Here is a 72,089-nt window from a genome sequence, read left to right on the forward strand (position 1 = left end):
GCTTTTTCTGATTGAAATTTTTAGGAACTTTTCCAAAGATCATTAAGCTTGACTTGTATGGGCTAAATTCCCGTTTTTTTTTTTGCCGTTGTAATTTTAATCTCTTGGTAGCCCAATATATGTGTGTTCAAGGAGGACAATATCATCTGCATACTGTAGAATTTGTAGGTGGACATTTTTGCTCTTCTGGGAAACATTCTTGATTTCCCAAGAGATTCCCCTATATCTGCGGTGTAGAGACTGAAAAGATGAGGGTTGAGGATCCACCCCTGCTTCAAGTTCCTGTTGGTGTAAATGTTCTTTGAGACAGTCAGCCCTTTTACCACCTATACTTAGACCCAGGAGTAAGGGTACAGTTAAATTATAGCTAAAATAGAATTGGACATAATGCCCCAAGCTTCCAGCTTTTGCCACAGTATTTGCAGATCAACCTTGTCAAAGGCTGCTGTATAGTCAGTAAAGAAGGCAAATAATGGGGTATCTTTGGAGTTAATAGAACGGTGAGTCAATAAAGATATTGTCAAAATATTATCTATGGTACTGCTGCACTTTGGTAGTGGCTAAAAGGATCCGTTCTGCTGCCTTTATTTTTATAGAGTAGTCATAATATTGCCCCACTCCAAGAAAAACAGAGTTTCTTTAAAGCGAAGTCCTGAAAAGGGGTCAGACAGGGTTCCCAGAAATCTTTATCAGAATTGAACATGATAGTTGGTACACTATTTGTGCCTTGGGCTCTGCTAGGTATTAATATGTTAAGAACTTCAATAGTTCTTTTTGGGTGAAAGATGCTGTCACCCCCTTCCTTTGGGTGGCAGTGAAGTATTGCCGTATAACTGGCAGGACTATTTTATTCAGATTAATTTGAAATCTGCTGAGCCATACTCAAGGTAGACTAGATTGTGGACTCTTGAAAGGGCTAACTACAAGTTTGTAAAAGAGTGGTTGTGGTCACTTTCCTGGCACTGTAGGACCATAAAACCCTGACAATTGCTAAAGAGTGACTGGGACACATATGTATAGTCAAGGATAGTGTGTCCGCTATTAAAGTGGTGTTTAAACTTTCTGGCTGGGGGACATTTACTGCATAGTGTCAGAGGCACCAATAAAAAGCTGGTAAGCAGTCATCAATTTGTTTCACTAATGGTCTTGCTTGCAACTGTTTGTTCTTCTAATGTTATTTAGACCTGTAGGTACTGAATCCTTTGTTGAATTGTGTTCAGTGTACTGCAGTATAAGATTGAAGTCTCCAGTTATAATCACGTTCGAATTTGCAAACATGCAGACAACAGGTTCTAGTTTATCAATATGCTGAAGTTTAGTGATCAATATTGTGTAGTTTGAAATAAAGGTTTATCAGTAGTGCAGAAAAGTAGAGAATTATGCAGTGAGCCTGGTTAGCCTTCATTATGTAATACTCTGGGGGAGGGTGGGCGCAAACTCTCACAATATCCCCAAATAGATCCTTTTTATTCACACAAAAAAATCTCTAGCTCAGTTCCAGCAGAGTGACACAAAGAGAATAGCCAGGCTTCAGTAGAGGAACATGTGTTAAGCATTTCGGAGCCCCAACACTGAGATAAGTAATGGACCCTTCTCAAGAGATATACGACACCAATTTATAAACAACTTGAATATATTATTATCTTACTTTAGACACCAACGTGAATGGATTAGCATACATATAGCCATAGTTATAGATTTTAGAAGCATTATAAAATCAATGCAAATAATACAGCAAATATTTTACATTGCGGTCAATGGAAAAATCCACTAGTGACAATCGTCACTTACAGGTTGAGTTGCATCATACTCTTGCAGGGTGAAGGTGATGTGAGTCCCAGGACCAAGCCATGGCAGTCATTTCTGTGGTGCCTGGGTGCAGATTAAAGCAGTGGAGAAAAATACTAGGGAACTGACGATCTTAAGATAGGACCACTCAGAAAGCTTTGGAGAGTTTTGGAAACAAAGCTAGGAAAAACAACATTAAGATCACAAATGTTCCAGAAGGGGCAGAGGCGGCAGATACAAAGGTTTTATAAAGGTGAAGGGTGCCCCTTGTAAGGTGGAAATACTCAGAGTCCATAGAGATCTGTTTAGACTTAACCTTAAAAGAAGTAGACCTCGGAAGATCTTGTTGAACTTCCAAACCTTCCTAGTAAAAGATCTAATACTAACTACAGCTTTTAAGGGTAAATCCCTCTCATATTAAGGTGTTACAAATGAGATAAGATTAGGGGTGGGTGAAGGATTCAGCTCCACTGGCGGAGTCTGCAGAGTTTTGCCCACTCCACTCTCCATGCTCGGTGCGGAGTTCTGAAAAACTCAGCGTAGTGACGCAGAGAAAAGGTTTTTGTCTTGCTCAGCTCACCAACATTAAGTTGGCAAGTGCTTGTGAGAAAAGATAACAAGCTAGACGTCCCCCTGGTAGGTTTTTTATCGCGGGCGGTTGCAGCAGGTCACGACCACTGGCATTGAGAAATCTGCCATTCGCAATGAGGACGCTGCAGCTCAAGTAGAAGGTCTACTCGAGCGGAAGAATGCAGGGAAAATTCTAACATTCAAATTCTTACTACAGAGGTGGAGCAATAGGGGAGGTAGGGAGTATCCCTATTGGAGGTCATGGAAGGAGTAACTTGTGTGGGCCATTATTGTCCAAATATTGATGACGTAGGGCCTCTGAGGAAACTATTCAAAAGATTACTGGATGCACTAGTTCTTTGGGGCAGGTCTACTCGAGCGGAAGAATGCAGCAGCACCCTCTGGCATGACGCGTAGTGCAGTTCGCGCTGATTTTACATTGTGAGACAAACTCCTGGTGCCAAAACTCAGCAGAACAGCACTACTTAACAGAGTCTGCTGCTGGCGAAACTCTGCAGAGCGCGGTGGAGTTTTTCTGGCACTTTGCAGAATTCCGTGGAGTAAAACTCCACAAACTCTACTCTGGCTTAGATAAGATCTGACCTCTGCTGTATGACAGAAGAAAAAAATGGCAACGTAGCAGTAAAATTAATGTATTTCAATAAATTGGGGCAAAAGCACAGTTTTAATTCCCTGAGGTACTAAAAGGGTATACGAAACAACAAAATGAATTTAACCAAAAATGAGAAGTAAAGATAGGTTGGGCGAGACGTAGTTGTACAGAAAATTCCCTCTTTTTAAACATAATTTTTGGGTTTCTCTCCTCCCAGTTTGTATTTTGTATCCCTTTGTATAGGGGCATAATTTTAAACAAGAAGAGTAGAAAAGTGGGAACAGGGTATAATAATTAGAAAGGGTTTTTCTATTTGGTTTTAGAACAGAAGTGATGGTGGTGGTGAGGAGTTGCTCAATTTCTCATTTCAACCAGATCGGCAAAGGGGAAGGATTGACTTGTGTGGGGAGCATTGGGTTAAAATAAAAAATATTGGTCTTCTTGTTTATGCACTCATCTTCTATTCAGTCCTTAATTTACACCTTTACGGAGTACCTTTTTTGCATGCAAGATAAAGGTTTAAGATTGATCATCTAGAACGTGAATGGGATGAGGGTGAGGAAGAGAATGGGAACTATATTAGAATATTTAAAGGGGGAGTGTCACCAAATAGAATGTAAAGAGGTATTTAAGCATCAAGTGTGGGTTGAGTAGGTAGTGTGTACAATTCAAGTAGCTCACTACAAAAGAGTTGCTATACTAATTAGGGAAAATTCTAACATTCAAATTCTTACTACAGAGGTGGAGCAATAGGGGAGGTGGGCAGTATCCCTATTGGAGGTCATGGAAGGAGTAACTTGTGTGGGCCATTATTGTCCAAATATTGATGACGTAGGGCCTCTGAGGAAACTATTCAAAAGATTACTGGATGCACTAGTTCTTTGGGGAAGAAACTTTAATATATTGATAGATAGTGCCCTACATTGCTTGACCAGCCATCCACATTGTAATACACCCAGAATGGCAACATGTGTTAAGGATATCATGGAAGATTCGAGATTTGTAGACACTGGGAGGGAGAATGCTGGGTCTGAAAAGATTGTTTTCTTTCTAAAGTAAGAAATATGACCATAGCTTATTTATTGATTATTGGTTAGTTGATCACAATCTGGTACACCAGGTCACAGAAATGAAGTATATACCATAATTTCTTTCGGATCACGCTTTTGTTAGTTTGGAGCTAATAGTGGGAAAGGATAATGGACCTTATAGATGGACTGTAGAAATAAGATTTGTTGCTTAACCTACCATAATCATGAAGCTATAATTTAATTCTAAACTTGTTGTAAAAATGACCTTAGATAGTGTTTCTATGTGTGAAGTATGGGATGCATATAAGGTGTGTATTCATGTAGTTGTCACTGAGTTGGCCTAGAGACATTCTATGGCAGGGCAAGTTGAAGAGCTAGTTTTGTAGATAAAATGGAAAGCTTGGAGAAACTGATAACAAACACTACATTACCCATCGAAGAGCATAGGTTACTTGAGGAATTAGGGTGGTGTAAACAAGAGGCTAGGATTCAGGCAGAATGTAAGCAGAAAGAGAGATGGGAAGCCAGCAATCTGCAGAGGTTTGTATATAGTGAGAAATCTGGAAAAATCCTTGTGTGGAAAGCTTGGTGGCAGTTGATGAGAAATAACATAGGTCGGATTCAGGATCTCTCTGGAGGAATGTGTACAAATAGCACAGAGTTATGTTGAATTTTCTGTCTTTTTTTTCAAAGGTTGTATGGTAAACAGGGAGGGGTGGGTGTAGAGGAACGTGAAGCTTGGTTAAATTTGCTGACACTTTGTTAGTTAGACTTTCGCGAGCAGGAGGACATTACACAACAGATCTCCGAAGAGGAGAAGAGCAGCCATTTGGAAAATTAAGATGGACAACGTTACAGGGCCAGATGGGTTGCCGGGGGAGTTATATAAAAACCTAGCAGAAGAAATAATACCCATTTGGCTAGAGCTATTTAACGGTATCCAGTGTTAAGGTTTGGAACCGCTTTGCTTGTGGTGAGCGGCAACCCTTGTGGTTATCCCTAAACCTAATAAACCTCTTCATAGGTGTTAGTCTTACAAGCCAATTCCATTGCTAAAGTGTGATTATAAAAGATTTGCTGCAATATTGGATAATAGGCTTGCTCTGACTGTCGGGAAATTGGTGGGGAAACATTAGAAGGGGTTTATCCCAGGTAGACAATTGATCAAATTGGTCCATCAGGAACTCAGCGCAATTGATGTTGCAAGTTCCTCTAGCTCTGATAACCTGGGCTCTAGTTAAGGTATTTCACCAAGTGAATTGGAGGTTTTTATGCTCCTACTTAAAAAAAAGTATTGGCTTCCTTCAAAGATTAGTCAAGTGGTTAAGGCCTTGTATAGGTTAGCCTTGGCCAGAATCTTAGTAAATAAAATTCTCACACACAGAGTGGAGATTAGGAGGGGTACACAACAGGGTTGTACCCTTACCACCTATTCTTTTTGATCTTTTTATTGTACCTTTGGCCCTAGAAATCAGGGCGGAGAACATTTGAGTGTTGTGGATATTGGAAAAAGATGACAATCTATGTGGATGACTTGATTATCTTCACTACTGAGCCAGAGACAGCAATGCACCATTTTTCATATATAACAGGGTATTTTTGTTGGATGGCCAGGGTCGACATCTAGCAGAACTTAGAACAAGTGTCTGGAAGACATTTGCATGGAGTAGCCATGGATTTTTAAAGTAATTTAAAGAAATGGCTGAATGTCCTGTTGTCTCTCTCTGGGAGAGTGAATCTGGTGAAAATGTGCATCATTCCCAAGTTTACATTCTTGTTTACCTGTATTCCCTAATAGTCGACCAAAGACCCCTCAAGAAAATTCAGGGATATATTAATACTTTTATTTGGGCAGGTAAAACGGGGAGAATAGCTTGAAAAAAATTAGGACCCTATTTAGGGAAGGGTGGCCTGGGTTTGCTAGATTGCAAATTATTTTGCTGGGCTTTTCAATTGAAAATTTAAGGCCATTGCTTAAAGATCTAAATGACAGAGGCAGACAAATATTCCTGTCAATGACCCATAGTATGAAGTGCACTGACGGTTTTTTATATAAGTTTGGTTCACCTACATTTTTTAAGAAAGTCAGATTAAGGTATTAAAAGCAGCTATAATTCTATGGTATAAAGTAAGCATCAGGTGGAAAGTTCTGTATTATTCAGCACAAGCACCAATTTATGAGTCCCCGGGGAGACCTGAGTGTTTGAATGAAGTTTTAATAGGACCACCTAAATTTGCGATGAGTGTAAGTTGGGCTGATCTCATTGTGGACAGTGAGCTGATATCTTGGGAAGCGATCCACCATAATACAGGAGGGGGGACTATCTAGATTTAAATATATAGAGCATAGTTCTTGGTTCACATCACTAAAACGTGGAAAATTTAAGTTCTGGAGAAAGACTTACATATGGCTGTTACATATAAAAAGGAAGTGACAAAGTGTTATGAACGATTATGTGATGCAGAGGATGAGGAAACTTCCATCCTATCAGAAGTGGACCGGATGCATGCTGGACGAAGACCTTCAGATATTATGGTGAGTATCCTTGGAGCTTTTATACGCCATTATCAGTCCTACTTCCCTAAAGAAAAGTCACCTTTTTACCTTGCATGCGGCTTACTGGACACTCAAAAAAATGGCAATATTGCAATAGTAAGTGAAAACTCATGCAAGTAGTGCGGCAAGCTAGATGCAGATGATATACACATGTTTGTGTATTGCCCTTCCCTGAAGCTATTATGAGAGGATGTAAGTAGTACTATAAGGGAAATTACAAGAAGCAAGTTTAAGGTAAACCCTATCATAATTTTGTTTGCTGTCAGAAAAGAAGATAAAGAGAGCAAGACCAAGCCCACAAAAAATTGATTTTCTATCATTTGTTGCTTGCATGTCACTTGATATGTAGAAGGTGGGTTGATTAAATGTCACCAAGAGGCAAGGAATGGTTACAGTTGATTAAAAGAATCAGTAAATCTGACAAAGCATGCTTCAAAGAGAAGTAAACAACATTTTGTTTCCAGTTCTATATTGGAAAAGGTCTAGTAATGAGAGTCAAAGGATTATGTGAATGGGAAAGTCCGATGATTACACCACAGAGCACCCAGGGTATTTACTCTGGGAATGTATCTCAAGTGTTCAAGACAAGGGTGTTTCGAAAGATTGAACAAGAAATGTGGGTCCAACTGGCTCGTTGTTTGTGAATGTATATAAGAGGGTATGCTGGCTCCAAGGTGATGAAAACTAAAAAAAAGAGAATATCAGTATATTTATGGTGGATTCTTCATCCAGAGGCTTAGCAGTAGATGTTAAAGCCAGGCCTAATGTGTGATTCGGATAACCATTCTCTGTCACTGTCGCTTTGGTAAGTGGGATTGCGCGGGGATAAGCATGGGTATATCCTTTTGACCGCACTTTTATTTTTTCTTCAGTTTTGTTCAGCAGAGGCAGTCTGTAGTACCTGCTGGCATCAAAGTGAGCCAGGGCCCCTTGTGAGGTCTGATATTATGGTATATTGTTTACAGGGCTGGTCGCTGGGGGATTTGGCTTGGTGACTTGTAAAATGTAATCTGTTGGACAATAAAGATGGGCTCTGGGACATTTTACTGTAGCAATTATTCTGTCACCAGCAATGGTGAAGTGTATCAACGTTTCATTGCAGTAGAAAGGCTTTCTTGAAGTTCCCTAATGTCGTAGAGATAGAGAGAGCCTTGTACTGGTGCCATCCTGAATGGATAATTGAAGTTTCTTGGTAACCATGTTAGCTAAAGGGTAAAGCCAGAAGAAGAATTTGAAGTGCCATGCATAGTTGGTATTCGAGAAGATTTTTTAAAAATAAATAAATTAGTTAAACCTACTTTGCAGTGATTTTTGGATCACTATAGGTTGATCTGAGTATGATTGTTTGCTCTCTCTGATTTCTTTTAACCTTTTCTTTTCTTTTCTGCTTATTGGGTGTGTTGCGACAGTTGAGCTGCAGTGAAATGGGTCCTGTAAAGCATTTGATTGACTTGAAACTGGATTGCTTGTGTAAACCTTTTTTCTGACGAAGCGTGTTGCACCATTATCTTTAAGAGTGCTGGCCCTTGTACTTAACAAAGAATCAACAAAATTGATAGTTAGTACTTGATTATTCAAAGAGTTTTGTCAGTGTGTTAAACTGAAAATAGCTGAGTGAAAGCATTAAAGTGATCTGCCAGTACAAAGTTATTTGGTTAGTCAAGATGACTGGCTGCTGTTAGTGTAACATCCTTCAACATTGGGTGAATTGGAGACAAGAAAATTGACTCAATGACAAGGCGATCTGCACTTGCACTCTTAATTGGTTTTTTTCCTTTGGCGGGCAAACTTGAAATACATGCTCACTTGTAACAGAAGAGAGAGTATTAGATGATTTTGCTCTCAAAATGCAGTTGTTAGAAATAAAGTCACCTATTGAGGCTGAGCCATGATTTTTATCTGTGACCTTTAAAGGAGAAGAAATTAGATTCTCTTGAAGTTCCTGCAGGGTTTTGTTTTTTTTAAAAGTGTGACGCTTTCTCTGTAGGTACTTTCTTGGTTTACGTTGTCTCGTCATCTTTCTTTTGCACAGGTTCTTGGTATTGATTACCAATTTCTCCTGCAGATCTACCAGGTTTTCCCAGCCTACAAACGTTTGGCTGGGAAATGATGGCTGGAAACAGAAGGCCAATTTAAACAGGCATAAGACTGATATGATTACGATTTTGCATAATGTGACGCTATCAAAACGGCTGTTCAGATTTAAATAACTACTCGAGAGCTTTTGAAGAGAAAAAATAAAGAAAAAACATATGTTTTAAGTGATTTACCTCCTGCCTGGAGACCTTGCAGCTACTACTGCTGCCACCACCCACATTGCAGGCTGTAGAATGTGGGCTACTAGAGAAATCCTAAGCGAAATGAGTCCAAACCTCTGTTGACACTATTGCTCTTATTACCAAGCCAGAGCCAAGGCTTTTTAGGCCACTACGAAATTGAATGACTCTGTAACCTAATCTGTCTGGTGGGGCACCTTCTAAGTACCCAACAGCTGAATGGTTTTGACTTCTTCAGAGACAAACGAGAACAAATTCATTCACAAATTTCGATGTGGGATTGCTATATTGTCTTAAGATTCACACAGTAGCTACATATTCCTCCATTAACCTTACATAGAGGGTGCTGTCTAAGAAAAATCCCAGTTTTTGAACTTATTCTTCCTAATCAGGTGGTCCCCCCAAAAAAACATTGAAGCAATATTGGATATAAGTTGTGTGTCAAACAAGATGATTTCTGTTTTTTCCAAGAGATTAGTTTGTTTTGATGTTGAATACAATTTTTCATCACTTGTATATGAACAACATCATCAATTGTGACTTAGAATTACATTTATGAGGGAGTTCTTTCAGATGTAAAAGGTAATTGCCAAGAGGAACACCATAAATCAAAATAAAAATATTTAATAACATAGCTCTTTGCCTGAAAAGGTGAAAGGACGATTTAAATCATATGGAGCACGTTCTCCTAACTCATCAAAATGGTGGATTTGCAAATAGTTATCCACCAAACACAAATCCATACAGAAAACTAGAAGGCGCAAAAGCCCTTCTTTATGATTAGGTTTAGAAAGACTGTTCCAGAAACTATAGTCTCCATGTCATACTTGACTCAGAAACATAATTTTTTTGGCTACATCAGCAGCAAACGATCGGAATTGCCTTTCTGTGTGAGTGTCAGCAAATATCATATCCACCAGTTCAGGTCCAAATGACAGCTCATGTTTGGTGCCTTGAATTATTAATTTTAGGGAGACTATTAGATTTAAATGATTCCTGATCAGGTTGAAAAAAGTCTGATGGTGTAAATTTCAAATGTCTGGCTTTTATGAAGACTGAAAGTAACTTTATTCATGAAATATTTACTAAGATAGCAAAAAGCCTCCCTGCAAAGCATTTAACCATATCAAATGTCATTGAGAATACACCTGAATATACTCCTATGAAAACTCTTGTTAGACCTATATTGCTTTTACTTGTGGTCTCCCTAGGGCTAATCACATGGGCTGTTCCATGACAATAAGTCTTTCCTTTCAAAGTTGTCCAAAATTTATTAATATTTATCAAAATATGTTTTCATTTTATGTATATTCAGCATTTTCTCAAATGTTTATACAATGTTATGGTTTTTGTTCACAGTATCATTCAATACAAATGTATACAACCATTTTCAAATGTCAATGTATTAAAATACATCAGATTTCACAGAAAATAATTCATGATTAGCACCACCAAAAACAATTATTTACAGATAAAATACACAGAAAGACATGAAAATCCTTTTAGTCATTCATACAACTGACCGCAAAACACACCATCAAACATTATATCTCACCAACCAAAAATCTCTCTCACAGGCAAACCACTTATACTCAGACACCAATCCTAAGGAAACTTCTTTCCAATTCTTTGACATACACTGTAGATGACCTAGTGGGCCGACTCAATCTCATAATGTCTCACTATTATGTTGTCTTTGGTAAGTTTCCCAAAGCTGGTCAATGTACTTTTCAGTGGATGTATATTACTACCACCTTCATCAGGACAACTCGTAATGGGGAACTTGTAGATGAGTGGACTGGGGTTATTTTATAGTATAGGAGGTGTGCTTCTTAAATCCTCACTCCTATGGCTATGCCTCGAAGACAGGTGCAGCGCCACTTATTCAGAGTGTCATGCGTTGCAAGTCAAATGCCTCCTTATTAGTCTGTGTTGGAATTTGATAAGTGGTGCAACTGTATCCAACTCCTTCTATCTACTGTGCAGGAGTGTTAATCCATCTGGTTAATATGATTGTATTTGTCTAGTTTGGTTAATTTGATTACTCCTCACACTGGTATCATTTTAAAATGTGTGTATTTGGTGTGAAGCTTTACGTGAGTCTGACTACCGGTTTTCTCGGACAGAGACATATTTATGTGGTAAGGCACTCCTTGTGTGGTATTCCTCTAATTGTTTGTTCAGTACATGGCTTTGCACAATTCTCTCTCCAGGATTTACTTGGACTCTTTTCACAAATTTTAAAATAATACTAGTGTGAGGGGTAATCAAGTTAACTAAGTTAATCAAACTCGACATATACAATCATATTAACTAGATAGACACACAGAATAAGTGTCGCCGCACCTGTCTTCGAGTTACAGTGAACAAATGATGGACAGAATGCTGACAATGCAAACATTCTCCCCCAGTCAAAAAATATGGGTTAAATCCATTGTTCTTTTGCCCACTACGCCACCCCAGTTTGGACCTAGCCATATGCAAATCAGTCTTGACCATGTGCCCCATGGGAACAGTCCAGACCGAACTGCCAGGCCAGGTCCTCCCTGGACCAGAAACACGCATCCTGGGACCGGTTTCAGGGTATGTCACCCTTCTTCAGCCAGGCTAGCTTGAATCCAGTGGCACAGTGAGCAGGGGACCCACCATCCCACTTAGAGGCTAATTCCGGCCACAAATCTTACCGACCGACATGGACCCGGACCGGAGACCGACCGACAGGGACCAGCGCTGTACGACCCATGCAGTACGATGCAATGCATGTGAATTACAACCGACACGTATGGAATACAAGCCATACGCCCGAGCCGTAGGGAAAATAGTGATCCGTCTGGAATGTCCGATCCGCGCAGTACGATGCAATGCGTGTAAACCCAGACCGACTCGCTCGGAGACCAAGCCGCACGACCGACACGCACAGAAACCCGGGCCCACAAGTAATAGAGATCTCCGTGACCGACACGTATGAAATACAGAAGATAGGCAGCGTGAACGAAGCGGAGAAGCCCGCACGAGCCAACATCAGCGTCCGTTTCCGTCAGAAGAATGTCTCCTTCATGCCTACAAAACCCAAAGGAAAAAAGACAAAAAAAGGACCAAACAAGCAATGACAAAGCCAATAAATATCAAATAAAAAAAAACTGGGACAAAGACACACCCACAACTCCAACTATCTAAAGAACTACAATCACTACCATGATCCCTTGCAAACAGGAGACACAGCCAGCAGCAAACACCATCACACATCAACCACAGACACACTCACAACTCACCCATCACACAACTCACACACCATCAGCACCTCACCAAAAGCACACACATATACAGCTAGCTAAACCAACACTAACCCACCCTCACACACACATCACTCACCACCATGCCCCCAAAGAAGAATCCAAAGTTCACAGATAGTAAGTTAGAAGTGCTGGTAGATGAGATAATCAGAGTAGAACCACATTAGTATATTAGTCCAAAGGACCCCCATGTCACAGAAAACAAAGACGTGGGCGAGGATTGTGGACAAGGTGAACGCTCAAGCACCAGCAAGGAGCACAAAGGACGATATCCAGAACAGGTGGTATGACGTGCACAGGAGGGTCAAGAAACTCATCGAAAAAGATAACTCCCTGAGTCAGTGCACCGGCGGTGGCCCTCCTGCCAAACCAGTCTACTTCAGGACCTGGGAGGAGAAGGTGCGGGACATCCTACCACCAGAGAGCGTCCCTGGTCTAACAGACATACCAGAGCCTGGTGAGAACACAAACAACATACGCAATATTGTGTGGCAAGGGGACAGTGAAACCATGCACCACAAGCAAAGCCACAGTAACCAAAAGATAATCATCCCAAGATGTGTATGCCAGTCAGACAAACACAATACCTACCATCTCATAGTGACGTGGAACTGTGTCATGACATGCACCAACTTACAAACAAATAGAGCAAGGCAGTGGCATAAAGCAAAATAAACACTGCCAGACAGTTTGCCACCACAAACACAATACCTCACAGTGCAGCTGACTGACAGGAAGGAATAGTGGGGATGCAGGAGAAGTGAGTGTATCCAAAAGCATAATGGGGTTTGTAGTCACAGATAATGCTCCCCCTCAAAATTGGCCCATCAGGACCTCTCTGAACCATGCACACATCACAGGGAGTGGAAAATGACTGACAAGATGGCTGACACTGGGTCCTGCTGTGGGGAGCACAAGGCCCTGGTAGGGCTTGTGCGCAAATCAGAAGCAGGACACCACTGACTGACATCCTGAAAGACAAATTGCACACCATACAATGGAAGCACGTTTCATGGTGGGATGTCTGGCCGGGTGGGAGGGAGGACTGACAGCTCTGACCATACTTACTAGCATGTAGAGACACCTCCGCCCTCAACACAAACTCCACAAAACTCACCGGGTAGAATGCAATGACCCACACCTCTGTGAAATATCACCAAAAGATACCCCGTATTGGGTGCTGCTGTGTGAAGCACAGGGGCTCTCTTTGGACTTGTAGCCAAACAAACACCAGGATTTCACAGTCAGCCATCTTGCCATTGCTGTCACACCCCCTCACAGGGAAGCAGAGTCAAGTGGGAGGAAGTATGGGCATGCTGGGAAGGGGGTGTAGCCAAGAGTATGATGGGAGTTGCAGTCACAGACAATCCACACCCACCCACATGGCCCAGCAAGCAAACACTGAACCATGTTCACCTCACAGGGAGTGGGAATGGACTGATAAGATGTCTGACACTGGGCTCTGTTGTGGGTAGCACAAAGCCCTGCTGGGAAATGGGCAACAACAATATCAAACTCTGTCCGTGTCAAACTGGAAAAAAGCAGTGTACAGGCAGGCATCTGTTCGTACAGTAGAAAATGTCATGTTTGTGAACCATTGATGCCTTTAGAAACATAACTTATATTGTGTGTCTCTTCCAAACACAGGTGGTGCTGGGGACCCAGCACCAAATGAAGAGGATTCCCAGTCCCAGACTCTGGTGGACACTGAGCTCTCTGGTTTGACTCTGTCTCTGTCCTCTTCGGATGACGACGACCAACCTGGCCCCTCTGGTGTGAGTCATCATGCAGCACCAGCACCATCAACATCTGCACCCCCTGTACCCACTACTCCAGCATCTGGAAAACGACAGGGCACCCCGGCCAACATGGACAGACCAAGGCCACTGAACACCCACAGCACAGGGACACAGGACCCCCCGGAAGGTACAGCAAACACCACCAGCAACACCATCCAAGTGGTCCCATTGTCACCTGTGCGTTCCGCCGCTGGTCCTGCCCGTGTGGATAGCGGTGCTGGGAGGGGAGGGAGGCAGAGGGCACGCCTTGCAGATGGGTCTGGACTGCATGATGACCCTCAACTGGCACGCATCATAGATGCGTACAAGGATAGCACCGGAGGATTTGGCCTGGTAGTGGGGATCCTGAATGAAATGCAACAGGAGCAGGCTGCCCACCATGCCCGCATGGAGGCAAAGTGGGATGCCCTTACTTCGGTGCATCGGGACATACTCCAATGCCTCCGCCAGATCAACACAAACCTGTCCACACCTCCCTGTGTGGCCACAACATCTGTTGCAACACCATCTGCCAGCGCCGCAGGGAGGGAGGAGGACTCTGGCATAGAGTCCCCTGCACCGCAGAGGCCTGCACCTGAGGATCCCCCCCACGAAGAAGAGGGTCATCCGAAGAAGGACATGTGAGAGGCAGATGTCCCAGCACATCCCCCAGGGCTTCTAAACCTGTTCTGGACAATGTACTTTGTGCGCAACCCATTCACCTTGTTCAATCGCACACAACTCGCCCACATGACATGGATGGTTCATGTTGGTCCAATGTAGCAGATGACTGTGGACTTTACTCTGGACATTTCATCTACAAGGACGTCCAACTCTAATGTGAACTTTGGATTCCAAAACCAATGTACAGCACCCACCATCCTGTGCACTTTCCTCACACATGTTTGAAAATAAACTCACCAGTACACCATACTTGCCTCTGTTGTGATTCCAACTTGTCATGTGTCATGGAGATGTCGATCTGCTACACAACACAGTGCATGTCAAATACTGCAACAATGTGACCAACGTTAGGTGAGTCATGGTGATGTGACACATGTGAGGGAGACACACCACTGTGGCAACACGACACATACTCACCATGGCCATGTTACTCATCCCACACAATGATGTTGACCTGAAACACATAGGTATGCCCAAACACAACACCTATCCACAGTCATTGGTAACAAGTCCACAGGTGAGGTAAGCAAATGTCAAACAGATGTTGGAAGACAGACAACGCACCTAACAAAGCATAGCACAGGTTCATTACACATCAGCAACATGTTTATTAAAAAATAGTTGCAAGGCAATTGTACGTTACGGTGGACAAACAGTCACAGAGTGTCTGAGAATTGAAGTCCAGGGGTGTGTGGCACATTACTTGATGGCAATTGACTACTCCCACACTGGTGTCGGAATCTGGGTGTTGGGGGTCAGTGTTAAACAAACAACATGCAAATTGCCCTGGGAAGGACAGACACAAAACACAGACAAAAGCACAGCAGAACAGGAGAGAGATGCAATACACATGCACAAAACATGTCACAAGAAACCTACACAGAAACAACTTAGCAGTACTACCCTATTGTGGAGTACACACCACCTGAATTGACACATCACTGCACGCATCCAGTCAAGTGGCACACAGTCACACTCAGACAGCAACAGAGCAGCCACAACACATTCCAGGCTAACTCCATACATTGACATAACAACCCTGGAAACTCACATTCAGGTGAAGAAGATGTTGATGAGCTGTGAGCGGACGTCACCCTCATCCTCATCATCACTGGCATCGTGGCTCAGGCCGGGATCCTCCACAGGTGCCAGAGGTTGGTCATCGTCATCCTGGATGAGAGGCACCTTCTTCCGCACTGCCATGTTGTGTAGCATGCAGCATACAAGGATTATTTTGCACACCTTTGCAGGCTCATATGGGAGGGCCCCTCTAGTCTTGTCCATGCAGCGAAAGCGGATTTTCTGGAGGCCGAATGTCCGCTCAATCACCCTCCTGTTCCGACCAAGTGCCTCATTGTAGCGCATTTCGGCTGATGTCACAGGGTTCCGGAGGGGTGTCAGTAACCGAGGCATGTTGGGGTATCTGGAGTCACCTACACACAAAAAAATGAACAAGTAGCTGAGTTTTGTAGGAGTGCAGAATACAACATTGACAAACACACACAATGGAAAACAGTCAGTACACACCAACAAGCCAGGCACGCTGATCTGGCATCTGTGACATCAGCATTGCTATGCGACTACTCCTCATTATGTAGGCATTGTGCGCAGAACTAGGGAACCGTGCACACACATGTGTGACAGACATGTCTGCAAGACATACCACCAGAGCATTGATCAAGTGGAAATGTTTCCTGTTACGGTATGCCTGCTCATGTGCCTGTGGTGGTATCAGGACCACATGTGTCCCATCAATAGATCCGATGACGTTCGGCAATCTCCCCAGTGTATAAAAGGCATCCTTTAATTCAGGGAGTTCAGCTGGGGTAGGGAACTTGATGTACAGGTCAAGGAAATGCAACATCCCCTCCAAGACATCGCGCAGCACACGACTAAACAATTTGCGACATACCACCTGCTGTAGCCACAGTGTACTGGAAGGTACCTGTAGCAAAGAAGTGCAGGGCTGCCATCACCTTCACCTCTGGGGTTTGTGCTGCAGGGTATGTCCAGCCAGGTAGCAGATATGGCGCCAACTGCTCTGCCAACTCCTCAATCAGTGGCCTGGTGAAGCAGTCACTTTCCTGCATGGTTTGAAGGTCTGGGAACGGTCGATGGACAGCTGGTGCCCTGCAGAACAGAGATGAACAAAGGAAGATTGTCGGTTCATCCACCCATGTGTCCATGACCAGGCTCAAAATCACATGATACATCCTGACATTACATAATGTACTGAGGTATGTGCTGTTGGGCATGGACACATATGTCACCTACATGACCATCACCTCACATCTCAATTCCACATGTCCACATAAGTCCCATGTAGTGCAAAGGACAATCATTTGGCTGTGTCACCAGATCTATGTACTGCTGTGACGTTACAAACACACACCACAGTGACAAGTGAGGCCTGATGTCTCCCAGGCATCACAGATCTTTGCCATGCAGAAACCCAGGGTCCCTGTATTGCCACATCGACACTGGCATGGACATAGCGTATCACGCACACACCACAAGGCAAGCGTAAGTCCCACAGGTAGTGGCCACTGTTGTTCTTGCAGGCCCTACATGTATGTCTCTTAGACACACACACACATCATCAAGGCTGATGCATATACCACATGGATGTGGAGACTGTCACCCATTGGGTACATTTGATCAGACACATCTAAGACACAACATGCACAAAGACTGTGGGTCTCACTGTGATGTACATGCCATCACCCCCTGGACTCAGGGTGTATGTGACATGCCCCAAACATATCCAACATGAAACTGTGTCCGTGACTCATGCCCATTACTGTACAATTGCACATCACAGTAGTAATGTGCACGACACACAAAGGATTCTGCCCCCATGTACATGTGCACAGCCTGGGAGTGGCTGCACAAAAGTGCCACCCAGTAGTAATTGTGTGTTGAATACGTAGAATAGTCACACCAATGAGGTCCGACGCGGGTGACAATGCGTACGAATTGCACAATTCATGACCAAGCCGTGCGTACACTTTGTCATTGTCATGCATACGCGTCGGGCAGGCATGGTCCGAGACAGGCGTACGCCTTGCCCATTGAATCGGATGGAGATGGGTGCATGTGTATTTTCAAAATACGCGTTGTACAGTCAGTTGACCGAGCCGGGCGCACCCATTGGCTCTGGACTGTCATGGACACGGATCCGGATTCAAAACTTGTACGAGTTGTGCACTGGAAATTCAGTTGGATGCCTACAATAATGTTGCAATTTCAAGTGTTTCATGAAGGTGAAGATTTGAATGATGCGGAAGGCGTGTACGAGTCGTACAATTCCATGGATTGGCCAGATTCATAGAATGCAACAGTGTTGGACCTATCACTTGGAACATATGGCACAGATTCTGCCTCTGCAGCACAGATATAAGACTGGCTGGACCCCAGGGAGCTCACTTGCCTGCACTACATGCTACTGGACCACATCCCTGCTACCACTGCTGCTGTCTCTGCATCCTCTGGCTCCTGCTATGGCATGTACTCTGGAGATGGCCCCAGCCTTCAATGAGGAGAACCAGGCCCTGCTGGACAGGCTCCTTCCACAGTACAGCAAGCTGTATGGGAAACAAGGGGAGCAGGTGAGTTTGCAGTCCACTGCCTTCCTAATTGTGCATGTTGTCTGACTAGCACTACTATCAGTGTGTACACCAGGTGCAAGCATTCTCACTGACTACTTTCATCCCCCAAAGTGTGTCGGTACATTTAATGAACAGGTGTCCTGCTGCTAAAGTGCATTAGTGCAAGCTTAAACTATCCAGGTATTGTTAACATATCAGACATGCAGGTTATTTGTCCTTTCCCATGGTTGCACTATCTGTGTAACTCATTTCCCTTTGTGATGATGACATGTATATCCAAATGTGTGCAGCACAAATCTGGAGCATGTGTGTTAATGTACTTTTAACGTTGTCATCCTCACAGGTTGATGCCCACCAGAAGCAGGAGATATGGCTGACCATCGCCCAGGCTGTTCGTTCGGTTGGGGTCTACAAGCGCCGGATCCGCAACTGCCAGAAGAGGTGGCAGGACCTTCGGGGCTGGGCCCGGAGGATAGCTAGAGTCCAGCTGGTGAGCAGCCAAAATATCGAAACTAAAATATCTACCTACACAAATATCGAGTTTTAAATATCGAAGGGACAGAATATCGATGTCAATAATATCTATGGACAGAATATCGATCCTAAGGTAAGTATTTTATTATCGATGTCAGTAATATCGAAGTTAGTAATATCGACATCAAATATATCGATTTTACTAATATTGATGTTACTAATATCGATATTTATATTATTGTTATGTATTTTAATATGTATTTAATATGTATGTGTTATATGTTTTTAGTTAAGTGATCTACTGGTTTTAACATATATGTATACAATTTTTATATGTTAACAATGGTTTTTTAAGTAAATTTTGTGTTTTAGTACCGTAGCGGGTTGTGGGTTTATAGGGGAATAGGGTGGGAAGTAATTTAATTATATGGAATTAATTATACATTTTTAGGAATTATAAATTAATTTTAATTATTTTTTGCGCTTAAGTTCTGTAGTTCTGTAGCGGGTTGTGGGTTTATAGGAGAATAGGGTGGGAAGTAATTTAATTATATGGAATTAATTATACATTTTTAGGAATTATAAATTGATTTTAATACATTTTTGCGTTTAAGTTCCGTAGCGGGTTGTGGGTTTATAGGGGAATAGGGTGGGAAGTAATTTAATTGTAATTAATTAATAATTTATTTTCATTTATTGGTATTGATAATTATATTATTGTTAATTAAGTATTAATTGGTAATTAATTTTTATTAATTGGCAATTAGTTTTAATTAGTTGATTAATTGATAATTATGTTAAGTGTATTATTTTATTAGTGGAGTGTGTCGTGCGTTTATAGGGGAATAGTGTTGGAAGTAATTGAAATCTAATGAAGTAATTATTAAATTAGTTGTTGGGTATTGATAATTAATTAATTGGACAATAATTATTAATTGGTAAATATTTTAAATTATAATATTTTGGTTATGAAAAATAATTAATTGTTGATTAATCATTAATTGTGAATTAAATATAATTAAATATTATGCATTGATATTTCTAATTAATATATTAATAAGTAATTATTAATTGGTAAGTAATGTGTGGCGTATGAAAAATATTTAATAGTTCAATATTTTTTAATTGGTAATTAATGTTTCATAATTATTATTTTGCGGTATATATTTTTTGAAATGTTAATTATATTTTAATTGGTATTTACTTTTTAATAATCCATATGTTTTTGGTTATGAAAAATATTTCATCCTTTAATATTTATTATTTGGTAATTAATATTCATTAATTATTATTTATTGGTATTTATTATTAATGTATTGTTAATTAATTATTCTTTGGTAGTTATGTTTGTAATAATTATTTATTGGTATTTGTAAATAATTTTGAGTTATTTAATAATTAAATCACTAATTATTTTAAATAAATATTTTATTTATAACCATGTTATTTTTTTTTTTTTTTTTTTTTTTTTAAAACCTTTATTACAATTTCAGAGAAATACAAGTATGGGCCTACAACCAACAGGCCGGCCACTAAAATGCAGTGTAACCCTAGGCACAGCTGAACATTCACATCGATGAGGCGACAAAAAAGGGATCACTGGAGAGTTAATCATCGCAGTCGGCCGCAACCGCAGTCCATAAACAAACAAGAAAGGTTTCATATTTTTAGGAAACGAAAAACAGCAAACACACAAGGCAGAGGAAATTAATAGCAGTAGCATGTGCCCCTCGTATCGAGGGAGTAATCCAACCCGGGTAGACAGAGGGGGGGGGGGGCAAGGCCGAAGAAACCAAATTTGCATGTCACAGGAGCATACCGGAATGCGCGGGCTAGGGAGACAGAGCGGCATCTATCTCACGCATCTGAGGCGGGGCGCATATACCTCCACGATAGGAGTTCCAGGGACCCCACACCTTAATCCACTTCCCAGGCTTGCCTCTCGCAACATACACCGTTTTCTCTCTGAACATACACCAGTCCATGTGTTCTTTCCACTCGGAGACCGTAGGTGGCCTCTCGGAGCCCCACAATTGTGCAATGTCACGCTTCGCTACCATATAGCCCAGAGTCACCCATTGCGTCTGCGTCACATTGTAATCAGTCGACTCCCAGACATTCAGCAAACATCTTCGTGCCTCCGGCAACAAGGCAACATGCGTGACTTCTTCTAACACCGCATGCACTCTGCGCCAAAACCGAGTCACCTCCGGACACTCCCACAGGATATGGAGGAAACTCCCCAGGAGTCCACAGCCTCGCTTACACAAACCATCCACCGAATACCCCATACGCATCAGAGCAGGCCCCGTGACGTACACTCTATGGAGTATTTTAAGCTGGACGAACCGCAACCGGGCCGGGATAGCCACCTCTTTCGGGGAGGCCACCGCCGACACCCAATCCTCGTCGGATTATGTTATTTTTAACTTCTACGCTATCCAACACTTTCCCTACTGTTGCACCCTCTGGAGTTGGAATAGTAAATGTTATCCCTACGCTATCCAACACTTTCCGTACTGTTGCATTCTCTGGAGTTGGAATAGTAATTTTTACCCCTACGCTATCCAACACTTTCCCTACTGTTGCACTCTCTGGAGTGGGAATAGTAATTTTTACCCCTACGCTATCCAACACTTTCCCTTCTGTTGCACTCTTTGGAGTTGGAATAGTAATTTTTACCCCTTCGCTATCCAACACTTTCCCTACTGTTGCACTCTGTGGAGTTGGAATAGTAATTTTTACCCCTACACTATCCAACACTTTCCCTACTGTTGCACTCTCTGGAGTGGGAATAGTAATTTTTACCCCTACGCTATCCAACACTTTCCCTACTGTTGCACTCTCTGGAGTTGGAATAGTAATTTTTACCCTTAGGCTATCCAACACTTTCCCTACTGTTGCACTCTCTGGAGTTGGAATAGTAATTTGTACCCCTACGCTATCCAACACTTTCCCTACTGTTGCACTCTCTGGAGTTGGAATAGTAATTTGTACCCCTACGCTATCCAACACTTTCCCTACTGTTGCACTCTCTGGAGTTGGAATAGTAATTTGTACCCCTACGCTATCCAACACTTTCCCTACTGTTGCACTATCTGGAGTGGGAATAGTAATTTTTACCCCTACGCTATCCAACACTTTCCCTACTGTTGCACTCTCTGGAGTTGGAATAGTAATTTTTACCCTTACGCTAGCCAACACTTTCCCTACTGTTGCACTCTCTGGAGTGGGAATAGTAATTTTTACCCCTACGCTATCCAACACTTTCCCTACTGTTGCACTCTGTGGAGTTGGATTAGTAATTTTTACCCCTATGCTATCCAACACTTTCCCTACTGTTGCACTCTCTGGAGTGGGAACAGTAATTTTTACCCCTACGCTATCCAACACTTTCCCTACTGTTGCACTCTGTGGAGTTGGAATAGTAATTTTTACCCCTACGCTATCCAACACTTTCCCTACTGTTGCACTCTCTGGAGTGGGAATAGTAATTTTTACCCCTACGCTATCCAACACTTTCCCTACTGTTGCACTCTCTGGAGTTGGAATAGTAATTTTTACCCCTCTGCTATTCAACACTTTCCCTACTGTTGCACTCTCTGGAGTGGGAATAGTCATTTTTAGCTCTACGCTATCCAACACTTTCCCTATTGTTACACTCCCTGGAGTGGATATAGTAATTTTTGGCTCTACGCTATGCAACATTTTCTTTACTGTTTTTTTTTGGAGCTGGAGTAGTAGTTTTATTCTCTCTGATATTTAATATTTTTTGTATTATTTTAGCTAATGTAATATATAATTAATTTTAACAATATTCAAATTAAATGTAATTTTTTTAATGTGTTATATATAATTATTTAATTTTTATTCATGTTATTGTTTTATGTGTATGATGTATTTGTAATTTATAATAATTGTTAACAAGTTATAAGTTATTAAAACAATTATTAAAATGTATTATTAAGTAAGTATATATATTATATATTATATGTATATGTTTAATTAATGTTTTATTACATTATATATATATTAATTATTAATTTTAAACATTATAACATATATTTAATTATGTTTATTTTATTTATAAGTAATATTTGGTTTATTTTACATATTTTTTTTAACTAAAAAATACTTTATATTTTTAATAACAATATTTTTGACATTCTGTATTTTATTTTCGATATTTTTGTACTTACCATGTTGTAGATAGGATCTCGATATTCTTGTCATCGATATTTTTGTGTCGATATTTTTGTAGGTCGATTTTCTGTCCGTCGATATTCTGTCAGACATTCGTCCAGCTGAAGCTGTCACCTCCGCGCAGGAGGGGCAGACACCGGACCCTGACCCCCCACATGCTCCGGATACTGGGGGTGGTCTTCCCGGACCTGGATAGGCCGCTGAAGGCCAGACAGCAACAGGAAGGGGGTAAGTCCATGCCTAATCTGTGTACTATGTCTGACATGCTAATTGCGGTCTTTTGGCCTGGTCACACTTCCATATTACGTAGGTCTTGTAGTCCAATACTCAGGTCCCTCAATTGTGTGATGCATCCTCCTCATCTGTTCCTCAGGTGTGGCCCCTACAGTCTGTTGCTTGTGTCACTGTGTCCCTACAGTCAGCTATGTTTCATCTACCGGACAGCATCTGTTCCTGTGACTCTGTTGTGTGTTTCATGGGTGGGTCAATTATTTGCCCAATGCCTGAGATCTGACATGTGATCTGTGTGTGCCCTTGAGATGTGTTCCAATTGCTGGTCTGACTCGCCACATGTGGCTGGGGTATTCCAAACAAACCCATGCAGCAGGGGACTCCAATTGTGGGGCCTCAGGAGTATGTATATCAAGTATGTCACACTTGCTTAGCCACCTGACTACTGTCCAGGGACAAACACTGTTTCATGGAGACCTGGGCAGTCATGCCTCCTCAAGGGCATTTAGAAACACTGTAATCCCACTCCTGTGTATTAAATTACAGGTTCTGCTTAGTGAAATGAGCCCTCAGGTGTCTGCCTCTGTGTCATTAGGGTGTGGCTTGTTGTTATGTACAAATGGTGTGTCCATGATTCAGAGGGTCAGCAGGACATCTGAGATGTGACTGTGAGAGACAAGACCTGTGTGACATATAGGTGTGTGATCATCTGACAGCGCACAATGGCGTATGTAACTGTGTCCTTCATGCAGCTGGGATACATGCATGGCAGACTGTGATATGTCAATGTACAGGGAATTCTGTTTGCAGAGACTCATATGTCTGATTTGCATGATGTGGGGTCTTCTGGGACCTGTATATGTTGTTTGCAGGGGATGGGCAAGTGCGCCGGTCATCTGCAGAGTTAGCTTTACCCCAGAGCTAGAATTGTGAGTCAGTGCATATTGTTGTTGTCTGGATGCCCTGCCCCTATGACAGGAGACAGTGTTGACTGACTTTCAGGGCATCCCAGTGCCATGGCATTTCACTTGCTATGAGTGATCCAGCACTGTGTTCAAGTGTGCACCATGCACCCCATTGTGGCATTGCCCATCAGGACATGAGAACATCATAGTGGGTGTTGCTGGCATGCATCACAAACAGGTGAAATGAGTCTCTGCCCATCTCTTCATCCGGACACCTGTACTGAGTCAGTAGCAAGAGATGTGCTGTGTGTATAGTGACATACTCCTACATGTTCACTTGCATGTCAAAATAATGTGTTGGTGGTGCATGTCAGCACATTGGGGTATTAGCATCCAACATGCAACAGACATATGTGTGCAAGTCAAGGAGGGATATGTGTGCCATGGTTGATGTTGAGAATGACAATTGGCTTATTCTAAACAGTGTTGGCACTTTGAGCTGTGTTCAGCTGATGATGCCAGGGCTTGCCCTGTGATGTGATGTACTCACTGTGGTGTGTGCAGTCGGTGCAGGTGACTGATGTTGTTCTCTTACTTCCTATTCCTATCCAGATACATCCACGGCCACAGGGGGGCACATCTCCATAGACCAGGAGGAGCCACAGAGCCTGACAGGGACAGAAGGAGAGGTGTCAGGTGGACCCAGTGGCACGGAGGGCGAGTGGAGCCACACAGAGGAGTCGTCAGCACCATCACCCCCAGCTGAGGGCCAAAGCAGCTCTGAGGATGACTCCCTTATGGAGGTGGGTGTCAGCAGCCACCAAACCCCAGCTAGTTAGGCTGTCCCCGCCACCCGCACCACCATCACCACCATCACCACCCTCCCATTGGCTCCCATCCCAGAGGTCCCTGTAGGCTCCCATGTTCGTGAGCATGTCTCCTTTGTGCCAGGCACCGCACCCCCTGCCCCTGTGTCCCCTGCTGCCCTGAGTGAGGAGTCTGTGTACTTACTTAGACAGTTCCATGTAGGGCAGACGTCGATTTTGAAGGTCCTCCATGCACACACAAGTCTGTTGACACAACTGGTGTCGTTCATGGAGGGCATTTCATCGGGCATGACTGCCCTACAGAGGACCAATCAGCCCATGGCCTCCTCCCTGATGACTGTAGTGTCCCTCCTCCAACAGTCCCGCACCCCTCCTACCCCTGCACTACCCACGATTCATAGCAGCCTACCTGTCCCAAGCACAGAATCACCTGCACATACTCACAGAGCTACAGATACGGGCAGCACACAAACACCCAAACCAAGGTCTAGACGTGCACACAATCAAGCGTAGGGGACTGATACCACACTCACAGGGGCTGGTTTGCAGACACACACACACACAGTCATCCACAACCACTCCGCAGTCCTCAGAAAGCTCTCCCTCCCAGCCCCCTTCCCTTGCCTCACCTGCAACCCCTTCTCCCCAGAAGCTCTTCCTCTGTGACCTTGGTCTCTTCCCCACCGACCCAGGGACGAAGATCCTGATTACAAGGGGAAGAGGAAGTCCCCACACACAGAGGTGAGTGCCCCTCACACCCGGACACCCTCCCCCAGTCACAGTCAGACTGAGACCCCCACCTTGAAGTCCCACCGGAGCCGGAAGAGCAAGACCCCCTGCCACCATGCAGCTCCAAGCCAAGTCTCCGTCCTCCATCCCCCAGGCCACCACTCCAGAGGTCCCCCTCTCCACTCCCCTCCCTGGGTTCCCCCACCCACAGATACATCATCCCCAAAATGTTAAGGCCCTCCCCCCTACCACTTGCTCCTCCACACCTGGTCAGACGGTTAGTGCCACTGATGGTGGGACCGTGTCCCCCCCTGTCCTGCCCACCTCACCTGCACCCCATTCCGCTCACATGGATGTAGGTACTGCAGCGGAGTCCACAACCACCCTGTCTGACTTGGGCACTGCCGTGGGTACCCAATCCACTCCATCTGACCTGCCCACTGGAGTTGTTCCGGCACCCACCCCATCTGACTTGTGCCCCACAGTTGTGACTGCACCCACCACTTCAGTCAGCTCCACTGCAGTTGCAAGTGTCTCGCCTGCATCCACCACCTCTTCACTGCCTCCTTCTGCTGCGCCCTTGTCCTGTCCCTACGGTGCCTGGCCTGCCCCCATGTATGCCCCTCCGAGGGGATGACCCTGGTCCTTAGCAGTGCATCCCCGCAGGCCACCACTCCAGAGGTCCCCCTCTCCACTCCCCTCCCTGGGTTCCCCCACCCACAGATACATCATCCCCAAAATGTTAAGGCCCTCCCCCCTACCACTTGCTCCTCCACACCTGGTCAGACGGTTAGTCCTGCCCACCTCACCTGCACCCCATTCCGCTCACATGGATGTAGGTACTGCAGTGGAGTCCACAACCACCCTGTCTGACTTGGGCACTGCCGTGGGTACCCAATCCACTCCATCTGACCTGCCCACTGGAGTTGTTCCGGCACCCACCTCATCTGACTTGTGCCCCACAGTTGTGACTGCACCCACCCCTTCAGTCAGCTCCACTGCAGTTGCAAGTGTCTCGCCTGCATCCACCACCTCTTCACTGCCTCCTTCTGCTGCGCCCTTGTCCTGTCCCTACGGTGCCTGGCCTGCCCCCATGTATGCCCCTCCGAGGGGATGACCCTGGTCCTTAGCAGTGCAGCCAAGCAACGTGTGACAGTTGTCACTCTAGTTCACTCCTTGGCATTTGGACAAGGACTGACAATTGGCCTTTTGTTTGAACGGATGTTTAACTTTTAATATGCTGAATAAAGCTTTTTTCTGTATCCCTGTGAACTTGATTTAGCTGTACATTATGTTGATGATGTTTAACATGCCCTTGCACCTGTAATGCTTGGTTTCCAATGTAGAATACTGATGTGTTGATGTGAGGTACTCCATGTGGTCCATGAGATATGTATCCTATTCTGGTGGGTATCCATTAGGCCTGGGCGAAAATTCAGTTCCGCTCGCGGAAATTGCGATAATTTGACATTTTCGCATTCCACGGAGAGTGCGAAAATGTCAAAATTTCCGCAATCCGCATCTTACCGGAAATTTTTTTCTTGCTCGCGCTGTAAAAAAATACATTCTCGCGTGGGGGCGCTATCACCTTACCTGAATCCCCGCGTTCGCCGACAAGTTTTCCTGATCCGGTCGCGTTCTCCACGAGATGTTGGATTGTTGGTAGCCATTTGCGTTGTCTTTGCGCTGTCTCGCGACAGTTCACACCTGCATTAACGTCATTTGCCGCACGATCACTTCATTCGTCGCGCGATCACGTCTTTCTTCTCGTGATCATGCACCGCGAGAGTATGAGATGATTGAGATCTTAAACACGTCATTCTCCACCGCGAGCGAGAGCACGAGGATGTGGAAACATCATATCGAACGCGAGCGGGCGGGACAAGTGAAAACAAGATGGGTGCGCCCGTGAGCAACCGCATGGGTAAGATGGCGAGCCACGATCATGCAGAAAATACCGCGAACGGGAGGGAAAAATCTTCTGCGTTTTCGCGATATTTCCGCATGTTTGCGGAGATTGTTACCATTTTCGTGATAGTTTGCGAAAGTGAATTTTCACAAATTCCGCCCACTCCTAGTATCCATGTCATCCTTTGCAGCTACCTGGGTGTGTCATGATCAACTATTTGTGAACATCTCTGTGAACATTTGCATGGTCACATCTCTGGCTTGCACCCATGCACATATGATGTGCTTCCCATTGTCCAATTGGTCAATTTCACAGACTTTGTGCGCATCACCAATGGACCTACAGGTGTGGGCATCATTGGTATAGGAGCAACTGGGTCCTCTGTGCAACTTGCTAGACATGTGTTTTGAGTATGTGCAGATGACTTAGGGGAGACTCATGTACCCAGGCTGTTGTGACCAGAGCCTTCATTGTGTGATAACTGATGGCTGACTGACCAAGTGTTCTGCTGACATGAGTGAGACGTGCTGTGAACATGTTTGCCACAGCTGGGCTTCCACAGGAGTTGGGTCCCCTCAAGTAAGTGTGTTGTCCTGTGACTTAGACTGGGCCCATGGTGTGTGTTGTATGATCATGTGTGTGTGTGTCCACATCCTGTTTCATACACAGGCAGTGTTCTCTTGATATGTTCCTGTTGTTGATGCTTGCTGAGTGGTACTAGGTTCATCCCACTACTTTGCCATGGTCTACCAGATGTGTGGGTGCATGACACACTACTGTTAATTGGTGTATCATCATTGGGATTTGTCAGTGGTGATGATGTTGTCAGACACAGATGGGACACAGTCAGGGTTCCCCAAGGCACTTGTTTATTTGCAATGTCATGTAGTTGTCCCTAGGTGGTACCTTTCAGTGATTGAGACATGTGTATATGTGTGTGACTGCTCCCACTTGTCAGGTTCATGGCTGCAATGTTGAAAGGTGTCAGCATGTGTGCCTTGTGGTTCTCCTTGGCTTCTGCATTGTCCTGGGACTGTGGCAGGTATTCTGAAGGTTAAGTGAGCTTTGACGTCATGGCCATGTACCGCATACTGTGCAGTATGTCTGTTATTCCCCAGGGTTGTAAACTGTCCTTGTGTGATGAGTCTGCGCATCTTAGTTCCTCCCAACATTCCTGTGTTTGTCATGGGTGCATGTGCAATGTCACCTGTCCATGTGGACTTCACAGATGCACATTGTTGCAGTTCAGGGTGTGTGGTGTTGAGGGTGGACTGATGTAAATGTTTGCATGGATGGTCCCCTAGCTCCTATTTGTGCATGGATGAGGGGCCATGCTGAGTGATTTGTGTTTGTGTATGTGTGATGTACGTTTGTGGAACAGGACACATGTCTGGGTTTCCCAGTTTGTACGACATCTGCCTTTGTCATCACAGTGGAGGTGTCATGCATGCTTGTGTCACCCCAATGTCAGATCACTGGGGGTAGTGCTGTTGTGTGTCAGTCTCTTGCTGTGTTAGTTGGTGTTCATTCCAGCTTGTGTCACATGTGTCTGTTGTGCTCCCTCTCATCTCACAATGCCTGATTGCCCACTAAGGGTGTCCCAATGATGGTTTACTTTTGTATGGCACTGTGTCCACATCTGTGTCACTGTGGTTCAACCCCCCTCATGTGTTGTGTAGGTGCCTGGGGATACTGAGACACATACACACACTCACACATGTTGTCTCAGATGTGCAGTGTGAGGTTGCCTGTTTGTGATTGTGCATCTGCATCAGTGTATTGCTATTGCTGTCGTGGGCCATTGTCTGGATGCTGTTTCTGTGATTTTCCCAGCTGTTTCTGTGAGTCATATCACATCATTGTGCACATTTATCCTGGTTGTTAGGTGCCATTGCTGGCATGGAATGGGAGTTTGTGAGCTGACACCTACAGTCTACAGAGGTTGTTTTGATTAGTGTGTCTATTTTCTAGATGTGCGTATGCTTTGTGATGGTCACTTCTGCTCTTGTGTCATTGTACACTGTATGCATTGTCAGCCCCCCATGTGTGGTGCCTGTCTGCACATGGCCGAGAGTGTGTTATGTTTTCACAGCACTGTTAGCCTCACCAGATATCAGAGGGAATGGGACACAACCACTACTTCGCCCCAGAAGTGTTTAATGTGTTGGGAGCAGGGATCATACATGCTGTTTGTCATTTGCAGCTTTGACCATGATGACACTTACCTTTTGGTCACTGTGATGAGGGGGGGTTTAGACCCCATCACCACAATGCTCAACATCTGCTGCAATTTGGAAGCCCACACTTAACTTTTGTTCTACACAGTGAGGGGGTGTTCTTTTTACATTGACACAGTGCTATGGTGATGCTTACCTTGTGTAGGGCACACTCATTTGTTGGTCACACATGTGCTGTTAGTTACATTGTATGTTCGAAGTCATAATCACTGTTGTGGGCATTTGTCACAGACTACACACTGTTGTCATGATGTTAGGGGGGATGTATTTTGCTGATATACCTAATATTGGAGTATGATGGATGTGTGGCGCATCACCCATCCTATGAGTGGGGGTGGCAGGGGTGATGGGCAACAGGTCCCCTATGGCTGGGGGTGGCAGGAGTCATGGGCAACCAGGTCCCCTATGAGTGGAGGTGGCAGGGGTGATGGGCACCAGGTCACCTATGCCTGGGGGTGGCAGGGGTGATGGGCAACAGGTCACCTATGAGTGGGGGTGGCAGGGGTGATGGGCAACAGATCACCTATGGCTGGGGGTGGCATTAGTGATGGACACCAGGTCCCTGATGAGTGGGGGTGGGAGGGGTGATGGGCAACAGGTCCCCTATGGCTGGGGGTGGCAGGAGTGATGGGCACCAGGTCCCCTATGAGTGGGGGTGGCAGGGGTGATGGGCACCAGGTCACCTATGCCTGGGGGTGGCAGGGGTGATGGCAACAGGTCACCTATGAGTGGGGGTGGCAGGGGTGATGGGCAACAGATCACCTATGGCTGGGGGTGGCAGTAGTGATGGACACCAGGGTGCCAATTACGATCCGGTAAAAAAATTCCCTGTGCGACTCGTATCCGGTCTTTTTACCGTACGAATCGTACAAGTGCCGTACGAACTGGCAATCACGATTCGCATGGTAAAAAGTCCATACGAACCGCATCGGGAATGATTTCCCACACGTCCTCGGGTCGGAAAATGTGTCCGACACGTCCTCGGACGATTTACCGTACAAACGTGAAAAGCGAAGTCCGACCGGGGAATCACGATCCGTCCCGGGCGTCCGAATGTACAACCGTATGGTTAAAAGACCGTCCGCACCGAACTCCTATAACAACCATGGAGACGTCCAAACAGGTGCCCGGTACGTGCCGTACCCCCCCCCCCAGCCCCCGCATGTACGCGCCGTACCCCCCCCAGCCCCCGCATGTACACGTCGAACCCCCCCCAGCCCCCGCATGTACGCGTCGTATGCCCCCCAGCCCCCGCATGTACGCGCCGTACCCCCCCAGCCCCCGCATGTACGCGCCGTACCCCCCCCAGCCCCCACATGTACGCGTCGAACCCCCCCGTGTATGTACACCCAAGTATGTGTCGAACTGTACGTGTCGAACCCCCCGTGTATGTACACCCGAGTACGTGTCGAACCCCCCATGTATGTACACCCGAGTACGTGTCGAACCCCCCGTGTATTTACACCCGAGTACGTGTCGAACTGTACGTGTCGAACCCCCGTGTATGTACACCCGAGTACGTGTCGAACCCCCCGTGTATGTACACCCGAGTACGTGTCGAACTGTACGTGTCGAACCCCCCGTGTATGTACACCCGAGTACGTGTCGAACTGTACGTGTCGAACCCCCCGTGTATGTACACCCGAGTACGTGTCGAACTGTACGTGTATGTACACCCGAGTACGTGTCGAACCCCCGTGTATGTACACCCGAGTACGTGTCGAACTGTACGTGTCGTACCCCCCGTGTATGTACACCCGAGTACGTGTCGAACCCCCGTGTATGTACACCCGAGTACATGTCGAACTGTACGTGTCGAACCCCCCGTGTATGTACACCCGAGTACGTGTCGAACTGTACGTGTCTAACCCCCGTGTATGTACACCCGAGTACGTGTCGAACCCCCGTGTATGTACACCCGAGTACGTGTCGAACTGTACGTGTCGAACCCCCGTGTATGTACACCCGAGTACGTGTCGAACTGTACGTGTCGAACCCCCCGTGTATGTACACCCGAGTACGTGTCGAACCCCCGTGTATGTACACCCGAGTACGTGTCGAACTGTACGTGTCGAACCCCCCGTGTATGTACACCCGAGTACGTGTCGAACCCCCGTGTATGTACACCCGAGTACGTGTCGAACTGTACGTGTCGAACCCCCCGTGTATGTACACCCGAGTACGTTCGAGTCGTACCCCCACCCGTGTATGTACGGTGCGTACCCCCAGCGCGTACGACTCGAACGTACTCGGGGGGTTCGACGCGTACATGCGGGGGCTGGGGGGGTACGACGCGTACATGCGGGGGCTGGGGGGGGGGTCGACGCGTACATGCGGGGGCTGGGGGGGGTACGGCGCGTACATGCGGGGGCTGGGGGGGTTCGACGCGTACATGCGGGGGCTGGGGGGGTACGGCGTGTACATGCGGGGGCTGGGGGGGGGTACGGCGCTTACCGGGCCACCTACTCTGGTCGTTTCCCGCCGTACTTCGCTTTTCCGGCACTTTTTTGGGTGCCGTAAAAATATCGCCGTCCGACTGCTGTCGGTTCAAATCGTACTTCCTGGGTCGTGAAACGCTGCCTGGAAGCGTCCCGATGTCACGTCGCAGCATTCCCGGATCACATTCGTATGCATATTTTCGTCGGTCGGTGTTTTTTACAATTCGTACGGAAATGGTGTTTCCGTGCGAATCGGAATTCCATGTTTGTAATGTTTTACAACCGAGTACAAGTCGGACGGAGAATACGCTCCGACCGACGGTTCGTACCCGGTTTTTACCGGATCGTAATTGGCGCCCAGGTCCCTGATGAGTGGGGGTGGCAGGGGTGATGGGCAACAGGTCCCCTATGGATGGGGGTGGCAGGAGTGCTGGGCACCAGGTCCCTGATGAGTGGGGGTGGCAGGGGTGATGGGCAACAGATCCCCTATGGATGGGGGTGGCTGGAGTGCTGGGCAACATAAGCCCTATGGGCCCAATTCACAGAACTGACTTAAGACAAAATCCTAAACTTACTATCATTTTGGTATTCACAGAAGGCACTTACTCATTTTGGTATTCACAGAAAGCACGTACTCATTTCGGTATTCACAGAAGTTAGGAGTCCTAACTTTAGGACTCCTAAATGCCTTCTGTGAATACCGAAAGTCTTAAAGTTAGGATTTTTCTCAGTTTAGGAGTCCTAAAGTTAGGAGTCCTAATTTTACTACTCCTAAACTGAGAAAAATGGTTATGGATCAAACCCAGATCTGTTGACTGGGTGTGAGTGTTTGATTGGTTCTGATGCTCCGTCCATCACCACCTCCTTTTGTACCGCTTTGTTCGCCATAAGTTGGCAGGGTATGCTCAGACGTGAGTCCCTTGCTCACTTTGCCACTGGCTTCAAGCAAGCCTGGCTGAAGATGGCTGAAATGCCAGAAACCGGTCCTAGGAAGCTTGGTTCCGGTCCAGGGAAGGCATGGCTTGGCAGTTTGGGCTGGACTGTTCCCATGAGGCACAGGGTCAGACTGATTTGCATATGGCCATGTCTGAACTGGGGTGGCAGAGTGGGCTAAAGACCGGTGATGGATCAAACCCAGATCTGTTGACTGGGTGTGAGTGTTTGATTGGTTCTGATGCTCTATCCATCACCACCTCCTTTTGTACCGCTTTGTTCGCCATAAGTTGGCAGGGTATGCTCAGACGTGAGTCCCTTGCTCACTTTGCCACTTGTTGGACAGGCCTCACAGACGGCTTGCTCCCTCCCCTGGCATACCCCCGCGACAAGCACCCGTACTCCGTCTCCCGACGGATCTTCTGCCCTCGGACCTCTACTCATCACGGGCCCCAGCCCCACCGGCTTCCCCGGCCGGATCAAGCCGCCATCTTGGGCCCTGCACCACGCGGCCGCATGGCCTCACCTCGACCCTAGCCCCGGGCCTGGCCGGCCCCGACATCCCGGCACCACCAACCACCCAGGAGGTGAGAGGACCACTTGGCAGGTCAATGGGAGAACGAAGTGTCAAGGGCTCTCCCCCGCCAAGTGCCGATCGCCCCCAGCTCCCCCAGGCACTGGCTCCACCCCCTGCTGGGTGTCTGGACACCTTCATCCCGGACCCTCCGACCTCCAAGTGCGAGGGTCCGGACATCAAAGGGCACCAGCCCTATAACTGAGGCAGCTCCGGAGCAGGAAGGCAGTTGTATCCTGGAGTCGAGAGACACCGAGTGAACTCAACCTTGACGGTCTACTGGCGCTGCCGTAGCCCGCTCTTGTGAACCATCGCCCTGCCTGCTGGCGCTGCCGCGGCCTTCTGCAACCTTCCTCTTCCGGGGACCTGCTGGCGCTGCCGCGGCCCGTTGTAACGACCATCTTCCGGGGACCTGCTGGCGCTGCCGCGGCCCGTTGTAACGACCATCTTCCGGGGACCTGCTGGCGCTGCCGCGGCCCGTTGTAACGACCATCTTCCGGGGACCTGCTGGCGCTGCCGCGGCCCGTTGTAACGACCATCTTCCGGGGACCTGCTGGCGCTGCCGCGGCCCGTTGTATCGACCATCCTCACCGGGACCTGCTGGCGCTGCCGCGGACCGTACCACTTAACCCCCCAGCTCGAGGATTGTGAGCTCACCATCATCTCATCCGAACTACCTGATTGGTAAATAGACTGTCCCGCTACCCCCTTCCCTACCTTACGAGACTCTAATCGAGGGGACCCCTGAGTCCAGACCTCCTTGTACCATTCAACCGTACCTTAAATAAGTGCTTATAAAGAACACTGAACCTTATCCGTGTGTGATATCTGTCTGTGGGGGGGGAAGTTACTGTTCTGTACGATCGCTGGAGACGGCTCTCCCCGGAGACCTCTCCTCCTGACCCCGGCCGACCCTCCCGGTCCGTCTACCTTTTCTAACATTGGTGGCAGCGATGGGATCCGAATCAACGTGTAATCGTACAGAGAGTAGCTCACCCCACGACATAAGCACGATGTCGACCAAAGATAGCAGCTCCACAGAGAAATTCCAAATGGAGAAATTAGAAGAATACAACCACCGCGAACTGAGACAATTTTGCATAGAACTTGGCATTGCTACCACTGGCCTGAGTACCAAGGATGACCTAAAGCGCGCTCTTGAGTCATGGACAGAAACTGGGGTCGCTGGACCCTCCGACCAAAACAGCATCACACCAGAGGGGAACGCCACGGCTCCCGAGGAGCGGGGAACGGGCCTCTCGCAGGAGGAGATCCGAGAAAGAGACAGTCAGATTACACGAGTTGGAAATGGCACGACTCAAGATGGATGGGGAACTCAAGTTAGCTGAACAGAAACTCAACCTCGAGCACATGCGGCTTCGAGAGGAACGAGAAGAGAAGCAGAGACAGAGAGAGCTGGAAGAGAAAAAAATAACGCTCGAGCACGAGCGCCAACTAGCGGAAATAGAACTGCGCAAACAGAATAAGGAACTGGGGGTGCCTGAGCGACCACACACCCCGGGGCCAATGGAGAAAAAAGTTCATATCCCCAAGGATGTTGTCCGCGAGTACGTCCGAGAAGACGATATACAACAGTGGTTTAAAGCATATGAGATCGCAATGACCTCCCACCGGATCGACCGGAGTGATTGGGGAGCCGGACTTTGGGGGAGATTTATCAATGAGGGTCGCGATGCCCTGCTGCAGCTCCCCGATCACCAAATGTCGTCCTACGACCACATGAAGGCTGCCCTCCTCACCCGCTACGGCCTCACGCCCGAGATGTACCGCCAGAGGTTCAGAGATTGCACCCGGATCCCAGGTACAACTTGGGTAGAATACGTGAACTATTTCAGCCGGGCCTTCGAGGGTTGGATCAAGGGGAGTCAGGTCACCACCTACGAACAACTCTTCAACCTTATGGTATGGGAGCACCTGTCAAACAACTGTTTCGTCGAGCTCAGGCAGCACCTACTCGACAGTAAGCTGTCTGACCCCCGGCAGCTCGCCGCCGAAGCTGACCGGTGGGAAAGCACCCGAGTGGGCCGGAGAGGGCCACACGACCAAAACAGAAGCAACCAAGGCCAGCACCGTCCTCGAGGAGGAGGAGGGGGCCAGGGGCGAGGGAGAGATGCCTTATCAGCAACACCCGTGGCCAGCACCCCGCCCCCGGCCGGCCGGGGCAACCCCCCGTTGCGGCCTGGGTACCGAGCCAACGTCACGTGCCACCGGTGCCAGCGACTAGGCCACTACGCCAATGACCCGAGCTGCCCGCTAAACCAAACACCCAAGCCCCGCCAGGTAGCTGCCGCTGCCCTAGGGGAAGAGCAATCATCGGAGGGACCCGAAGAGTATGAGCCGGCCCAGCAAGGGTGGGAACCGGCCGCCATGGTCCTGGCATGCTTAGGGGGAAGAGACATGGTCCCGCGGGCTCCCCTACCCGCCAACACCAGAAAATACGGTCAGTGGGTGACCATTAATGGACAGAGAGCCGAGGCCTTGCGTGACACCGGCGCCAGCGTGACGGCCGTCCGCTGTCACCTGGTGAAGCCCGAGCAGATCCTGCCAAACATTCTCTGCCCCGTCCGCTCGGCAGATAACTCTGAGAGTATGTGCAAGATGGCCTGCGTTCCGTTTGAATGGGGAGGGGTCTCAGGCCTACTGAAGGTGACGGTCCGGGACGATGCCCCCGTGGACTGCCTCCTGGGGAATGATCTCGAGAGTTCCCCGTGGGCCACCGTCGAGAGAAGAGAGCACCTGGGGATGCTGGGCCTCCCGGACTGGGCCTGCATAACCACCCGATCCATGGCCGCCCGTGCCGCCCCCCGATCCGAAGAAACCGAATGGCCAGCACCTCCGCCCCCGGTTGCCCCCGTAGAGGACAACGGCGAGTCCGACCTCCCGGACCCGACTACCGAAGAAGACGCGCAACCCCAGGACCTTCCGGATCTGGCTCAGTGGCGTCAAGAAGGGGGGCCCACCCAAGAACAGTTCCGCCAGGAACAAAAGACCTGTCCCTCCCTCGAGGGACTCCGCCAACAAGCCAGTACCCAAAACGCCGGGGACACCACCGGAACCCACTGGATCTACTGGGAGAACGACCTGCTCTACAGCGAGCAAAGAATCGCCGAGCTGGGGGCCGGTCGAGTTCTGGTGGTACCGCTCCGCTTCCGAGATTTTCTGCTCAACCTGGCCCACGATGTCCCCCTGGCTGGACACCTGGGCCAGGACAAAACGTACAGTCGCCTGGTGACCCACTTTTTCTGGCCGAAAATGAGGAATGACGTCCTGAACCACTGCCGATCTTGCCCCACATGCCAAGCCAGCGGGAAGAGTGGTCGGAAGCTGAAGGCCCCTCTGCAACCCTTCCCTGTGGTCACCACCCCGTTCGAGAGGGTGGGGATAGACATTGTGGGGCCTCTGGACCCCCGCACGGCACAAGGACACAGGTTCATCTTGGTACTAGTGGACCATGCCACCCGCTACCCCGAGGCGGTGCCCCTACGGACAGTGACAGCTCCGGTGGTTGGCCGGGCCCTGATGGGGATCTTCTCCCGGGTAGGCTTCCCCCGAGAAGTCGTCAGCGAGCGAGGTACGAATTTCATATCGAAATACATGAAGTCCCTCTGGCAACAATGCGGGGTCACCTACAGATTCACGACCCCCTATCACCCCCAAGGGAACGGACTAGTGGAGCGTTTTAACCGCACTCTCAAGGGGATGATTGGGGGATTGGAAGAGCCTCTCCGTCGCCAGTGGGATGTACTGCTCCCGTGCCTCCTCTTCGCCTACCGGGAAGTTCCCCAGAAGTCCCTCGGTTTCAGCCCCTTCGAACTCCTGTACGGGCACCCTGTGCGAGGGCCCCTCAGCCTAGTCAAGGAAGGTTGGGAGATGGCCCCCTTAACGACCCCTCCAGACGTCTTCAAATACATCCTGGCCTTACGAAACCAGACCCGGCGCTTCAGGGAGATGGCCAAGGCGAACCTCGAGGCCAGCCAGGAGGACATGAAGAGGTGGTATGATCACAATGCCTCCTCCGTTGAATTCGAGCCTGGGCAGCAAGTATGGGTGATGTCCCCCACCGAACCATGTGCCCTGCAAGACAAGTGGACGGGGCCCTTCAAAGTGGTCGAGCGTAAAAGCCCCGTCACTTACCTCATCGACATGGGGTCCCCCCGGAACCCCCTTCGGGTCCTCCACACCAACCGGCTCAAACCACACTTTGTGTGCTCCGAACTAAGCCTCTTGATGGCTACAGACAGTGGTACAGAAGAAGACTCCGAGCCCCTCCCGGATCTCCTGAAGACTCAGGAGAAGGACGGCTCCGTGGACGGGGTCCGGCTCTCTGACGCCCTCACTTCGGAGCAACGCCAGGACTGCCGGGACCTCCTGCTGCAGTTCGCTGCCCTGTTCTCCCTCACCCCCGGGGTCACCCCTTGGTGTTTGCACGACGTAGACACCGGGGACAGTCCCCCTGTCCGGCACCGGGCCTACCGCGTACCAGATCGGGTACGGGCCTGCATACAGGAGGAAGTGGCCAAGATGCTCACGATCGGGGTCATCGAGCCCTCGGACAGTCCCTGGGCCAGTCCGGTTGTATTAGTTCCCAAGGCCGCTGCCCCCGGCACCGCACCTGAACTGAGATTCTGCGTCGACTACCGGGGCTTGAACGCTGTCACCCGGACCGATGCTCATCCCATCCCCCGAGCAGACGAGCTGATCGACCGGCTGGGGGCCGCCCGCTACCTTAGTATCTTCGACCTAACGGCGGGCTACTGGCAGATCGGCCTCACACCCAGGGCTCAGGAACGGTCGGCCTTCTCCACCCCCGATGGCCACTATCAATTTAAGGTCATGCCCTTTGGCATGAAGAATGCCCCCGCCACGTTCCAACGCCTTGTGAACCAGGTCTTGGCGGGGCTCGAGGAATTCAGCGCTGCCTACCTGGACGATATCGCTGTATACAGCCACCACTGGTCCGACCACCTCCGTCACCTCCAAGAGGTCCTACAAGCCCTCCAGCGGGCCGGCCTCACCATTAAGGCCGGCAAGTGCCAAATCGGCCAAGGGTCTGTGACCTACCTTGGGCACCAAGTGGGAAGCGGGCTGGTGGCCCCACTACAACTTAAGATTGCGGCCATCCAGTCCTGGCAGCCCCCCGTCACCCAGACCGAGGTCCGAGCCTTCTTGGGGCTCACCGGCTACTACCGGCGGTTCGTGAAGGACTACGGCAGCATCGTGGGGCCCCTCACGGGTCTCACATCCAAGAACCAACCGAAGCGGGTCAACTGGACTCCTGATTGTCAAGCGGCCTTCGAGGAGCTGAAGGCCGCCCTGTGCACCGCCCCGGTGCTCCAGGCCCCCGATTACAGTCGGGAATTTGTGGTGCAGACCGACGCCTCCGACCACGGCATCGGAGCCGTCCTCTCTCAGTTGAACCCCGAAGGTCATGACCAGCCGGTGGCCTTCATCAGTCGACGTCTCCTGGCCCGAGAACAGCGTTGGAGCACCATCGAGAGGGAGGCATTTGCAGTGGTGTGGGCCCTCAAAAAGCTCCGACCCTATCTCTTCGGTACCCACTTCCGGGTACAAACCGACCATCGACCCCTGCAATGGCTGATGCAGATGCGGGGGGAGAACCCAAAACTCTTGCGCTGGTCCATTTCCCTGCAGGGAATGGACTTCACCGTGGAGCACCGACCAGGCCAAGACCACGCCAACGCGGATGGCCTGTCCCGCTTTTTCCGCCTCGACGAAGAGAGTCCCCAAGGAGATGGGTGACTCTCCCCGCCTTCAGCTGGGGGGGACGCATGTTGGACAGGCCTCACAGACGGCTTGCTCCCTCCCCGCGCAACAGGGCCCGAACTCCGGCCCCCCTGGCATACCCCCGCGACAAGCACCCGTACTCCGTCTCCCGACGGATCTTCTGCCCTCGGACCTCTACTCATCACGGGCCCCAGCCCCACCGGCTTCCCCGGCCGGATCAAGCCGCCATCTTGGGCCCTGCACCACGCGGCCGCATGGCCTCACCTCGACCCTAACCCCGGGCCTGGCCGGCCCCGACATCCCGGCACCACCAACCACCCAGGAGGTGAGAGGACCACTTGGCAGGTCAATGGGAGAACGAAGTGTCAAGGGCTCTCCCCCGCCAAGTGCCGATCGCCCCCAGCTCCCCCAGGCACTGGCTCCACCCCCTGCTGGGTGTCTGGACACCTTCATCCCGGACCCTCCGACCTCCAAGTGCGAGGGTCCGGACATCAAAGGGCACCAGCCCTATAACTGAGGCAGCTCCGGAGCAGGAAGGCAGTTGTATCCTGGAGTCGAGAGACACCGAGTGAACTCAACCTTGACGGTCTACTGGCGCTGCCGTAGCCCGCTCTTGTGAACCATCGCCCTGCCTGCTGGCGCTGCCGCGGCCTTCTGCAACCTTCCTCTTCCGGGGACCTGCTGGCGCTGCCGCGGCCCGTTGTAACGACCATCTTCCGGGGACCTGCTGGCGCTGCCGCGGCCCGTTGTAACGACCATCTTCCGGGGACCTGCTGGCGCTGCCGCGGCCCGTTGTAACGACCATCTTCCGGGGACCTGCTGGCGCTGCCGCGGCCCGTTGTAACGACCATCTTCCGGGGACCTGCTGGCGCTGCCGCGGCCCGTTGTATCGACCATCCTCACCGGGACCTGCTGGCGCTGCCGCGGACCGTACCACTTAACCCCCCAGCTCGAGGATTGTGAGCTCACCATCATCTCATCCGAACTACCTGATTGGTAAATAGACTGTCCCGCTACCCCCTTCCCTACCTTACGAGACTCTAATCGAGGGGACCCCTGAGTCCAGACCTCCTTGTACCATTCAACCGTACCTTAAATAAGTGCTTATAAAGAACACTGAACCTTATCCGTGTGTGATATCTGTCTGTGGGGGGGGAAGTTACTGTTCTGTACGATCGCTGGAGACGGCTCTCCCCGGAGACCTCTCCTCCTGACCCCGGCCGACCCTCCCGGTCCATCTACCTTTTCTAACACCACTGGATTCAAGCAAGCCTTGCTGAAGACGTCTGAAATGCCAGAAACCGGTCCTAGGAAGCTTGTTTCCGGTCCAGGGAAGGCATGGCTTTGCAGTTCGGGCTGGACTGTTCCCATGAGGCACAGGGTCAGACTGATTTCATATGGCCATGTCGTAACTGGGGTGGCAGAGTGGGCTAAAGAACGGTGATGGATTAAACCCAGATCTGTTGACTGGGTGTGAGTGTTGGATTGGTTCTGATGCTCCGTCCATCACCACCTCCTTTTGTACCGCTTCAAGAGATGCAGGACCAGTCCTTCTCACACAGGCAAGAGGGCAGCAGGAAGCAGGGCAGCACAGCAGGGCAGCACAGCAGGTCAGCAGATATTTCAGAGCAGCAGTCAAGCAGAGTGTCAGTCATTCAGCAGCAGAGCAGTCCTTCTTCCAAGCCAAGTGTACACAAGTCCAAAGTGTCATGACGTGGTGTCTGGAGCCTCCTTTTATAAAGACAGTTGTGCCGTTGAACTTGGTAAAAGCTTCCAGAGGCATGCCTTTGATTTGCTCAGCTGCCCTGCCTTGCCTGCCCTGGTCCAGACTAACTACATGGGGTATGCAGCCCTTTGGGTGAAGACAAGAAACAGCCTATTCAGGTGTAAATGAGGCAGGGCCAAGCTTCTCCCTCCCCGCCTGCCATTGATAGTTAATTCAATCACACCTATGCTCCCATTGTGTGTGGCTGCTTTGTAGGAATACACAAAGCCTAATTTCCAACTGCACCCAGTCATGTGACCAGGGACAGGCTGCTGCCACAAACGGCTAAGATTAGAAAATGTCAAATTTCTAAAATGCGAATTGTAATTTTAAAATTTGGCTTCACTGTAAGTTAGAATTTTAAATTAGAATTCCAGAGACACCAAAAATGAACCACCCATCTCTTCCAATTTGGAAATTACACCTATAAAATGCAATAAGACAACTCCAGTGTTATCCCACGGGAGACACAGGCCTTGCAGTAGTGAAAAATGAATTTAAGAGTTTTTTTCACTACCTGGACATGTAAAACTTAAGAGTTCATTTCCAACTTTTTACATACATTGCACCCTGCTCTTGGGGCAGTCTAGAGCCTATCTTAGGGGTGACATATCTATTAATAATAAAGTTTTTGGGCCAGGCAAAAACTTTATTTTACCAGGTGAAAACGGCAGGTAAGAACTACACTTGCAGACTCTGCAATGCCAGACATGAGACATGTTTAAAGGGCTACTTAAGTGGGTGGCACAACTAGTGATGCAGGTCCCACCAGTAGCATTTAGTGTTTAATCCCTGGGCACTTCTAGTGCACATTACTAGGGAATTCTAAGTACATTTAATATGCCAGTTAGGTATCATCGAATGGTGTCATGCTTTCAGGAAAGAACACAAACACCTTAGCACTGGGTAACAGTGGTAAAGTGTACACAGTCCTAAGGCCAGCAAAAAACGAAGTCAGCAAAACAGGAGGTCTGAAGGCAAAACGTTTAGGAGAAACCACTCCAAGGATGCCAGGTCTAACATACTCACAACGGAATGATAAGCCACTAAAAAAGAGTCTAGATTCATGGTGTGATCTTGCTATCACTTCAAAAACAGTAAAGCAACCCCTTAACCCATGGCTGGTACATCTGCTCTTGCAACCTAGTGAACCTGTATACGGCAGGAAGAGTTTAGCAAAAAAAGCCATAGGAACAGGTGGCTATCTCTGTATTTAGAGGCCTGACTGCACCTGAGGCGGCATAAGTGACTCCGTCCCCTGTCCACATTGTAGAATGTGCCACGGACCTAACGAAAATGTACTCTGGTTTATAACATGCCCTTTCCAAAATACGGTCTGAAAAGACTTTGTTGGAGTAAGGAAACTTAAGCATAATGCAAAATTTACAGCTATGCAATATCATCAGTTGACTCAGGTAGATTGATTGACTTTAAAGTTCTGATCCACAAAGGTTAATTTACATTTTTGTGTAAATTACCTACTTTTTACTATTGACTATGATTTTAATTTTGCTAAAATTTTATCACTATGGAGATTCCGCACTCCTGGCTGAGCCTCAGCACATAAAAAGATATGCCTATTCCATCTTATAGGTGCGGAGTTCTCGCTCGCAGTCATAAAATTACTAATAATAAAATTAAAATCGCAATTTGTGAATACCCAGAAAATATTAAACATACACAAAAGTGTCAGTTTAATTCTGTTAATCAGGTCCTAAATGTTTAACCAAAGAAGTCCAACCTCCTATGTGTTAAACCTAACTTGTCAAGGTTAACACGCTAGAAAGATTTACAGAGAAATATCTGTCGTGGTTCACAGCATAAAGCTTCAGTAGAACATTTTGAAATACATGCCCATACACAAATAAATGCGGCATGTGTGATATGTTTGTCATGACTTGTGTACGGTCCTCGACAACCTCTGTACTTATTTACACTCCAGTCAGCGGAAAGAGAGGCTATGCTGCTGGGAGCAGGTTGGCAGTAAACCAGGGATTAATGTTTCCTGCTGTGAGACATAAAAACGCTAATCCAATTAGCAAATTATCTGGCCTTCCTTCAAGGAGATTCCATATAGTTGATAAGATACAGCAGTGCCAGGAGGGATGCAGAACTATAATCAAAACATATTTGTTTTTTTGCGAAATCCCTTACATTTGCTTTCCATAAAACAGATTGTTGCACAGACTGGATCATTACTTAGCGTGTTTAAAGAACATAAAATAACAAAGAAAGCAGTCACATTTTGCATTAAAATATTAGAAAGCTTTTAGGTAGTACTTGCCTTTTTAAACTGATGTCAAAAGGCTTCCATATACCAAATAGCTATTGCCTAGATCATTCTAGTAGAAGTCAATAATTTAATGAAACCTGTCTACATTCAACCTTAATTTACAGATGTTTATTTATAATCAATGTAACTCAATCTTTTTTTCAAATCTTGATTATATCGCTACCATGGGAACCTAGCTGGAACATACTGTTTGTTTTTTCTTTTTCTTTTTAATCTGAGAATAATCAACAAGTACCATGGCTGATATTTTTAATAACATCATTAAAAAGGCATTCACTAATAGAAAATAACAATGAAAAAAACAGCAATTACGGTGATGAGCAATTCCATGGCTGCAATTTACTTTGCTAAACAAATGTACCTGGGAGATGTATTTGTGGACTTGAAGATGTAGGGTTCAGAAAGTGCAACATACAAGTTGCCAACCTAATTTTTCTGCATTTTACCTGTATACCCAACTACATACACTTCTGTTAGTACAGAAGCATTCTTTCTTAATTTACCTATTTTAATGGTTAGTAATCTACAAGTTTTAATGGTATTTTAACATCACATGTTTATTATTACTGCAACATATAGAGCAGGGATCTGAACCCTTCTCTGTACTGAGAGCTACTCATGTTCAATGAAACGCATTGAGAGCTACTAATGTTATTAGTGCATATAATCTCTATTTTGTGAACTGTAAATTAATTCAACCAAGCAAACGTTTTTGATTTTGTTAAAATGGGATGTGCACAGGTGAGCTACTCAGAGGTAGCTGGAGAGTTACAGTAGCTCATGAGCTACTGGTTGGAGACCCCGGATATAGAGCCTGATTCCCAGTAGCACAGGGGTTTACACTCAGTAAATCTGCCCCAGTATTGTGCAGTTTCAAATAAAAGCCCATGGAAGATGGATTTGCCATGTGGGACAGTTTTTACAGGCATTAAACCACATGGGATTTTCGACCCTACAGGGTTTTGAATATTTTTACCTCATGCTATGAACAGGAAGGATAAGATTAGTTTCTCCAACACCTGGAAACACTGGGTATGGAAAAACGGGCTCATTTTAAATCAGGCAGAGCAGAATTGCATGAGATACTTCTGTTTTTCCAGATTAAAAGTCAGCCGCATATTATTAATCATAACTATTGTTAATATTGTTTTTACCAAGGACAGGACGAATTGACAAATACTTTATAGAGCTGTAATATGGTGGAGGGATATATAAGCAACTCAAATGAAAGGACGGGACACAGATATTCTGTCCTTAGCCATTTAAAAAGCAGTAGTCACTTAGAGGCAACCAAAGCTTATGTGTCCTGAAAACCCTACCCAGAGGTCTAAGATTAGAATCAGTTTGATGTTTTAGTCCTAAAGCTGGTTGCTAGAATCCCTGGTTAGCTGAGGTAGGTACCGTAGGCCAAACAGGGAACCATGAGCCCCAACATTAGGGAAAGATAGGTCGCCTCTAGAGATAGTCCCCGCTCCACCCCCTTGGTAGCTTGGCACGAGCAGCCAGGCATATCTTCAAAGCCAATGTGTAAAGTATTTGCAATTACGCCCACAGCAATCCAATGATGACACCACAAATAAACTTCACATGAGTTTCATAGAAAAACGAGTATAGGTTTATAAAAAGTAAATACAATGCAACCACACAATATTAAACCAACATATGGGTCGGGGTAATGCTCCCCCTGGGATATTATTATTGAGCTAAACTACACAAACCTATGTAATCCTAATATCGTAATATGCAGTTCGTTATACAACAATCAGGTACCTCACAACATAAGAATAATGCAGATCATAATGCGGCTATCTGGCGATTTGTACTGTTACTGTAATGCAGTGCGTAATTCAACAACGTTGTAAACTGTGATGCCCCGATAATGCAATGCGTACAGTCCCCTTCAGATACTCTGTTAGGAAAAAAGTAATGCAACGTGCAATACAGTTATCAGGCAGTTCGTTATGCGAAACTAATGCAATGTGGAACACATATATCAGGCAGTTCGGTATGCAACACTAATGCAATGTTTAATACGACTATCCGGCAGTTCGTAATGCAGGACTAAGACAAGGCGTAACACACCTATCAGGCAGTTCGTTATGCAAACCTAGTGCAATGCGTAACACACCTATCAGGCAGTTCATTATGCAAAACGAATGCAAAGGGAAATACGACAAACAGGCAGTCCGTTGTGCAGAAATAAGACAATGCGTCATACAATCATCAGATACTCCGTTATGCAGACGTAATGCAACACGTAATTTACTCCAGCACCATTCACGGTGCCTCTGGCGGTCTTTTCGCCACTCGTGCTGGTTTGCGGTTAGTCTCCGGCCATAGATACCCCCCACACAGGTAAGATAGAACATAGTAAATGCAGCTTCGCACTCTGGCCCCGGTGCTGCCACTCCCTTAGCACACGGGCCGCAATCCAAGCCGAAGCAGAGGCTCGCGCTGCAGGACGGAGAAAGAGGTCGAGAGAGTCACCCTCCCAGCCCGCACCAGGAGTCGACACGGGTTACCTGGGGGGCGTGAACCCACTCTCCTCTCCTCGTCCAGCGACTTGGGCATACATGCAATCTCTCTGAATTTCAGGGCAATGGGAAGATCCCAGGCTGCACATTACACCAGCACTCAGAGTCAATGAGACTCACGGGAACTCCGGGTGCACCATAACCAGACAACTCCTACGAGGGTCTTAGGCTGCACACGACCCACGCATGCAGCATCACTGAGACACACTTGATCTTCTGGTGCCCACGATCAAAGGGCACAACTTGCGCAGGTCTCAGGCGGTAGAAAGCACACGCACACAGCGTAGCTGAGACACACTTTATCTTCAGGTGCCCCCGATCACAGGGCACCTCTGGCGAGGGTCTCAGGGTACAAACAGCACATGCACACTGCGTCGCTGAGACACACTTGCTCTTCTGGTGTGCACGATCACTGGCCAATCCACGCAAAAGTCTCAGACTGCACCAAGCGCAGGCACACTGCGTCGCTGAGACTGGCTTCCTGGTCCACACACTCACAGGACGATCCTCTCAAAGGACTCAGGCTGCACCAAACACACACACACCACATCGCTGAGTCTTAGATGGAACTCCAGGTGCCCAAGATCACAGGGCACAACTTACGAAGGTCTCAGGCTAGACAGAGCACACGCACACAGCGTCTCTGAGTATCTTCTCTGGAAACTTTTGTATTCCTGTGTTTCCGGACAGGGAGCCAGCTCACCACATGCCCTTGGGGATAGTTACTTCAGGACACAGCACACAGCAAAGTCCTTCAAGCAGGGGGACACAGCACACCGCAAAGTCCCTTTAGCCTTTCCTTGGTTGAAACAGCAAACTGCAGGCCAGCCCCAGATCACAGAGCAAGAGCAGTCCTATCTATCAGTCTCTTCAGTTGTTTCTTCCTTGGCAAAGGTCCACTTGACCACGAAGTAGCCCCAGTCTTGTTCACACTTGATCAAGCCATGCTCCAAAGTTCTGGGGATTCAGCTCTCATAGTTATACCCCTCAATAGCTTGGAAGTCTTTGTGCTTCAGGGGGCACTGACCCCTGCTCCAACCAGTTATGGGTTCCTCCCTGCCAGAGACACCTCTCTTCCTTTGATTAGTGGTGGTAAGGATTCTCAATCACTCATAAGGAGATGGGACAATAGTTTTATAGCAGCAGCCCAGACCTCTTCACCTCTAGGGGCTTCTCCTCCCTCTACACTCGAGATGTAGGTCAGCCTGTGACTGTCTCACCTCCTCCCCTGGGTCAAGACATTCCCCAGATCCTATCGCTTTCAAATCCAGACAGTCAATCCACAGCCAGGCAAAGACACACAGAAATGTCAGAGCACAAAAACACAGCCACTTTTAAAAGAGTGGCTTCTGAACACACAATGCAAAAACCACCTACATAAAAATATGTATTATTACATTGTGAGTCAAGGCATACTAAACTTCACCTTTCCATCTTATTCCTTTGGGAACATAGGCTGGAAAACATATTTCACAGCCTTCCCATTCTATCCTAATGGGTAAGATGGCCTTTCAGCAGTGAAAACGAAATGGAGATTATTTCACTGCCAGGACATGGTACGCACCTTGGTACATGTACCACCTTTAACATGCACTGCACCCTGTCCGGGGGTACCCTAGACCTACCATAGGTGTTCCTGATGTGTATGGAAAGGGAAGGGCAAGGTCTGGCAAGTTAGTGCACTTCAATAAACAACGAAGCCAGTGTGCAATAAGGGGGCACTCAAATCAATGTGGTGCATCAATCAGTCGAGCCACAAGCCTCAGATTCCAAATGAACCGTTATGTTCATTGGAAATATGCTTGGCAACATCAGAACAATACCCAGTGGGTATGAAAAGCCCTCACTCACCAACCTGGTTGGTGACATGCTTCATCATTGGGCTTCCACTGGGACGACCGAATGTCATCCCAGTGTGCTGCGACGCCAGGTTACTGCGGAGCTGGGTTGGTTGTGTGGGGAAAGTGAATTTAAAATAACCAATTAAGTCAAAAAAGAAACTTTATTAATTTTGCTTAAAAGGCAAGAAATAAAAAGGAGTGAGGGTCAAAAAAATAAAAGACCTGGTTCACTCCGTGGCGGTCAACATGTTTTGCCGGGCCCGGCAGCAAGAGGCTGTTTAGGCATAACGCGGGTTGCGAGCAGCAAGGGCGGTGTGCCATTTTGCTCCTACCCCCCTACCGGGACCCATGAGGCTTCCAACGGACAGGCCTCGTTAGTAAACTCGTTCCTCTCCCCATATTAACCTTTCTGGCGGAGGTCACACTATTTAGTGTGTTTTTTTGTTGATTTTTTCACACATTAGCCCTCGGCTGGGTGTACCTTAGAGCGTGCACACCACCGGGTCTACGCACATCCCCCTCTGGTCCTGACGAATGCCCGATTAACCATCTCTGAGGCAGAAACATGTTGACCGCCACGGAGTGAACCAGGTCTTTTATTTTTTTGACCCTCACTCCTTTTTATTTCTTGCCTTTTAAGCAAAATTAATAAAGTTTCTTTTTTGACTTAATTGGTTATTTTAAATTCACTTTCCCCACACAACCAACCCAGCTCCGCAGTAACCTGGCGTCGCAGCACACTGGGATGACATTCGGTCGTCCCAGTGGAAGCCCAATGATGAAGCATGTCACCAACCAGGTTGGTGAGTGAGGGCTTTTCATACCCACTGGGTATTGTTCTGATGTTGCCAAGCATATTTCCAATGAACATAACGGTTCATTTGGAATCTGAGGCTTGTGGCTCGACTGATTGATGCACCACATTGATTTGAGTGCCCCCTTATTGCACACTGGCTTCGTTGTTTATTGATATCTAACCGAGGGGACTAGCCGTGTTGATCCCTTCCTCTCCTGTTGTTTTTGAAAGTTAGTGCACTTGACAAAACAACATGTCAGTTTCACAAACTGTGCGCAGACTCTGCAATGGCAGGCCTTAGTTCCCTTTTTAAGGCTACTTAAGTGGGTGGCACAATAAGTGCTGCAGGCCCACCAGTAGCATTTGCATTACTAGCCCTGGCACACATAGAGCACTCTGCTAGGGACTTCACTAGTAATACAACATACCAATAATGGGCAACCAATTACCATTACACTGTACACAGGGAGCACTTGCACTTTGACACTGTTTTAGCAGTGGCAAAGTGTCCGAAGCATCTAAGTTGGCAAAACATGTCAGAAAGAAGGTCTAGGGGAAAAGCAAAAAGTTTAGGGAATTTTAGCCAAAAAAATCCAAGTCCCACACTGGTGTATTACCTATAAGTCTGAGTAGTGGTATCAAGCATGAAGAAAGAGAGAGGACCATGAGTTAGTCATTTGTACTGGTGAGGGATCACTTTACACTCACTTCACTGGGCAGGAAGGTAAAAGTATAACAGCCAAAAAAAACCCTAAGCCTACCGGAAGCAATCTATTAAGTACTGCATATAGGGTTACTGCCCTTGTTTGTGCCACAGTGCACCGTTATGGGTCTGCAACAGGCACAAACAGGAACTGTGCGCCCTATTACTTGTTGTAATGTTTCTTGCTATTTAATACATCTTGTGTGAGTCATCTTACTTTCTCAAAGCTTCGTGCAGTCTTCTTTTTGGGCATGTATAATGTTTCAGGACCATAATAAGTCTGTAACTCTAGCATGCGTAAAAAAAGAAATTAATTGTCCACAAAAATGGAAACATGTCACAGGTATGGCTCCATTCATTCCTTTTTATCTGAAAAACTTTGAAAATATGAGGAAAGATGGCGACTGTTTATAAGCAGCTGTAGGAGCCTACTCCTCACCCCATCTCACACCAGATATATTGAATAAGGAAGATTACTGCAGTTTCCCAACCTTTTTGCAGTAGCTCATTGCCAACCCAAAAAAAAGACCAGATAATAATGACTGTGACACTGTAATGAATCCACACAGTAGAAGCAGGCGCAGTGGTCCTTGTAGTCACCCCTGACATCTTGCATATCACCCTCAGTGCTGCAGGTGCTGTGCTGGTGATGGTGTCATAGTAGCAATGGAAGGCTGGACTGCAGCTAGGCCCAGTAGTAGCCGGGGAGGTGGAGCTAGGAGAGCGTCCTAGATCCAGTTTACTCCTGCACCTCCACGAACGAACAACCACAAGTCCCCTCGCAGTTCTGCTATTGTGGCGCTGCTGCCAGGATTACTTTGGACCAGCGACCAGGCTTGTCACCGCTCAGAGCACTGCTTGAAATAACTCCATGGGGAGGAATGAGAGCACGCAGACTCACTGCCATTGATGGAGGACAGCACTAGAAGTGATCCTTCAGCTATGGTGGGCAAACATTACTGACAACTCGAAAGAAAAGGCACACGTTTCCAGAAATAAGGAGAATTGCAATGCTTTGTCAAAGGAATATCAGAAGAGAAAGAGAAGTCACAAAAGCTAAAGAAAGTAACCCTGAGTCTAGGTGGGATGGAACCTGAATGAAGCAGGAGCTGCTTACAGATACTATAGGTGAACGAGGAAAGAAAGGTTGAAATAGATGGGACAAAAATAATTGAAAAAGATCCCTCCAGAACAGAGTATATCAATACTGATACTGTGTTATCTCCAATGACTAATCTGAGGCCTAAAGAGTATGCAGTTGGAGGCATGTGCTTAGAGGAAGTTACAAACGAAACCAGGGAGAAAGAAGTTGAATGAGATCGTGCCAGTATTGCAGAGAGCTTTGATGAGTCCAGAGGATAGTCTTGAAAGTAGTACTCTTTGCACCCTAAATTCACAGGAATCTCCCCAAAAATATAAAAATGTACATGATAAGAGTATGAAGGAAATAGAAGCTAGAGCCAGAGAGCTAGCGGTTTGTAAAAATTATGACGTTAACATGCTGACCAAGACACTGCTGATAAAAAAAAATCAGAAAGATGATGATAATGTGCTAAGGAGCAAACACGCCAGGAAAATCGTGACTATCTAAAAATTGTTACAGCCCTAACAACATGAGAACAGTAGGTGGTGGCATGCTGGAACTGATATACTAACAAACGGAGAAGGATTTGTGAATATGGAAATATTCATACAATAAAAGGCCTAGAACAGTTTATAAGATGTGAAAAAAAGAGGGAGGGGAACTCCAAGAAAGATAATATGTCCAGGAGAAAAGGTTCCAATAATACAAGTATCTACAGATTACTGTTGTCATGGATGGTTCTGCAGGAAAGATTATGTGTGAGCCGACCTTACCCGAAATGTATCAGCCGAGGTAGAACATGATTCAGTACATCGAAGTAAAACAGGAGCAATTAACAACACAGTTCTGTGTACAAGGTATTTAGGAAAAGATTGCGTGCATATAAGACAGAATAACAAATTTGAAACAACGAATAGCTGAAACAGAGAAACTAACTTGTATGCATACAGGAAAGGGTAACTTAGAAGTAGGTTTTGTTGGAAGATTTAAAATATAAAATAAGAGGATTTGGAGAATTGACAGGCAACACAATTTAAGTGTTCTTGGCATACAAAAACAACTGGAGGGAAAAGATACCTGGAACTTTATAGTTGATCTCCTCAAAAAGGCTTTCCCTGACCTACCAGTTTGGGATTTAGATTCCCAAATACAACAGGCACACTGATACTCTACCCAAAATTTCTCCAACACAATTGAGTGGAGATCCAAGAGCAATATTGATTTATTTTGCCAATTTCATCCTGAGCCACCATTTTTTAAAGCAAAACCTGTCTCTCCTGCTATTGTTGGAGACATAGCCAGTTGTGTATTATCTGAGTTTTGTGGGCAGACGATGGAGAGGTGTTGGAAGCTGGAAAAATATATATACATACTGCAAGAGCTTGGTGCAACTGTTTAAATGCAAGAAACCTGCAGACCCAAGATTATCACAAGAAGCCAGACATATTTTGTAGCTAATTAGATTAAAGCCCAGAATCTGCTGAAAAGGTGGAAAGATATCATTTAAAACAAAAGTTAGCTTCTTGAGTGATTCTGTGTAGAGTGGATTATCTCGAAGAATGGCACACTATATACTTTGAATACACATTTAGTGGTTGTAACCAGGCATAGTACTTTAAATTTGTATAATTTTGAAATAATAAGATTCACACAATAATGAACTAGGTTGGGGCTGATCGGGTACTAAGAGGGATCGGATCTGGTGTGAGTGGGTCGGGGCGGTTCTGGTTCCATAGCATATTGGAGTGGGACAATGGCACAGGTGGGGGTAATTTACTCACTTGGGGGCATATTATCAAGAAACGGCATTAAAATTATCGCTGCTTTAGCGGCAGAAAACTGCTGCTAAAGCGGCGATAATGGGCTTGATAATATGCCCTTAAGAATTCCCATAGAAGCCCATGTTCCGGTGTCAACATGAGCTTCTATTGGAATTCTCTGCGGCATATTATTAAGCCCATTATCGCCATTTTAGCTGCAGTTTTGTAGTTTGAGTAATTCCGTCAACTCTATACATATACTTACGTATTCATTTGAATAGTATCCTGTATTTATTTTATAACTGTATGTGTATCTATAACCAGGCATTTAAAATGTGTATGGAAGTGTTTTGATATGTTAACTTGACTAAAGGCAATACATATTTGGACTCTAATGTTTAACCTTCAATGTGAATGTTGTTCAGTTGCAATGTTATCTTCTTCTTTGCAGGTGCGTCCGTATGATCACATAGTTAGTGAAAGGCACATTGTGTCTGAGAGATCAGGAGGCTCAGGAGGAGAACTTTTGGCAAAGACTAGAGGCACTACTGAACAAAGGGAGGACCCCTATTCATGTTCGTATCTGGAGATAGGAGGAATCCAAGGATGTCTTGATGTTCAGACCCATAGATAAGAGTTGCAAATGAAACAGCCAAGTTTTACTGTGAGAAGGTGGAAAAGTACTGATACACGTGATGTGTGATTCTCAAATGTTCCGTGAAGTTTTATTTAGTGGTCACACTTTAGATTTAAGCAGATTCCTTTTTAGACCTAGAGGGGTAAAGACCTCTCTGTTATATTTCTCCTGTGTGGCTTTATTCTATACAATGCTATTGATTTTGGAGAACTTCTACAGAAGTCTCTGCAATACTGACACCTTCCTACTGGATCAAGTTATGGTTTTCTCTCATTAACACTACTTAGTTTAGGCAAATTTTCGGTATTTTAGATTTACTCATGTATAGGCGAGAGGACCAGAAATCATATACTGATCATCAGATTTTATTACTTATTTTCTGTAGTGCTTTTACTAAATTCCTTGTATGATTTATGCTATTGAGGTTATAAATTGTCAGACAATTTGGAATACCAGAAGTGAATCTGTAATTTACAAGATACTCTTGAATCAGGTTGGCTTTGAAATCATAATAAACCTACATCTAATCCAATGTATTGACTTGTGTGTCCTCACTATGTAGTCAAATGGGCTGCACTGTGAATTTAACTTTTGTATGATGTTAACTCCTCTTTATTTCGTAGACCTTCAGATGGTAGCAAAATGACGATGGTTAGGTCCTGGAATAGAAGAGATAGAATATTTTGTTTGAGTAGTTTAGATCCAATCCCGGCACTAGAACCCATTTTTCAGTTTAGAGGATCGGCAGAGTACCAGCAGTTTAAGAAAGAGTTGTAACACCAGAGGTGTGAGTGTGTATAGGGTTACATGCTCTAAAGGCTTGTGCTTAGCTTGCAGTGTTCATGGAGATTGCATGATGCTTGGCAGAGATATTTTGAATGTTGTGTGAATGTGGCGCTTAACATGGAGAAGTGGAAGTTGTTATCGCGTCCAACGTGGCCTAAGATTCCTGGATGATATTCAAAAATTGTAGAAGACTCTGTATTGTAATTGTCAGATGATGTTTTGTGGTGTCTGTTTTGAGAGGTCATCGACAGCACAATTTGTGTGTGAAAGCGAAGTGTGAATGGTGTGGTGGAGCCTTTGCCCAGGCGGAAGCTGTACTAATCGGCGTGATTTCCCACAGGACAAGGTCTTATTCGAGTGTGTCTGAGTAGGTCAGAAAGTGCTATTCCAAACCATTTCTTGCGTGATCGAATACTGTTAATTTCTTTAGTGGAGTCGTCAAAGTTATATGTTGCAATTGCTTTATATTTGTTGGCAAATGTATTGCTGATGAGAGTGCATTTGGGACAATTGTAAGGGAATGTGAGCTGCTACAAGGAGTGAGATTGATGTCACTGTGTGATCATTGAGATTGGTCATTTGGTGTAAAGCTGTGCTGTCATTGGCTGTCTAACTCATAGAGTGCTCCTCTGGTATTGGTCGTTGACTGTGAGCAAGAATTGTGGGTAAACCATTATTTCCTGCTATGTAACACATTTCTGTTTGTGGTTATTGATGATTTGCTGGCAAAGGAAATATTTTAAAGTTATACTAGACTAGTTAAGGGGAGATGTGACAATACCTGAGAATGAGAAGAAGCACCACCTTAAGATACTCCAGGTCATTATATGGTGATAAATGTAGGGCTTCAAGCATGTATTTGGCTAACGCAATGGCACAAGATCACAGACACAGAAGGTGCAATGGTGTTCCCATGCTATGGTAGATTTAATGTCAGAATCAGCAAAAGTTTGAGGAGGATATTATATGAGGTCAAACACAGCCTAGACCTACACAAAGTTCAAGCTCTCAATGCTTGGGGATGTGCAGCTCATATAAAAGAGAAAGAAAGGTATAAGGAAGAGCTAGAAAGGCAGTGCATACCTACGCTGATGCAAAGTAGGATGCAGAACAGAGAAAGGGGAGAACGGTCATATTAGAGGGAGCCAAATTATACCCCACATTAACAAGTGAAGAATTTGAGAAAGAGAAGGGGAGGAAAAGGAAAGGAAGAAGTGACAAGTCAAAGAAACCAGATGAGAGAAGTGAGATCTTTGACTCTAGTGATAGTCCTCTAAATATGTTGTTGGCAGAACACCCACCTCTGTATAATGAGGCCCAACTAATGGGATGTGATACGCTAATGGAAATTCTGGGCTGGCTACAGTACCAGTAAATATGAGTCCTAATGTGATGGGAGCCATCCCTGTTAATATGAATTAGAACCTGATGGGCAGGAGTCCAGGGATTTGTGCCACTGGCAACTCCACAGCTCTTAATGCTCTGGATGCTTTTACTGTCCCGGTTACCATTAGTCCTGTGGTTCCTATAAACAACCATAGTTAGGCAGGAACTGTAAAACACAATTTGGATGCTCCTGCGTAGCTGAAGGCCCCTGAGAATGTTCCTAAAAATTAGAACACAGGAGGATTCATTCCTTTAATTCCAGTGAATGCGAGTTACCCCATGTGGTGCGATTGCAAACCCCACTATGAATTCAGACAGGATATTGACCTTTAAGGTCATTCCTGGAATAGCCAGATCTGGGCAGTACCTAAAGCCCCTGGAGTGCAGCCTAGCTTTAGCGCTCAGGAATTAGATGAATGGTTGAAGTTTGTTACACAGCTTATTGTGTTTGCTTGTTTGCCCTAGGCTGGCAGGGTATGCCCAGACGTGGGTCCCTTGCTCACATTGCCACTGGATTCAAGATAGAATGGCTGATAAGGGGTGTTACCTTGAACTGGTCCCAGGATGCTTGTGCCCGGTTCAGGGAAGACCTGGCTTGGCAATTTGGGCTGGACTGTTCCCATAAGGAACAGGGTCAATACTGATTTTCATATGGCTGGGTCTGAACTGGAGAGGTGCAGAGAGCAAAAGAATGATGATGGATTCAACCCAGATGTATTAGTGACTCTGGGTGAGTGTCTAAAAAGTTTGAACTCTCAGTCAATTATCTTTATTGTGTTTGGAAGGTTGTTAATGCCATTTCAAATGAGAGTGGAAGCTCAGAATTGAGCAAAGGAATGATTCAGTCAACATTGAAGGTACGTTTAGTGGATGTAGCTAAATTGAAACTGGAATTAGCTGACATGATAAATTCAAGTCCTAAATTGGCTAAATTAGATACTTGCCAAGAAAATTTACTTTTGTTTATGAGTAAGGATATTACCAATAGGGTTAGGCAAGTCTATGATAAATTATATGCATCAGCCCATAGATATGAGGTAGGTCTGAATCAGACTAAAGCTTTACAGGAAAGCCACCGACTCTGTTTTAGTGATAAGGAGCTGGAGAGTATGAGAATACCAGGAATTAAATTGCATATTCGGGAATTGATTCAAAACATTTGCATTTGGAGTGCACTAGATAAGTGGAAAGATAAATGGGCAAACAGGAAAGGTCCAAAGAGGTCTATGGGAGAATCGCCTCCACCCATACGGGGAGGGGGGGAGCAGGTGAGAGATGTTTCCACTTTCAGGAAGTGCCCAGTGGAAGTTGTGTTCATGTTCCTTGAAATAGGATTGATCTTCCGTCATTTACAAATGATTTCCCAAGATTAGCATGTAGAATGATGCAAACAAGTAGAGCGATTTGTAAAAATCTTAAGGGTTTTGTGGACTTATCTGAATACCTTGTTCAATGTTGTAGTTCCAGATGATTTGTGAACAGAATGTAAAATAGCCACAGAAAATGCACAATTTCCATAAATAAGGAGAATTGCGATGCTATGTCAAAGGATGGATCGGAAGAGAAAGAGAAGTCGCAAAAGCTAAAGAAAGTAACCCTGAGAGAGCCAGTTGCATCAGGCATTCAAGCAGTATATGTAGTGGGATGGAAATGCTGGAGCCTAAGGCTATGGAATATTTTGGATCCAGGTTTTTGACAGGATTGAGGCCTGAAGGTGGATTTTTTGGCAGAATAAGTCAGTTGATGAGATTTTGAGATATGCCAAGTATAGTAATCATGAAAGAGAAATGAAGCAGAAGAAATTGTAGGAGAAATTGCTGATGGCACGAATGAAGGCTGCTTGGAGAGTAGGCCAAAGTCCACCTTTCATAGGAAATGTTCCTCCTATGCAAGGAGTGTATCAGCAGGGGGCTCCTGTGAGGAAAGGTGATGGTGGATTCCAGCCACAAGGTAGAGGTTGTGGTGTCCCAACTGACCTGAGTATTGAGATTGATGTAACTGCCTGGAAAATGTCCAACCCCTGGCACTATTGTGAAAAAGTTCGGGCACTGGAAGCATGAGTTTGTGCCTTAATCCTGCTAATCAGGGTAAAAATTCAGGGTTTGCACAGCCTCAGAATAATAAACATGTGCAGTCACAAAATGTGCAGAGACCAAGGACTCGAAGTTTGAATGCCCCCTAAACTCTAGTGATGCAAGTTCAACAACTCCCGATGCCACAGCAAACTGCCAATGACCCTAGATTTACTTCAAACCAAGTTTCAAATACAAATCAGAGTCCTTTCCAGAATAGCAATGCTTTTCAGCAGTTTACCATGTTTTATACAGGTAACAATTACGGCTCCGATCAGTTCGTCTGACGGTGCCTGAGGGGGAAGTAGATTGTGTGCTTGGCGCAGTGTTTGAGGTAGACCAGAGTTGTCCATTTGTAGATGGTGAAGTAAATAGCCACACATATCATTTCTGGTTGATACTGGTGCTACCCATTTTAATGTTAGAACAGAGGAGGTTCCAAACCTACCCCTCTCTGGAAAAACAATGCAAGTTGTAGGAGTTGCAAAATAAACAAACTCCATAACAATGGATGTACCTGTAGAAGTAGGACATTTTAAGGAGAATCACCAATTTGTGGTATGTGTGGCGGGTTTTGTTGTGCAAGCTGAATTGTACCATTTATTGCACTCCAAAGGGTGTGGAATTTCAAACTCATGATGTAGATGTTGCTTTTAAATTGGCTGATCAAACTCCAACAGTTGACCTGTTCCATATGATGACAAGTGAAGAGTTGCCCCTGGACCTTGGAGACAACATCAGGTCAGAAGTTTGGGATTTTTCAGGAAGGGGCATTATACTCATCAAAAGAATTGAACCTGTCGGTATACATATAAAGTATATTGTTGAGTACCCAAGAACTCTGCAATATTATCTGACCCCTGAAACGATTGCTGTAATTACTCCAGTAATCGAGACAACAATCTAACAAGCCTTTTTTAAGGAGATCATAAGGAGTCCATATAATTCAACCATTATTGGCTTACTAATGCCTAGTAGTAAGTACTGCATAGTTCATGATCTCTGAAAGATAATCAATATTTTAGTTCCTTGTTGTCCCATGGTACTGAATCCTGCTGTGATTTTGTTTCCAATTCCATGTGAGGTGGAGTGGCTTACTGTCATTGCTCTTCAGGCTTACTTCTCTATACTGTTGCAAGAGGATATTCAGTTTCTCTTTGCATTTATGTTTAGCAGTCGTGTTTTGGCATGGTACAAAGTCCCACAAGGGTATACGGGGAGTCTATCCATTTTCAATCAGATTCTTAAAAAGAACCTGGAGTTCTTGGTTATGCCCTGTAACTCTGTCCTGATGTAGTATATTAATGACCTGTTGGTTGAGCCAAATACTCAAGAGGCCTGCAAGACTGATATTCTTGCTTTGCTGAACCACTTGGCTGACAAGGGACATACGGTGTCCTCCAATAAGTTGCAATACTGTTTGGGAGAAGTAATGTATCTTGGACATCGCATTGAAAAAGGAGTCAGAATGGTGTTGCAGGAAAGAACAATTTTCCCTTAAAATGCGGAGTACCACAGGAGTCTTATCTTAGTCCTACACTTTTTTAATATATATGTAAGTCCGTTACCTGATATTGTAAAAGAACATGGCTTTACATCCATTTTTTATGCGCTGATAATCAAATCATCATAAGTCTTTCAAAGCAAACAGAATACACCTATACACTTATAGACAAATGCCTAAATCAGGCTGTAAGTTGTACGGCAGATAGATGCCTTAAGCTTAACAGAAATAAAAACAAAGTACCAGTACTAGGAAAAAACTTGTCACTTTGGGGAGAATCGAATTGGCCAGTATCTATGGGAAGCAAAGCCTCCCCCAAGGAAGAATTAAAAATTCTTGGTGTTTTCCTTGACCAAGAACTTACCATGGCTTCTCAAGCCAAAAAAATGAGTGGTCACCTGCTTTGGCCTCCTGCACACCATCTAGAAAGTACTGAGATGGCTGCCCAAAACCACACTCAGAACCATAGTTCACGGCCTGATTTTGTCTCGCCTTGACTATGGTAACTCTTTACATCTAGGCAGCCCCAAATTAGTCAGAAATATGCTTCAGAGGATACACAATGCAGCAGTCCATACAGTGCAGAACATCCTGAAGTTTCAGTCAGACCGGCAGCAAGATCCACATAACATTGGCTTCCAGTGCAAAAGAGAATCCAATTTAAAGCGCTCTGCCTGGGCTACAAAGATACACAGGGCTCTACACTTATACAAAACGTATTGACAATCCATCAGCCTGCAAGACTTCTGCAATCTACCTCCAAGCTAAGTCTGATTGTCCCCAGATTCAAAAGAGCGAGTGCCTAGGTTATGGAATTCCCCCCCTCTTCAAATTAGGAATGCAGAATCTGAGCTTTCCTTTAGAAAACTGTTAAAGACCTTCCTTTTTGAATAAGTAGTTTTCATTTCCCCTTCCTCTTCCTTGCGTTGGGAAACCCTATGTGGGCAGCCATGCACTTTACAAATCTCTGATAATAGAACAGAATAGACTCTCAGCGATTCTGCAAGTTAAACTGCTAACAACACAAAAAGAAGTCAGAATGTTCTTGAGAATGGTGGGCTACTATCGCCAGTGGATACCCACTTTTTCCCTATTGGCAAGTCTTTGTGAAGAAGCATGTACGAAAGAGTTGTCTGAAGCCCAGCTGGCGTGGTCCTTTCCAGGTGATTCTGCTCACAACATCTGCTGTGAACTGTGGATGTCTCTTCAAATGGGTTCATCCTTCCCACACTTACCGAGTTCTGTGTTCCCTATGATGATGTAACAGCACCTCTCCCAGAAGTGCCAGTGGTGGTTGAGAGATAACTGGAGCAGGTTAGTCAAACTGTGGAGATCAGCACTTTTTTGCCCTGAGGGGGGTCTTTAGGAGTTAATAGCTGGAGCAGAAGCGGGAGAGTAAAGGATAGCGTGGATTCTGATCTGGGTGACAAAGGATGACATAAGCTAGAGTACCCTGGCAGAGGTACTGAATGGACTTACTTTGCCATAAGTGACAGAGAGAGGGAGTTCTGGGAATACGAATAGAACAATGCAGACTCAGTTGAACCTCCTTGAACTGAACATTTTATTTGAACTACAATTGGAACTTACACTATCATCAAAGAGACAGAGACATTTTATTCTTGATGTGACTGTCAGTGATGTTGAACTTTGCATTTACTAGATACATTTACATAGGTTGGTAGGAGAAGAAAGAAGAGTGCAAAGGTCCAAGGCAGCTTAAGGAGTGTAAGGTTGTCCTTTAGAAGAACATTGAGGAGGGCTAAGGAAGGCTCATGATGACCTTGTACATAATGATATTGCATATGACTTGGACTTTGTTGTTGCCATTTGCACAGGTGGAAATTGACAGAGAAGACTGTGGTGCTGCTGACTTCCCCTTGACTATTGGTGATTTAGAAGCCAATCCTCATATTAGGAGAAGTAGGTACAGAGTAGCAGGCACACTAAAAGTTGTAGTTGTAATACTAATCATTCTACTTGCAGAATTATATTCATCTGCATCTAATTCAGTTGAGACTAAGGGGCATATTATCAAGGACGGCGTTAAAAATGATCGCCGGTTTAGCGGCAGAAAGCTGCCGCTAAAGCTGCGATAATGGGCTTGATAATATGCCCTGGAGAATCCCAATAGAAGTCCATGTTCTGGTGTGAACATGGGCTTCTATTGGAATTCTCCAGGGCATATTATCAAGCCCATTATTGCCGTTTTAGAGGCAGTTTTCTACTGCTAAGCCGGCGATAATTTTAACGCTGTCCTTGATAATATACCCCTAAGTCTGCAATTATTCCAAAACCCTGACACCCTAGAGGTAATGGCTTGTATTCATTAGATGAGACAGAGTTACACGCAGATACATCTGGTGGCGATTTTTCTTCACATACTTATTTTAAACTGCTTTATGTGTACATTGACGCTATGGATGCCAGGGATTGCTATGTTTGTACGCAATTGCCTGCATTAGCTGCAGAGGACATCACTTATCACCATATCCCTTTGTATTATGGTGTTATTTGTAGTATTTTGATGAGTGTAATGTATAGAAGAGAACATTTTGAATATTATTTTTCCAATCAGTACTTCTTTTTTCTGAAGTCCCCATACTTGAGCACCTAAATCTTCACATTGACCCCCGAGCTAAGTTTCCTAGAAAAAATAAAAGGTCATTTATACCTTTCATGAGTATGGAATCTAGATAAAAAAACAGACACGAACATGAAGAATGAACATAGGTGGACTAAGGAAGAAATAGAACATTTAGTGGCAAGAAATCAAGCAGCATTGACTCTAGATTGGAAACATGAAGGGAATTTGTTCATATTTGTGGAGATATCTTCATTTGGCAATCATTTTGTGGGAAAGACTAAGTGCGACCATATATTTGAAGTTAGGGTAAATTAGAAATTATTTCTGATGGGTGATGATCCTGTTATTTCTGGAGTCTACTATATTTGTGGAGGACACGCTCATTTTATGTTGCCCAGAGGCTAGTATGGTACTTGCTAACAAGATGAAGTTTATCCAAAGAATTATCATGTAGAACATCTCAATGACCCTGTGTGGGTACAGAAGTCCAGGTCTAAGTGAGGACTAAATGCTGGTGAGGTAGTGGGGGATGTGTTTAGTGTGATTATCGCATCTGTGGGTGTGATTTTGAATGATGTTAAGGGCCATATTTACAAGGCCCTTGTGCCGCTGGTGCATAATTTTTTGGGACACACTGGTGGCACAGTGTGGTGCTCCATATTTACAAGGCCACATAAAGCCACCCTGCGTGGCTTTTCGTGTCCTTGTAAAGACAGTCCCTTTTAATGCATCACTTTGTGTGAAAGGGGCATTCTATGGGTGTTGCTGTGGGTGTTCCCAAGCAACACCCATGGATTCTGCCGTATTCCCAGATTTACAACCTTTTGAAAATCTGGGAGTGAGTCAGAATCCACACCTCCCCAGGGGAGGCTTAAGGAGGTACAACGAGGAGAAATACTTCTATTTCTCCTCACTTTTTCCTCTTTCTATGTGTGCTGCATTCTGCAGCACACATAGAAACAGGAAAACACCTCTTGTGATTGTTTATGTGCAGGGAGGTGCCCCTTCCTACACAAAAACAATCATCACTGCAATGCAGGCACCCTTGCACCCTAGTGCAATGGCATCCAACTGTGCGCCACCTCAGGGGAGAGATCAGAGATACATCATTTTGTTGTAAATATGACTCATCCATTTGCTTTGAAAGTAACGCAGCTTTACTTACTTGTAAATGAGGCCCTAAGATTATGAACTTGTCCCCTATAGTGGATAAGTTGTCTATGAGTACCGCAGGAGTTTTACTAGTTGTGGATACCGAAATGCTTTCACTTAGGTCCATGGTCCATGGTCTTTCAGCATAGATTTGCATTAGACATTCTGCTCGTAAAAGAGTGTTAAAGGTCCAGCAATGTTAAACCTATATTTCTGACAAGTGTAAGGATTTGAAGAAGTTTATCATGAATACATCAGATCTGCAGGAGTTGGAAGCAGCTGCTTGTAAAGCCATTGAAAATTGATTTTTTGCAGTAGGCACATGGTTTGGGTGCTATTCTGAAACCTCTGCTGATAAATGCCTTTTGTGTAATATTCATAATTGTGATATTTAAGGGATATAAATGTATGAAGGTCAAATGAAGAGTAAAGAGACAGAGAGTGGTTGTAGAGCTATAGGAGAGTCAGAGTAAATATATGATGGCATGAAACATCTGGAAAAATCAAGGAGGTAAATGATAAAAACCACAAGGCTTTAGATGTTCATCTGATAAGATTTAGATAATAGATTGTGATTGCTTGATTCGCCATCAGCGGGGGGACTGGAGCAATGTAATTTTGGCTCCACCCTTTCACGTCATAAATATTTCATATATACATGCCTGTAGTACCATATATTTGTGTACTTTAATATCATTAACGCAAAGTGGTGCAATTGACTGAAATATTGAAGGTGTATAATGCAGACATTTAAATGAGTGTGCATATTAATGTTTTCTTTTGCGATACCAAATTTTAGTTGTCATGCATAACTGTATTTGTGTAGTTTATGTAATTTTGTTGACTCTATACATATACTCATGTATTCATTTCAATATCATCCTGCATTTGTTTTATAACTGTATGTGTATCTATAACCATTAATTTAAAATGTGCATTTTAAAATGTGCATTTAACTGTTTTGCTACATTAACTTGACTAAAGGTCTTAATCATTTGGACCCTAATGTTTAACATTCCACATGAAAGTTGTTTGGTTGCAATGTTTTCTTCTTCTTTGCAGGTGAATCCATATGATCTCATAGCTAGTGAAATGTACATTGTGTATGAGAGATAGGGAGGCTCCAGAGGAAGACATTGGCAAAAACTAGAGGTGCTAAAAAATGAAGGGAGGACCCCGATTCATGTTAGTATCTGGAGACGGGAGGAATCCAAGGATGCGCTGATGTTCAAACCCAGAGATGGGGGTATCAAATCAAACGCTAAGTTCTACTGTGAGGAGGTGAAAAAATACTGAGACACATGATGTGAGATTCTTGAATGTTCTGTGAACTTTTAATTAGTGGTCACACTTTAGCTTTATACAGATTCCCTTTAGACCTAGAGGGCTCCAGACATATTTGTTATATTTCTGTTGTGTAGCTTTATGCTATACAATACTTCTGATTTTGACAAACTTCTACAGAAGTTTTTGCAATGCTGAGTACTTCCTGCTTTACTGGATCTAATTAGGGTTTTCCCCATTAACATTACTTAGTTTAGGTAATTTAGATTTACTTGTGTATAGGGAAGAGGACTGGAAATCATACACTGGTCATCAGATTGTATTCCTTATTTTCTGCATTGCTATTACTGAAATCATGGTATGCTTTATGCTATTGAGGTTAAATGTTGTCAGACAATTTGGACTACCATAAGTGATTCTGTATTTTTACAATATATTCTTGAGTCTTGTATTCATCAGTTTGGCTTTGAATTTGTAATAAATCTACATTGTATTCCAATTATCAACTTTTCGGTCCTCAAGGGGCCAAATGGGCTACACTGTAAACTGAACTTTTGGATGATGTTAACTTGTCTTTATTTCTCAGGCATCTAAAAAGGTCCATCACAGGGAAATTTGGATATTTGTGTCAGTCCTCTGGCAATGTCTAAGGCAGTTTGTGAGGTCGGCTGGAAGGGAATTTGGTATTAATGCACTAAAGAGGGAGAAGAAAAGATAGATGCACAATAAGTGAACAAAAACTTCGAAGATGCACAAAATATGTTCACCAAGAATATTGAAAAGGGATAGAAATTCGTACAAGGACATCATAAATTAAGTACAGCAGATTTACCTGTTAGTAAATACAATGTCTGTGGGCATAATAGCCATCAAAGCATAGGACAATATGGCATTGCTTACAAGGCTATAACGCAGACAGTATATACTTAATAGAAATGCATGTAGCCTATAAAGATAGAGCATGGCAATAGCAATTACGGTGCAGTGTCTCTGCACACACAGCACAAGAACTATCAATAAGGGGACTTTTTATATTTGGAAGGATGGGTATAAAAGTTAAAACAAATAAGACTAAAGCTAACGCACATGATCGTTGGTCACTTGCTCTAATACAAAAATAGAGCAGCCTATAAATGAAATATGCGTGGTCTATGGGCCCAATACTGATGATTAATGCGTCTGGGATGGCGTTGTATCGGAATCAGTTGGGTGGAGGAGAAAAATGATCTTATTGGGAGACTTCAACCCTATTATGGATCTCAAAATCAACACAACAAATAGCGAGGCGATCCGGTCCATCCCAAAAGCTAGAGAATCAATAAAAAGGAATACCCCATTATTCGGTTTAGTAGACATCTGGAGAAATCTTAACATGAAGATTCTGTTTTTACATTTAATTTAAATGTCCACAAGCAATATTCCTGAATAGAAATGTTTTTTACTACTTGCAGAATACTACCTAACATCCACATTCAAATGGACCATTGATGTTCTCAGATCATAATTTACTATTGATTAAGGTTTGACTTGCGCGTTTGCAGTATTGCCCTACATCATTTTGATGGACGTTTAATGGGTTCCTTTTGAATTAATTAACACATCAAGAAATTAGCATTCAATCCATATTTACATTCTTAAATAATATTACAAGTACAGCTAGATATAATATAGTCTGGGATGCATTCAAGGCTAATATTAAAGGCTGTACCATTCAATATTTTGCTAGTGAAGCTCGGCAGAATGTACAGGGGCAAAAGAAAAACTGTACTCTGGAAATAAAATATGCTGTGGCTATCAAAGATGCACGTCGTTACATCCAGGGGTCAGCGCAGGAGACAGCGCCTTGAACTACTCGCCCCAGGAGCCTGAGGGGCTGCACGAACATCGGAGGCCCCGCACCCTGTAACCGGGGATTCCCTTATCAGCACCTCGCGCCTCCTGCGATGCAGGACGCGCGTCGTTACATCCAGGGGACAGCGCAGGAGACAGCGCCTTGAACTACTCGCCCCAGGAGCCTGAGGGGCTGCACGAACATCGGAGGCCCCGCCCCCTGTAACCGGGGATTCCCTTATCAGCGCCTCGCGCCTCCCACTTTGCGGGACACGCGTCTTTACATCCAGGGGTCAGCGCAGGAGACAGCGCCTTGAACTACTCGCCCCAGGAGCCTGAGGGGCTGCACGAACATCGGATGCCCCGCCCCCTGTAACCGGGGATTCCCTTATCAGCGCCTCGCGCCTCCCGTGACGCGGGACACGCGCGGGCGTATGCCGAGCTAAGCCCGGGCAAAGGGTGGGCCGTTTGTGGCCGTTAGGAGCCGGTAGAGGCCGGGCAGGGCCACCCTTCTGAAAAGTGCTGCAAGCATCAAGGTACTGTGACTGCACTAAAACTACATGAATATATTGTTGGCAACTTGATTGTGTGACGCTCCCATCTTTGGATTGCAATTGGCTTTACCGCTTCAATTGGAACGTGCGTTCTGTCTGTGTGCCGTTGTTTGGGCTCTTCAGGATGGGCAAGAGGAAGAGCACAGAGGGAGGGTTGGTGGCCAGCAGTAAACGAGGGAAAGAGGCCCAAAATACTACCCACTCTGCTATGAACTGTGTTCTGTCTAGAATGGAGGAAATCATTAATGATTGTGAGGAGACGCTTGGGAGCGGGAGCTTGGATGCCACTTCACAAGGGGGTTGCAAAGTGGCAAAGACCGTTCCTAAAAATGTTAAAAAGGTGATTCCCTCGATGTTCTCTAACTCACAGCATAGCTCTAACGCGCATGGCCTACCCACTACTCTGCTAAAGACCCGTGATGAGCCCCCAGCTCTCGTAGTACAGACCACGCTAACCGAGCAGGTTCTAGCTCCACATACTCCTGAGTCCCCCCACAATTTAGTTCTATGTTCTAATAGGTTTTCTGTACTCGATCCGAACCATGATGAACCCAGCTCACCACCTGATAGGGTCCCTCCCACCCTCCTAACCCCTGCCAGGTCCCCAGCTGGTTCCCTGGAAGCTTTACAGGCTAGGATTTTAAGGTTGGAAGAGTTGGTTACAGTTCTTAACAACAGGGTGACGATCCTCATTTTGGATCATGGCTCGCATTCGACCATCCCCGCACAAGCTCCACTCTTTGGGCCTATACCCATTCCAAAGACAAGTGACCCAGCCCCTCATGCTCACTCCTGTCCTTCGACAATCAAACTTTTAGCAGTGCCACAAAATAGGGCCTTAGGAGAGGGAAACATCAAGCCACTCCCCACTACTAGGTCCTTTGCTGACGCTACACGCAATTTGGTGTCTAATAGGGTGTCAAATACTCACCCCCAGGTTAGGACAGGTAGTAATGCAACTTCTTCATTTACTAGGGGTGAGTACGGCCCCTTTCCATTCTTGGCGGCCGCGGGTCCTAGGTATTATCAATCCCCTGCAAAACCTTTGGTTTACATGACACATGTCCCGAAAATGACCAACCCAGGCGGATTCGAAAGAAGTGAGTCATTGCATAACAAAGTCATCCATTGGCTGAGGCACACTAGAGGCAGCAGATCAATTATCAGAGATGACATATTGAGGGTGCGGCGGCTATCTAGAGTGGACTCATCATTGGATTGCGTGGAAATCGAGCTTAGAGACCCAGGTCTAGCAGAAAATCTAATATTGTTGGAATATAGGACCTCACCACCTGCACACTCCTCCATTCAAATTCGTAGCTCCTTGGTCTGGTCCCAGTTCAGCGACCAGGTGGATCCAGGCCTTAGACAGGTGGACTGACTATCCAGGCCCCATGTAAATATCCCTTTATCTACCCCAGAAAGCCCTTTATTAGAGGGCACAGGACTGCTTCCTGCCCTCCCTCTGGACCCTATTGGGGTTAGCCCAGTTGTTTGCACAACCTTAGGCGCAGCCCCGGGGGGGGTCAAATCAGGGGGTGCACAATAAGTAGGGATGGAGAGGTAGTCCCCTCATCCATCTTGCACTCCCCAAGAGTTATCCAGTTTTTATCCTGGAATATTGCCTGCTTAAAAAGGAACCTCACCGATCCTGTGTGGAACAATTTTATCAGTAAATTCGATATTATCCTTCTCCAGGAAACCTGGTGCTTGGAACCCATTCATAGATCTGGGTTCATAACTTATTCTGTTCCGGCAATTAGCTCCCCCAGAGGGCGCCCATCGGGGGGCCTCCTAATTTGGGTGAATATAGAGCTGAACTGGATACTTAAGCATAACGCCAGTTCGTCCCATGATATTCTCCACCTATCAGCTGGTGGGTCTGAATTCCATCGTGACCTAGAAATTTTCAACATATATGCTAGAGGATCATCAGGTGTGCAAGAGAGTCCTACGCTGTCATTTCTTGAGTCCTTACTTTCAGCCCTTACCACCACCTCGGGTGTCGTAGTAGCTGGTGACTTCAACTGCACCTTTGAGCCCCTTGGTGACGATGACCTTTTGGACATGGAGAGGGCTGATCACAAGCGAGGTATCCCTCCACTTGGTCTTCCGCCACTCAAAAAATGGTCAAAAAGGGCTGTTCAAATTACTGCCCTAACCTTGGAGTTTAATCTAAGGGCGACAAATGGCAGATCCCGCTCTGACATCAAGGGAGCACCCATATTCATTAGAACTAGGGTCCCTTCGTGCATAGACTACATCTTGCTGGATGTTGAGCTGTGGCCGGATCTCATTGACATGGAAGTCATGCCTAGGCAGGAGAGCGACCACAACCCACTAACTATGCAACTCAAGCGCGAAATGATTACTACGTCCATTGCGCCCATTGGAGTCCAGTCATACTGGTCCAGAGAGGTTGTTCCATCTAATTGCAATAGACGACTTAAATGGTCTAGAGTTGCCAAGCGAGAGGTAGATTTGGCCAGGATTAAAAACATCGTGGTGGAAAGTACTGGCTTGTTGGAGGCCGCCCTGGCCAGCCCTCCTAATGTCGCGCTATCTAGAGGCTTTGAAGAGATATATCTCGAGACCATTGAAAAGGTGGGGAAGTTCTTTGAATCAAACTCTAACGGGGATTGCAAGTCACCCCGATCAAACATGGGAAACTTGTGGTTTTCGGGTGACTACAGGGCAAGGAGGCCCTCTATTGTCTGTGCTCGAAAATCTTATTACAGTTCTATAAAAAAAGCTAAGAGACTCTGGGAAGGGGATCACTGGCAGGATTTGAAATCTGCAGTACGACGCACAGACCAGACCCTGTTCTGGGACCTTATTAATATTAGCGCAAGGGGTGGAGCTGATCCAATCCCGAACCATATAACTGGGCGTCAGTGGTTTGAACATTTTTCCGGCCTATATTCATCTGGGGAAGATTCTCCTTTGTTGGCCGAGGGTCCAACCCGCGAGCTCATCATCTCCCCAGGGGGGGGGGGTCAGTTTAGTCTTAGTGAGATCTATTCGGCAATAAAAATGATAGCTCCGGGTAAGGCAGCTGGACCTGATGGCCTCCCCGGAGATCTTCTTCTCCATGATAGAGAACCTTGGGATGAGTTTATCCTACAAACCCTGAATAACATCGCAATGGGTTACCCTGTACCAGATTCCTGGAAAGGGGCAGAGGTGGTGGCCATCTACAAAAAAGGAGATAGAGAGGACCCTGCCAACTACAGACCAATCAGCTTGATTGATGTGATCCAAAAAGTGGTGGGCAGGGTTCTCCTAACCAGTATTAGGGCTTGGACTGATGAAGCTGGCATCCTGTCCCATTTCCAGGCAGGTTTCAGGCAAGGGGTTGGTACTATCGACCAGGTTTTCCGATTTTGCACCATATATTGGAAATCTGTGACCATCGAAAAGGGTAGCCTCTACCTCGCTTTTATCGACCTCAAGACAGCTTTTGATTTGGTACCTCGTTTAAAGTTGTGGCAAGTTTTGGCTGATCTTGGTATCCCCCCCCTAATCCTGGACCTTCTTAAACGGCTTCATGAAGGCAATTTTGCAAGAGTCAGGTGGGGCCACCAGGGACAGACGACCGAGAGAATAGCAGTAGGGAGAGGGGTCCGACAGGGCTGTGTTTTGGCGCCGACCCTATTCTCCCTCTTTATAAATGGGGTGGCAGACGATTTGAGGGTTGATGGGGCCGACGAGCCAACCCCGAGCGGGGAAAAAACACCCTCTCTGCTGTTTGCAGACAATACGCTGCTGATCTCCAAGTGCCCAATGGGCCTCCAAAAACTTTTGACTCGTTTTACTGACTTCTGCAACACTAGGGGCCTCAAAATCAACACATCCAAGACTAAGCTAATGGCCATGTCCCCTTCCAAAAGCTTTAGGAACAATATCAGGGTGGATAACTCTAATCTGGAGCTGGTGACAGCCTTTGACTATCTCGGGGTGCGGGTTAACAACAAGCTGAATTGGGCCCCACATTTGTCTAAAATGCTCCTGTGTCATAAACGAACAGCGGGAGCTATAGCGAGACATCAGAGGCTGTCACACAGCCGCCCAATTGCTGCAGCAATCGAGGTCTACCAGGGGAAGGCTCTATCAGCATCCCTCTACGGGGCGGAACTATGGGGATTTGACGAATGTCACAGATTTGACCAAATCGGAAAACACGTTTTTTAGAGACATAGTCTCACTCCCCCAGTCCACTCCCCTAGTTCCCCTTCGCAGTGACCTCGGCAGACACCCTATAAGTGACGTGGCAAGACTGCACCCTTTATTATTATTTTGGGTTAGGCTCCGAAGGTCCCCGGAACTAGGCCAGTACGCATCTGCTCTGAAGAACATACTCCAACTTGGTGCTCGTTTTAAGATTTCTTGGGTATCTAATCTATACAAATTGGTGGTAGAGCTAGGTTTGGGCGAGTCCTGGGAGAACCAGAGCCCCCCCCTAAAGCCATTGTAAAAAAAATCTATTGGGACTGGATTAATGCTGCTACCTTGAGGTCCGAGAGAGGCATCCTCAGCGAGAAATTTCTAGACATTAAACCTACGCCTAGATTGGAGGCCTTTTTGGACCCGATCGAGTCCCCAAGCGATAGGTTACTTTACCTCAAGTTGAGATACAGTACTTTACCTTTATATGAATTCCAGACAGGGTGGAGTGGTAAGCAGGGTGCTGCTAAGGGCTGCCCAGGTTGTGCCTCCCCTACTGAATCTATTGCCCATTTTCTTTTTGCTTGCCGGGCCTACAGCCAGGTTAGATCTAGATGGTTGAAACCCGTATGTATCAATCTGGGCTGCAAGTCATACAGGGTGGCCTTGCGCATCCTAACCTATGAGACAACAGTCCCTATTGTCATCTGTGGGACTGCTAAGTTCTTGGGGGGGGGGGCCTGGAGGATTAGACAGAGGTTACTCAAGAAGTGCTAGTTATCGAGCCGAGTTTCAACGCTCCTTGCCCCTGCCCCAGTTCTCAGCCCTATCTAAACTCGTCTATTGCTGCTGTATTTGTCATGTTTCTATATTGCACCTATTGTAGAATATCCTTTTTTCTGGGGTTCATGAATTATGTTGTTTTAGACATTGTCAAAATTCCTCCTTGTATATATGGTCACCCTGCTGTTGCAGGGGATTTTCATTTTAAACACTGCTTTTATAATGTTTTATACTTTTATGATATTTTATATATCGAATACAGTTACTGACTGACTGATTTTACAGATAATGAGGGAAAAATCTGTCAACCGCTAGTAGCACTACGGGCTGAAGTGGAATGCAATATAAGGATAAAAAGCAGCTGCTCAATTTGTGTTACACAGTGGAATTGAGTTAGAATATGGGGAGTCAATTGGTAGTCTCCTTGCATATAAGATGAAAGCTGAAAATAATTTCAATATGATATCAGAAGTAAATGATGTGCAAGGTAACCTTATTAAGGAACAAAACAAGATACTTGCTCAATCCACGATATTTTATGAGAAATTGTATAGAAAGAGTGGCTAAATTTTGCAGAATATTCTGGATATGTATGTCCTAGAGAGTTGTTTGCCTGAGCTAAATATAGACATGCATACTGAGTTCATTCTTGAGCTCAGACTGTATGGGATTCAATATGCAATAAAGTTGTTAGCATCTGGAATATCTGCTGGTGAAGATGCTACTCATCGAGATCTTTAAATCTTCTTTATACTTGCAAGCTCGCTTAATACATCAAAATATATATTCAAGGGTACTGACAAACAATTATCAAGTGTAATAAACATATTTGTTAGCTGTGAACAATGTGGATGTATCAGTGGCTGAGACATCACAGAACACATTAACATAGAATTGCCATATTAAATGCTTCTAATACTCTTAAAAGCCCCACTGACATGATTTTATTAGTTGCGAAGAAAGTATTTGATGGGGCTTTCTGAAACACATATTACCTGTGTTAGATCAAATACAAGTTTCTAAAAAGTCCTTAGAGCATATACAGGCATCATATGCATCACCAACTACCAGAATAATAGACATGGGTATAGAATTCTAACATGTGGATTTTTCCCTCTGAACCCGACAATTGTACTCCATTCCACAACTT

Source organism: Triturus cristatus, chromosome 8 (assembly GCF_964204655.1).
Source record: "Triturus cristatus chromosome 8, aTriCri1.1, whole genome shotgun sequence".
Classification (NCBI taxonomy): domain Eukaryota; kingdom Metazoa; phylum Chordata; class Amphibia; order Caudata; family Salamandridae; genus Triturus; species Triturus cristatus.